At 35.3% G+C, this 72,089-nt stretch overlaps 1 long non-coding RNA gene across 1 annotated transcript; it reads left to right on the top strand.

Moving 5' to 3' along the window:
• Positions 1-40,905: 40,905 nt before the first annotated feature.
• On the top strand, positions 40,906-52,020 carry LOC115944296 (uncharacterized). Its single transcript, XR_004078866.2, has 3 exons — positions 40,906-41,111; positions 50,868-50,905; positions 51,285-52,020. It is a non-coding gene; the product is annotated as an uncharacterized LOC115944296 (long non-coding RNA).
• The last annotated feature ends 20,069 nt before the right edge of the window (positions 52,021-72,089 follow it).

Genomic DNA, 72,089 nt, shown 5'->3' with positions numbered 1-72,089 from the left:
TATAAGGCTTTGGTCATCATTATTCATGTTTAGCAGTTATACTAGGAACATCTGCATAATGTTTAAAAGCTTGCAAATCTTTTCATTAAAGTATTTCATTTGATCCTCTCAATTACTCTTAGAGGGTGGTGGCATTATTATTACCATACTATGTGTATAGGAATATTAAGCTCAAAAAAGTTACGAGACTCAACAAAAGTCATATCATTATTAACTGACACAACTGGAAGTCAAATTTAGATCTCCTGAAGTGAAGTTAAATGCTCCTGCAATAATAATCTTGGCTTTCTGCTGACTCCTTGCAATTTACACATGAAAAGATTATTCCACTGCATTTATTAAAAAAAAGAAAGCAATTATATTTTTCTAGGTGGGAGCCATTTTGAGAATATATGACCAACATGCAGTGTGCCATTAAAGAAAATAAAAGGAAAATAAATGTGCACACAAAGAGATCAGTCTTACACAGTATAAAGCCATAAGGGAGAACTGACCTGCCTGAGCATGGTTAAATGTAGTCTTAAAATCTTGCACATCAAAGTAATGGACTGTAGTCTCCTAAGAATTGCATGGAGACTCAAGGATCAGCCGACTCCATAGCTATGTATTAGATGAAACTATAAGATGATACTCTGTAGGTTTCCATATAATTTCTCACAACAGGCTTTATTTCCAGAGGCATTTAAAGCACAGTTCTATAAAGTAGAGACCTTTGGTCTCAGGAAAATAAGTTTATCATAAAATCAAGAGGTTATTGATGTGGTTTGGAGTGTTGGGGCTCAGAGCCGATGGCCAAGAAAGAATTCTTGAGAAGTCTTCAGTACAAAAAGGTGGTTTTATTAAAGCATAGGGACAGGATCCGTGGGTAGAAAGAACTGCACTGGGGTCATGAAGAGTGGCTGATTATATACTTTTAATTTGGGAGGGGATTAGGGACAGGTATTTTGGGAACAAGGTTTTCAGGACCTTGAGGGGGCTAGCTATTGTTAGGAAAAGGTCATTTATTACTGCTTAGTAAAAGCTCAGTCATGAGACCCTTTAGATGTATATCAGTGGGTCATATGCTTGGAGGATGATTGCTAACATATATCCTCTATGAAAACTAATGGATAATACAGCACCATAGATGATTACTATCACAAGTCACTGGGTTGATTGCTCCAGAATGAGAGTTTGGGGCTTGTTTATTTTTGTTTGTTTGCTTTGCAGTTGTTTGTGTTTAAGGCTGAAGGAAGTAGACAGATAAGTTACTCTTAGGCTGATTCTGAGAATTAAGAGTACTTTTTACTACATGTAAAATATATCATTTTATATTTTACATAACTATACCATATATGTACTAGACCCACATATTGGAGGTCACATATTGAGCTGTGTCATCCTTCACTGCTTATTCGCCAAATCACTTCACCAATATTTCACTGGGAGAAAGGTTCGGAATGTACAAGAGAATTTAAGACCCAACTCCTGCTCTCAAAAACCAGTGCAATTTTAGAAAAATTTGAAATAGATAAAGAAATGTTTCCACACGTGGTTACACTCCCAAATGAGTGGTACAGGCCTTAGGAATGCTACAGGAATTCAGAAAAGGGAGAAATTAGTAAAGGGTGGAATAGTCTATTAGTAAAGATCTCTATTGTGTTGTTGAGTTTGAGAGAAGTAGAGGCCCCAGAAGGAGGTAAGAGAAGTGTACCTTGTGTAGCAGGTTTGTGTTTTGACAAAACTATATGAAATAGAGCAAGCCCAAGAAATATTTAGAGATATGCATGATCCAGAAGAAAAATGAAAAAAAAAAAAAAAGAAAGTTTTGAAACAAATATTTACATAAGAATGGATGATCTGAAGTCCAAAAACTTGGCTTGGGAACACACATGTTGAAGGCATCCTGGAGTCAAACCACTGTAGTTAGGCACACATACTGGCGTTTCCATTTGGCTAAGGGAAGGAGCACCTATATTGCATGGCCTTTGGGAGACAAGTACACATATCATATTTGACTAAAGTGGGTTCATGCAAGAAGAAAGTGAGGGATTGAGCATTTAGATAACTGAAGGGTATATTAAAAAGCATGCCAATTCAAAATTTAACTATGCTTGCAAATGAAATTTACATGGACCACAGTGAGCTGAGTCTACAATTGTTTCTGGACTATGCATATCTTGGAATTAGGGGATGTGTCTTACGTATCTCAGTATCCTCCACCTTGGCATAACATTTAAAATATATCAGTGTGATTTGAATGAGTGATTAAATGAATCTTACCTAATAATAGGTCATTCTTCTGAGCATGGTAATAAAGCAACTCATGCTTACAAGAGACTCTGGCTTCTGCTCATATACCTAGGCCATTCCTAGGTAAAATAATAACTATTTTTACATTGTTTAATTTACTTTTTCATAAGCCTGTGATACAATCAGAGTTGGGATTATTCTCTCCACTTTACAGTAGAAAAAGAAATGAAGCTTAGAGGAGTTCAGTGAGATGGCCAAGGTTATTTTTGCTAAGATAAAAATCTTAAGTAGCAAAGATGAAATTCAAAATTTGTGAACTTATATGTGTGCTTGCCAATTTCTTCTGGCAATAAACCAATTATGAATTTTAGTGAAACCTAACCTATAGCGTTTAGTCCTTTATCATACAACCACATGATACATAGCACTAGAATTTTCAGGAATTACTAGATATTTTACTGGCATATTTTTCACTAGTTCCTAAAACAGAGTTCTATGAAGAAATGGAATGGTTTCTGGTTTGAGGCTGAGTTGAATTTTGTGCATCATGTGATTTTTGAGACCTGTGTACATTTTTCTACAACAAACTTTATTCTACAGATAGGACAATTAGTACTTAGAGAGGTTAAGTAATTGCTTCAATTGGTAAGAGGTCAGACTTGTTTTCTAGGCTGAATTCTCTGATGCTACAATCAGTGAATACCCTATTGCCTCACCCCTTAAAGATATGCTAATCTAAGAGGACCGTCAAGAAGTTTCAAGGATTCAGAAATCTGCCAAGATTGGAGGTGAGATTGTTTTAGGGTAAAGCAACCTTTTTTGTGTCTCATTTTTTTTTTCAAGGAGCATTTCAAGGACTTAAGCACTATCCATTTGCAGAGATACGTTGCCTTTCTCCTTCAAATTCATGATCTATGTCCTCCAAGAATTCAGATCAATATGATGACCAAGTGATTTATCTCCCTATGTCTTACTCACTTATAACTGTCACTTTGAGAAACACTTACCTCATTCCACCTTCCTGATATAGCCTGGGCACCCTGTGGTACAGATACTGCCAAAAGTTCTTTAAAATATCTTTAAATAGAATAGTATAAACCTGTGTAGGTCCTGGCTGTCAGATTTTCCAAATACCTTTTAATCTACTTAGAAAATAACATTTTATAACAAGAGAACAAAGTGAACACAACTCTAAAAGATGGATTAAAAAATCATTTGTATGTTTTCTGTTATGAGTTTTGTGAGAGAGGTCCTTTAAAAGTCATGCCATTTTCAGATTTCATTAACTACAATTAAAGTTTTCTTGGTTTGATTGCCTCAGAAGTTGGGGAGTCATGAATGGTCAGAGTAGAGCGAAATTCAGAGGAGAATGGCAAAAACCTTTGCTTTGTTGTATGGACTTGCTCAATGGCTACTAAATAAATGGTAAAAGTGACAACAATAAAAGCAACCGCATAGAAATGAAATAAAGGAAAATATTTCTAATGTGACAGCTTGAATATTTTATTATAAGTAAAAGCTTTAAAAACACTGTTCGAGACGTAGATAAAGACCTTGGATAGATGACATTTATTACGCTAAATTTATTTGGAGCAAGTTGTATTAATGTAGCATAAGAGAAATTCGTATGACAATTATTCAGCAAATATTCTTTTTAAGTGATAATTTTTCTTACAGATCATGAAAATCATAAACAAGTACTGCCAAGAAAATTTTTTTTCTAGTTAAGAGGCATTAAAAAAAAAAAAAACCTGAATAGAAAAGCAACAATAATCACAGTAAACAGCTTTGTCACCTAGCAGGGGTTATCTAACAACTCCTAGACGACATAAGTTTTTTTCAACATATTCATTTAATACTCATAGTGCAATAGAATATATGGTATTTACATTGCACCATCATGAATTTCATCTCCTTTTCTTTAGGACCATTTTTCAGGTTGCTGTATCGGAGAGTCCATTTTTAAAGATCAATATGAAGGAACCAAGAAATTGAGAACTGCTGATGGATTAAGCAGCATCACTTGAAATGCACCTTCGGAAAGCTTCCCCCATTGTCCTGTTTGTAGACAGGAAAATGTTTTGAAACCAATCAAGGGCCCGTGGTATTATGTACATTGATTGCACCTGGGGAAGATGCCAGGTTGAACATCTGCCTCTGATATAAAACAAAGAGGGCAGTTGGTAAATGAAATGATACCAATAAATCTCAATGATAAGGTGATGATAGGGGATGTCTCTGAGGAACTCCAGGGAAGGTAGAAATGGACTCACATTGTAAGTAGAGATTTAAGGTGTTAAATAATAAAACTAGATAACTAGGATATTTACTGAATTTCTGTGCCTGTCAGAGGATAAATAATACATGTGCTGGAATTTTTAGCAGTAGGGAGATAAAGTTAGAGAAATAGGATTAAACAGTAAGAGAAGCAGCTGGGACCCAGTGGAAAGATGGTTGGATTTGTTGTTAGTAGACTTGGATGCAGTCCATTACTGAGAGCCTGGTGGTCCTAGTAGGCCATGCTGTTTCTCTTTTCCACTATTCTTATTCCTCACTACACTTTATCTCTGATGTTTCAGGCTTGGGAGGTATGTTTCAATCAAGAGACAGAAAGTACTCATGACTATAACAGGCATGTGTAAAAATGTACAAAAATAAAAAGGACTTTATGTTCCTAGATACTAAATATTTATTAAAATTAAGAAACTTTTACTCTATACCTATTGGGTGATAGGTAATGTATCGTTCCAGAGGGGTATTAAAAAGGGCAAAGCTATATTCTCAAGTAACACAAAGTCCAGTAGGAGAAAGAGACAATCAAACAGGCCATTGCCAAACACTGAACAACTATTAGAGGAACGTGCTTCATGTTCGGAAGTACAGCGGTGGAATGCACAAATATGCCTTGAGGCCAGTCAAAGAGGTAACTCAGGAGAGGATGAGAGGAGTTAAATAGCAAATGGTTATCTGAATTGAACTTAGAGGACAGGCAGGCTTGGTCAGATGGACAAGGTGGAAAGATTATTCCATAAAAAGGGAATAATATTTACAAGGAAAAATGTCCCATCTTAGAAATAGCAAATAGTTCAGTTTGGCTGGAAGGGACTATTTGCTGTGATGTTTGAAAGATAAGTAGAGACATCAATTATGATAGTTTCAGTATATTTTTATTGTGAATTACGATTTTATGCTATAAGGCAGGTAACATGTATAACCAAAGCAGCTTTGTGAATTGCAGCTACTCTTCCTTCCATCTCAATCTGGTGGTGCACTGGTAAATGCTTTAACAACTGGTCTCTGAGGCCGAATGGTGAACCTGAATGATAACATTTGCAGGCTTCTGTTGTGTAGATATTCCCACCATGGCCAATTTCAAGCTACCAGCATGATGACCTGAACTTGAAAATTCAAGCAAGGGATGTGCAAATGATTTCTCTCGGGCCAGGGTCAGCAGTCTCCAGCATATTACTGCCTCAATTTACCACTATTATTTGTATCCCTGAAAAGAATCCTGACATGACAGTTGCTTGATCATTCAGGAGTGACCTGAATTGTGGCAGATTGGAGAATATCTCCTTTGTCTAAAGGAAGTGGCTATTACCAAGCCCTAACCATAATCACTCCGTGTTGCCCAAACTTCCAATTTTTCAAAAGTATAGAATTGTGCATTTTGTTTATGAAGTGTCTCAAATAGTAATTGTTGATCAATTAATTTTTAAAATACTCTGGAGGCTAATAGTGGCTAGACCTGACAAAACATGTCTATCAGATCTATCCAGTCTGAAGGCCATAGGCAATGCAAGCTTCTCCAGATGTTAAGCTGAGGAGTGACCCAGTTAGTTACATTGAGTACAATTACCAACCAGAATCTGCAAGGATTGCCATCTTTGCTCTCTGTGGCTTTTCCTTATAGTCTGACCTGGTTCCAGACAGGCAGGTTCTTTGGTTCCATGTTTTCCATATGCCTTTGTTCATCAGTCTTTTTTAGAGAGCTGACTCAGCTTTATCTCCTCAACACTGAGTGTGGTAGAGAGGAAGGTAGACTTGATTGAATAAGGCAAATGGAGAATACTGCCATGAATATGCTCCTAGGAGGAAAGCCAAATAGCCTATAACTAGTCATAAACCATATGACGAAACTGAATTAAATAATCAAGAATTAGCTCTACCTGAGCTCGAAAATAAATTTTGTGCTGCAGTGGTTTAGGATCCTTTCTTCAGGTCTGTCTCCGAAAGCTTTTCCTGTTAGTGGTAAGCAGTTGCTAGGCAACCGTCCCAAGTCTATGCCCCTTCTGCTTCCTACATACAAGTCAGTGAAATGAATTATATTCCATTTTAAAGGCCAAGATTTTATCTTCTTCATCGAGGTATTTAAATATGTTAGCTAAAATGAATGTAACTATTGTTTTACTTTTTCTCTCTTGGAAATAGTGTTCATTCATTCACGTATGCACAGCTTGTACAAAATCATACATTTATTAATTGCCTATTCTATGTCAGGCTCTAGAACATAAAGATAGTTAAAAAATATATCCTTACTCTGAAGAATCTCACAATATAATGGGGGAGATGCTGAGAAAACAAACACACACACACACACAAACACACACACACACACACACACACACACACACACCCCTATATGCATACAAGTGTAACAAGTGAATGGAGGAGATTACAGCAGGTGCATCTATATTATATTTACTCAATTCCTATGGTCACTAAGGTCTTTTCTAACTGCTCCAGTGATAAGAAATAAGATCAGTCTTGTACATTAAATGGGTAGCTCCACCAGTTTCACTCCAGAAATTTCACAATGTGTCTAAGCTAAATCCATCGTCTTCAAATATCCTTTATCTAAAAATAATTCATATTTTTTGCTAACCTCTTTTCTATCCTGATCTCTTTGATACTTCAAAGCCTGAATCCTTTCTCTTTAAGAAGCTGAAAATTGGCATGGAATGTAGAAACTCTAAGAAAACCCCCTCTTCCTTTCTCTGTCCCATTTGAGTTAAGATAGGGGTTTTTTAATGCTCAGTGATGTCAGGTGTAGGGGGACATTATTTCCTGAGTCCAAATCTAGGGCACACACACTTCAACAACAAGACCGAAATTTTTAAGGTGGCACTGACTCAGAAAATCCAGGACTATGTGGCTTTTCTAACCATGTCTTCATGGCTGGTATTGTATGTATCAAGTAACTCAAAGGATGGAGCAAGGAAACTGACTCTCTGATGGCAAGGCTATATTTTCTTAATGCAAAGACTTAAGTCACCCAGAGGATCTGAATCATCCTCAGAACCTTTGTCAATAGGCTGTGTTTCCCTTAAGTGGAGATGGTGACACTCCACTTGATTGTTTACTGTTCCCTGGCTAGAGCTGAGGAACCTGGGCTGCTCCCTACTGGGTGCTTTCTTTAATCATCTTTCCTTTCCATTAACTTCGAGAAAGCTGTGTTGTTTATACTCTTCCCTTATTCACAGGGAGAAGGAGACAAGATTCAACACATAGCTCAGCCCTGACATTTCCAATCCAGGAATAGAAAACCAGAACGCCAACTGGAGTCTATCCCAGTAATTTTATTTCACATGACCTGGAATATTGATTTAAAAAGGAAGAAGTATCAAGGATTTTTGTAGATATTTTAGATAATATTTTTAATATTTATTCATTCAATCTTGACACCTACTATACCACAGGTAGACCTTCACATGTCATAGAACTATTCAAAAATATTGAAGCATATTGAAGTTCTGGAACCAAGCTCCATAAAATTTATCACATTCACCCTGGACTTTACCATGTTGGGGGTTTTTTTATTATTATTTTCCATTTTTATTTAAATTCCAGTTAGTTAACACACAGTGTAATGTTAGTTTCAGGTGTACAATATAGTGATTCAGCACTTCTATACAACGCCCAGTGTTCATCACAAGTGCCCTCCTTGATCCCCATCACCTGTTTAACTCATTCCCCACCACCACCCCAACTCCCTTCTGGTAACTGTCAGTTTGTTCTCTATAGTTAAGAGTCTGTTTCTTGGTTTGCCTCTCTCTCTCTTTTTTCCCTTTGCTCATTTGTTTTGTTTCTTAAATTCCACATATTTTACACATATGAGCCAGAGCTAGATAGCTACAAGATACCAAATTAAGTTACCTTTTTAATTTTACCCCAGCCTCCCCTCCCACATCTATAGTCGTCACTCTTGGCCTGCCCATTAACTTCTCATTCTCAATAATAAAATGTCTTTACCCACTTACCTTATTTTGGGTCTGTTCTTTCTTTCTTTCTTTTTTTAGGACCAGATCTTCCTTTCTCAGACCTTTTTTGTACTCTTTTTAGACAAGAGTTTTAATCCCATAATCATTGACAGTATTCACCTCTTGCCTATTTATCACATTCAATGAGCTGGTAGTATTGATAAGTCATTTACCATGAAATCTTGAGCAAGCACCTGAGGGCTGGGGGTGAGACACTGATAAGAAGTGTTTTAATATAAGAAATCTGTGGCTTTAATGTCAGGGTTCTTACAATACCAGATAGAGTGTGATAGTCACTAAGACTGTAAGAATGAACTGAGAGACATTCCTGCCCTTCTGCCACCCTCTACAACACAAACCTCTTTGATGGGTTAGACAGCTTTGCTGTTTGAATTGCTCTGTTGATTCAGGAATTTAAATTTCGTAATAAGAACTCCCAAGATGGCTATGCCATAAGTGAGAACAAAAATTAAGGTTACAGAGATAGTTAAACTGGAGTCTGAATTACTGTTTTCATTTGTTTTCCTGGAACTCATAAAACTTTACTGTGCAGTACCACAGTGAAACACCAAAAGGAACACTTTAACCCATATGTTAAGCTTTCCAGTTCCCTCTGGGCCACATGTTTGGTGAAATGATGTAAAAAAAAAAAAGTAATCTGCCAGCCACATACTTAGCAATTATCGATCTTTTTGTCTTGAAAAATGTCCTTGTAACACATAGACTCAGAAAAGCACAGAGAAAAGATTCAAAGTGCATCCCATATATAAGAAAGGAGTAAATATGGGTCTTCCCATTGCAAAGGTGATTCTCAGAAGAGATTTTTCGTCTCCCAGTGCACTCATTCAACCGATAACTATTTACAATGTTCAAGAGTCAGATCTGTGGATGTAGTGGTAAACAAAGTCACTGAGCTCATGGAGTTTAAACATTAGGTAATATTTGCGGCATGATGCAAACCGGGTCAATTAACATTATGATTCATAATTCAACATTGCATCTATATTTCTTATCTATTTACCTAATTGAAGTCTGTCTCCACAAATATTTATCAATTAAGTCTTTTGTGATGCTTAAGAGATTTCTCAATTATTTTGAAAGGTGTTCCACTTATTTGTCTTAGCTGATATACTTGTTTGTTTTGAATTGATTTGCAACTGACAATATTAATTAACCAGGTTGCCATGAAATAAGCATTTTTAGTAGGGAAATTGTTCATTTGATTACCACTATTATTCAGTCTGTATAATTTTGCCTTTGCTATTAGCTGCTTGAAGTTATCTTCTACAGATTATTACCACAATAATTGCTTCCTATTATTAAAGATCATCATTATTTTAAATTTTAATTATTGTTATTATGAACCACTTTGGAGTGTATGTTGAAAAGAAAGCCTTAGTAAATACATTTTTAAAAAATGGTTCAATATCCTAAAATCACATATTGGAAAAACTCTGTTAATGCCCTTCAGGAATGTATTTTACTGTGTATTTTCATAAGATGTCTACATCTTTTAGATATTAACTCCATATACTTCAACAGTTATCATGTCATGTTCACACTGCACATCTTTGTCTTAAGATGACCAAAATGAAAGTGAGTAACACCTGTCTATTCTACTTTTTGAAATATGCTAATAAATTATATAACTATTTTTATCTGACCATGATATATATCCATCAGAATAACATATATATAGGTATGACCCCCAACATTTTTATATTGTTCTGTCACAAGACTCAGAGGTATTTGTAATTAGATGTATCCTATATTTATATTTATGTGTATGTATTTGTATATGTATATATATATGTGTGTGTATACACACATACACAGATATAGACATATATATACACAAACGGTATTTGTGACTATTTTAATGACTTATGTGACACTTACTCCAAATCATGTATTTAAAGAACCAAGTAGAGGCCATGGCCTTTTTATCTCAAAAAATCACTGTCATTGAGCAATATTCTTTGAGGCTTCATAGCACAAAAGTGTTCCTGACACTTTTTTATTGTAGTTCAGAGGTTAGCACCTTTATTTATTTATTTTTTATTGATGTATAGTTGACATACAATGTTATATTCGTTTCAGGTGTACCACATAGCTGACATTTTCGGAGTAACTGAGGCATTCACTAACATGCTTTTTGACTTTGATATCCAAAATAAAAGCTGTCTCATCATCATTTTAGTTCCTAGGATATAGATCTCTTTAATTATATACATACACAACATCCGTTGAATAAACTTGATCTACTTGAAATAAATATATTTCCTCTTTCAGGCATTCATAAAACTCCTTTTGTAGTTGCCAACAGCAATTCAATGCGTCTTTTATTTGGGTTACTTCCTCTAAGAAATCCAAATCAATAGGAATCCTATCCCTTTAAAAATAATCATTTTTAATAGTAGCTGTGCTTTTTTTTCTCCTAAAGGATAGTCATCGTGTACTGAGCTGAAAGTTACTTTGATTTATCCTTCTGTACTCCCATGGATGTTCTATATGAAATGTTCCAAACCAAAATGCTTGAAATTTCTGCTTCAAATACTTGTTAGCATCTTCCTCTCCTTCTGCCATTTTTCTCCCTCCCTCCCTTCCTCTTTTCCTCCTTCCTTTCCCTCTTCCTTCTTTGAAATACTTAATATTTTAACAACTTATCCATACATGCTGTTCAGTTTATTTTTGCCAATAAATTACAGACAATATTTAGTGGGTCAAATATATGCTTTGGCTTCATAAAATCATGGGTTATTCTTCTGGCTTTTCCCTTTGTATTTTTGTGATCTTGAACAAGTTACACAGGTTTTATTTCATCATGTGTACAATGAGAATAATAATATATGTTTCTTTGTGTTGTGGTGAACATTAGTATTTTTCAAATGATTAGTTCCATTAAGATACATAGTAGGTACTCAGTAGATGTTAATTCCCTTCTTTTTATATTGCAGGAGAAAGATGATACCATAGTAAGCAAGGTGCAGTCTTTGCTTATAGCTAACCAATAGGGATGCACTAAATAAATAATATAAACACAGATCATTTGTATAAAGAGAGTTTCTTATGACATACTATACGTTCAAAGAAAGAGGCTTCTCACTTACGGCATAGCCATCTTGGGAGTTCTTATTACGAAATTTAAATTCTTCCTTGTTTTATTTTTTTATTTAAAATTTTTCCGTATTATTGTCTTTATCTATGTAGTTAGATGAAAAAAGTGAAACTTTATTCTCTTTGGAAGGTTTTCTATTTTGAAGCAGATCAGACCTAAATTTATACTATTGTTTTGGCATAAAATGTTTTGGAGTCAAGATATAATTTGACCTCTTCAATGCTATTAATGAGAAAACCGTTGTACCCACCGAAACTGTTCCCCTGACTAAAGATAGTATTTATGCCATGAACTTCAGGATACCACCCATGGCAAAGTCATTATCTTGAAACCAAAAGTTGAATGGAGAACGCTGGGTTAGCAGGACTGGAAAATGAGAACTATTTCTGTTACTTCATATTAGTTCATACAATTACACACTAATAGCTACACTTTAAGTACCATAGTTTAAAGTTGGTTTATTTTGACTGAAATGCACTTTTCTACTAGTGGATTTTGGAATTGGATGATTAAAAAATCTTCAAGTTGGCCCATAGAAACCGTTCTATAACGCTAGGCAAGGGAAAGAGAGATTCATCTTTCTCAGTAGCCTGAGGGGAATCATGTCCTGGCATATATTTCCTAGAAGGGATATAAAAATTGTGAAAGTCAATTAGAATGTTTAATAAGTCAATGGTAATTAATTACACAAAGATGAAAAAATTTTGGCAATTTTCAGAAATAGTTAATAAAAATTCTTTAGGAAATTTTGTGGAGTTTTTTTTTTACACTTTGCACAAACAAATTAGACCATAACAAGTTTACATAAAATTTTATGTAAACGTGAAAATTTAATCTACAGGTTTAAAAGGCAGGTTCTTGTGTTAGATTGTCTCAGGTAAAACCTAAACGTCATTAATTTATTAGATTCTTTTTCCTAGTTTGAATATTAGATTTCTACTGCGATCTTTATTGTTGATGTAATCAAACATCTAAAAAATGTCTATTTGACTCAACACTTAATACAGAACAAATGTTCTAAATTAATGAGTGAAGAGATACAGATTGTTCTTCCAAGTAATGATAGCCTTTATGCGACATTTCCATTTAGAATCTAAAGATTACCAAATCAATAAATATAAAACAAAGCGTGACATTAGTGTCACATCTATTGTGGGTGCGATTTTGTCAAACAAAAACTGTGCCAGTACTTTAGAATTAGGGCTGGTTAAACTTTAAAGAAAAGCATTACATAATATAACATGGTTTTCTATTAATAGTGACAGTTTTAAGTTTGTTGGAAAATAAAACCAATTCATAAAAAATCTAAGACTATTACTGATGCTTAGAACTTAGTTTTTGGAGGAATTGCTCTTTGCATTCCTGTATTAGGTAACTGTATCATTTTTATTTTTGCAAGAATCTTTGGAAGGTGGGCCTGAATTAAGAGCCACTGCTGTAAACTTCAGAACAGCTATAATTTATAAGGTACTTGCCAAGCTTCATGTCTATGGCCTGGATCTGTCATAAAATGAGTGCATGACAAAAATCTGACTGCTTCTGACACGTCCAGCATACATTTTAAGCAAACAACCTTACTCAGTTTGTTCTGAATAAAGACCAAACCATCCTTAAATAATATAATGGGACATTTTCATTGTAAAAGTCAGGGATGGGTAGCAGGCCCTGGACCCTGATCCAAATATATTTAAGATTTGTCTTAGAAGAATTCCCATTATGAATAGCTCTATTGCTTAAGACCTTTCATAAATACATATGGCTTTGGCCTCTGTATGCTATATCCAGTGTGGAATTCAGCCTAAAATTCTGCACTACTTAACAAAAATATTTTAGTATGGAGTTCTTGAAAAAAACGTTCTCTTCGGGCGCCTGGGTGGCTCAGTTGGTTAAGCGATTGCCTTCGGCTCGGGTCATGATCCTGGAGTCCCGGAATCGAGTCCCGCATCGGGCTCCCTGCTCGGCAGGGAGTCTGCTTCTCCCTCTGACCTCCCCCCTTTCATGCTCTCTCTCTATCTCATTCTCTCAAATAAATAAATAAAATCTTTAAAAAAAAAAAGTTCTCTTCAAAATGAGCACTTTGATCTTAGAGCAAACAAAGGTGATTAATGTTTTATGAATTTACACATAATTATAGTTACTCTATGTATACCTTTAGAAAATACATTCTGCCTCTCTCCTAGACAGCCTCTTGAGGGAAATGATCATTTCTTATTTTTTTTAGAATTCTAGCACCCAGTAATGTCTGGTAAATGCTTCAGTAGTTTTTTTTAATAAACAAATAAATAATACATGAAGAAAAGTCTGAATCTTTTTGGTTCTAAGAGCTGTGGCTGTTTTCGTCATGAGATGAGAGTCCTGGGATCACTATGAGATGATTATTCTTTTCATGTTTTATCTGAAGCTTCCATAATAACTTCTGTTTGGAACTCTGATCAAAGATGATGATATCCCATTCTTATAAGGTGGTTCTTTTACCCTTCTGGAACCTCCTTCTGTATTCTCATCCCTCCCAAGGCTCCCTAAAGTGCCTCAGGCACCTCTTTTTCCCTTCAGTGTTCAGTATTATCACACTCCAATACTTCTTCCTATAAACAAAATGTGCTGGTTCTCAGAATACATCACCCCTATGGCCATATCAAATTGAGGTTACTTGCTTCACTAACATCCACTTAATATAGAAATGGTGAGTAAGGTGGTATTTTTCCAGCTCACATTTTAGATTTCCAGTTGATCACCCATCCATTTTCACCATCATGTAGTGAACCCTTATTTTAATTATCTATGGCACTACTCTATTGCCCCCTTTGATTATCATCTGTTGTTACCACATCACTCATACATACCTCTCATTCTTTCTCCTCTCCTAGGCCTGATACCATCTCTTACTTCAATGTCATTTTGTATGTCTCATCAAATTTCCTCGACCCCCTCAAATACAGTGAATTCCACCTCAACTTTACTTCAAGTAACCACACCATGGACACCTATAAACCTGTCAAAGCACTTAGAATAATCTTGTATTTTTAACTTTATGTATTTATTTTGTCCACCAGATCTATTACTTCATCAAGGTTTCTAATCACTTTATTCCCCTTTCTATCAATTTATCAGCTCTTTTCTTAGCACTTCCCTACTCAGAATTACCCAATACCTTCTTGCTATATTTGAAATAAAAATCCAACTTCTTACATTGATCTACAAGAACCTGCTTGATCGGGTCACTTCCTAATTTTCTGATTTCACTCCCCTGTGTTCCCCAGCTTGTTTTTCATACTTCTAGCCTCATTGGTTGTGTTTCTAACCCTCTAGGACAGAAGATTCACTACTATCTCAGACCCTTTTGTAATTGTTTTTCCATCAAGCTAGAAGACCTTCCAGTTAGATTTTAACATGATTACTTTCCTTTTATCACTAAGATCTCAACTTAAATATTGTCTCATTATATCCCTCTAAAGAAAGCAGAATTCCCCTTCCAAATCCCACTGTCCCTGATTATCCTCTACCATATTACTCTAGTTTCTTCATAGAATTAGTATCTGAAAAAATTCATTAACTCTCTGTGTTCAATACCTTTCTCTTCCTTTCTCAGGACAATGAACTTTTCTGCCTTGTTCATTGTTAAATACTCAGTGCTTTGAAGACTTTCAGTAGAGATATGTTAAACAATTGACAGACACACACACCACAAGTTAAATTCCTCAAAGAGAGCAATCTCATATCACCCAGGACCCTCTGATGTCTCTGGCACAGGTGGACAATGACAAATATTCGTTGGAAGAATAAATCTTCAAATGAAGGAAATCACATGGCAAATCAACACATAAAATTTAAACTTTTAATCAAATAAATATAGCTTAAAAAGATGGAATGGCAAAATTAAAACAAAAATATCCCATACTGTTCCAAAGTTATGTAGAAAAACCTAAAAATATTAGTCCTATGTATTCTACTTCTAGGAATTATCTTTAGCATTCAAAGATTTGTATCTAAATATTCATTATAACATTATTTGGTATAGTGATTAGAAACAACCTCTGAGTCAACAACAGGAAATTGGTTAATACATTTCTTAGATGGAATGATAAGAGTCATTTCAAGTAACTGAAATATATACATCAAGATATTTCCTCTTGTCTAGAAGTGAGAGAAAGATTCTTATTTATCCTGTTAAATATATTCTATTCAACAAGATCTTATTTTTAGTTCAAATAAAAATCCTACCTCTTCACACTGAGAAAGCTTTTACTAAGCTCCTGGGAGCCCGTGGTTCTGTGTTAGAAGGCACAGAAAGAGATATTATAGATTCTCATAACAAAGAATCTAGGATAAGACAGCTTTAAAGATTTTTGGACATCATGAAACATTTAAATTATAACAACCAAATCAACCTCTAAAAATATAGCAGACCTATCATGGGATTTATCCATTAAAGGATAAAGATGCGTATGTAGGGGGAAGATTGAAGAAAGCAGAACTAAATTAAGATCTATTGTCCTCACAGGAAATAATCAGCAATTCCACTGATTACTGGTCCACAATATCCTATGCAGCTGTGCTTTTCTTCTTCCATGTTTTCTAATTGTGAAAGTCAAGTTTCTAAAGAGGTTTCTGCAGACTTAGTCAAGCATTACTTCTAAAAATGAAGTCTCCACTATGGCAGAGATCCCTTTGAGGTCTTGGTGTACAAGTATCTGAAGGGAACACCTTTCTTCCCAAGGAAAAGGATTTTGCAGATGATACTTGTTAAACTATGGATCTGAGTATTCATTACTTTGTAAAAGAAATATGTTTAAACTATGTTTAACTAGGACAGGTGAACTAAGGTGAACCAAGGCCTGTGGGCCAAATCCATCTGGTTTACCACTTGCTTTTGTAAATAAGGTTTTATTGTAACATTGCTACACCCATTCATCTAGGGATTTTCTGCAGTTAACTCTGGTTTAATTCAGTAGTTGCATCAGAGCCCATATGCCCCACAGAGCCTAAAATATTTACCATCTGGACCTGTAAAGAAAAAAGTTCATAGACCCCTGGGCTAGAGCACTCTTTTCATATATATTTCAAATTAACTTAATAAAGGTATTGCTTAAGGCATTTTCCATGGTATATTATTGTTATTAATCAACTGACACCCTAATAAAACGTAAGGTTTTATTAGCAAAACTTTCTTTCATAAAGTAGAAAACAGTGAATTAAGTCTTCATATATCCCAATTGCAGTTTCTTCTATTTGTATTAATTTTTTAATACTCTATTGAATATGATCATCTCCATTAGACATTCTCAATGAATCCCCTACTGACATGGAATTCTGGAATCGTAACTAAAGTCATGTCCTATTTGGAAACAGGTTATAGCTATTTTTTATGGGTGTCATAAAACTAAAACTCTATAGGCTACATTCATTAAAATAAATATAAATTTGGTGCCCTAGTTTTTTCCATAAGGATACATGTGAAATATATTCATTAATTCAATTTGTGAATAGGTCATTTAATTATTTTATTTAGTTGAGAAAAGGTTTTCATCATATTTGGACTTTTTAAATCTGAGTATGATTCTTACCTTTACACTACTTTGTCTCTGAAAGGAACCCAGAAAAACATTTTCAAATTATGAAAATAAGTCTGGATAAAAGCTAAATGGAAAAATGCAGCTAGTGCTTAATGCAGAACTGGACCATTTTTCTCTAAAAATGTAAGTTTACCTCATTCAGATAATATGCCTTAGTAACCCCCCCAACACACACACACACAGAGGTTCAGCAAAATAAATGCCATAACTTTCTGAAACAATTTGTAATAATAAGAAACACTGTTTTGTCACTATACGCCAGAGTTTAAAAATGGTTCTTTTTTTTTTTTAAGACTTTATTTAACAGAGAGGTAGAGAGAGAACACAAGTAGGCAGAGCGAGAAGAAACAGGCTCTCCACTGAGCAGGGAGCCCAGGATCCTGGGATCATGACCTGAGCCAAAGGCAGCCACTTAAAATGGTTCTTATTCTTAAGAAACCTCAAGCTGATCCATAAGAGAACTATATTAACTTAAAGAATGCAAGATTAAAGAAAAAGCCTGTAGGAATCAATCAATCCAACTTCCAACCAATACTGAAATTGCTTCACACATCTATCTAATAAGGAACCAAATGACTTTTGTCACTTCTAGTAATAGAAAGCACAGCTACCTCCCAGAAAACATTTATTTTCTTGGTTACTCTATGTGGCACCTACTTCACACCTTTTGCTCATATAAAACTGGTTCTTAACTGAAGAACTCTTTTTAAGCCAGTTGTTTTAGGTACTTAGAATTAAATGTCTCAGGCGTAATATTAGTCTTTTGCACATATTAGCACCTTAAATTTTTATATTTTTATATAATTATTATTCCCTTTTTATTGATTTAAAAAAAAACCCAAGGCATTGTACATATGTAGAAATTGCCTTTTTTCCTTTTTCTGCCATAGACTCTTTCTATCCCAGAAGATATACAAAAACATCTCTTAACTCTCTCTTTTTTTCAAATCCTAGTCATCCTTTGAGGCTTAAAGTGCAAGCCTCTGAAGTCTTGAAAAATCATATTATGCACATTAATTCTTCTTTTCTTTGAACTCCTTGAGACCTATAGTTTGCACTAAACAATTCAGCACCAAATCACAAACTGTCCTACATTTTCTAATTGTTTCATGTATATTAGTCATTTTTCCTAACTTTTTACTTAATAATATCTTACTTCATTCTAATATTGCTTTCAAAGCCTTTTGCACCTTAATAGAGCATTTGGCTGAATTTTAAGAACATATATTTCAAATGGTTTTACTACCAATTGGAGAGCTGCCCATGGTTTAATCATGTTGCAATACCCATGTTTATACATCCCTGGTTTTCATTTTTGTTTTCAATCAGATAATTGGTCTTCCTCTTGCTTTTCAGGGATCAGTTACAGGAACACATCATTTTCTTCTGGTGCCAGGCAGAGAGTATCATGGTTGAGTTTTTCTTTATTTTGCCAAGAGAAACTGGTGCAATGTGAAAAAGAGACACTTTCTTTGTACTAGTAAATCGAGCTGACATTTAATAATCCATCATAGCATTATATTTGTGACATCTGATGGTCACAGAAGATACTTCATATGTTTTTCTTGTGATTATAATTGGGTGTAATTTAACATCACTAACATTCAGAGGAAAGCAAATCAAAACGACAATGAGATATCACCTCACACCGATTATTGAAAAAAACAAAAGCTAACAAGTGCTGGCGAGAATGTAGAAAAATGGGGGCCTTTGCGCACTGTTGGTGGGAAGGTAAAATGATGCAGCCACTATGGAATACAGTGCAGAGCTTCTTCAGGAAAATTAAAAATAGAACTCATGGGATCCAGCAATCTCCCTCCCCGATATTTATCCAAAAGAATTGGTATCAGGATCTCAAAAAGAAATCTACACTGTCTTGTTCTTTGCAGCATTATGCACAATAGCTAAGGCATGGAAACAACCTAAGTGTCTGTTGACAGATGAATGGATAAAGAAAATGTGGGATACACATACAATGGGATATTTATCATTCAGCTTTACAAAAGAAGGAAATCTTACCATTTATGAGAACATGGGTGGACTTGGAAGACATTACGCTAAGTGAAATGCCAGTCATAGAAGCATGATTCTGCATAATTTCACTTATATGAGGTCTATAAAATAAAGTCATAGAAATAGAGAATAGAATAGTGGTTGACAGGAGATGGTGGAGGGGGAAATAGGGAGTTGTTCGATGGGTATGAAGCTACAGTTACACAGGATGAACAAGTTCTAGAGATCTGCCATGAAACAGTGCCTATGCTTAACAATACGATGTTGTGCACTCCAAAACTTAAGAGGATAGATCTCATGCTAACTGTTCTTAATCCTTTGGAGGTAATGGATATATTTATTACATTGGCTTTGGCCATGGTATTACAAGGTATGCTTATGTCCAAACTCATCAAAATGTATACATTAAGTATACAGAATGTATACATTAATGCAATTTTTTTTTTATATTTGGTATACTTTAAGAAAACTGAAAAAAGAAAGTATGGATGAATTCATTGTTTATGATTACAGATACTTCTGTTTTTAAACTCTCAATCTTAATAGCTCTGGCAGTATTTGAATCGTTTATCTAAAGGTGAGAGAGCAGCAGAAATGAGGGGACTATTACAGGCACATTTTTCACTTATGAAAACTAACAGTGACAGACTTGGCTAAAATAAGTCCTTTTGGACTCAACAGAAAAGCTACTAGGTACAGGTGACCTGGTTTCTAAAAATTTGGATTTAAATAAAAAACACTTTGATTATGTGCAATTCTATTTGTATTTCAGGTTCATACCCATATTTTTATAATTGTAACATAGCCATTTGAAGGCTCTTAGCAATTTCTTCTACATTCACCATCTTGTTTCTGGCATACTGACTAGGTTTCAGTTAAATAAAAGGATGACTTTCCTTTTTTCTTTTTCTTTTTTTTTATTTTTTAAAGATTTTATTTATTTATTTGTCAGAGAGAGAGAGAGAAAGAGAGAGCACAAGCAGGGGGAGCAGCAGGCAGAGGGAGAAGCAGGCTCCCTGCTGAGCAAGGAGCCCGATGAGGGATTCGATCCCAGGACCCTGGGATCATGACCTGAGCTGAAGGCAGAGCTTAACCGACTGAGCCACCCAGGCGTCCCTAAAAGGATGACTTTTCATGCAAATTATTTTAAAAATTTACTAGACAGGAAGTTTGTTTAAATTCCATAGAGGGCCTAACAATTAGTGAATTGTGAATGTTTCATAGAATTAGAGGGAACATGTGTCTAGTAATGGAAGAGGCTTCCTCATGATATTATTGATATGTTATCATCTGACCTCTTTCTGACAGTGCCCATGTTCAATTTCATTTTTTCTATTTAAGAATTTATTCTGTAAGTTAAGCTTTTAAAATGTAAATTAAAAGGACTGCATTGATATTACTAATTTTCAATAGGACAAGCATTCTAACTGACAGATACTACAAGTGGAAAACTTTTATACTATTAGTCCATTTTCATTGTTTAGCCTTTCATTTGTTAGGTAGCAGATTCCTCTATTTCAATACCCTGATGATAGCTGTGTTTTCCATATACCCCATACAGAACTGGACCAACTAAAAACTTCCAAAATGTTTTGCAGAAAGATAGTGAGTCACAGCCTAATCATATGTAAGAATATTTGATGATACCAACTTTATTTTCATGTCCTTTATACTTAACCTAAAATTTTCTATTTTCTGCTACATCCTGATGTTTTTTTCTGGTTACGGACGCACACTAAATATATTATTGAAATATAAAAATTAGATTATTTTAATGGCTCTGTCATGGTTTGGAAATAAATGATATATATTATTCCTAAAATCTACATCTTATAATTAAATTTTCAATAAAAAATAAGAAATTGTCAACTGAGTTCTATTACGATACAAAATGTACATATTACATTTATAAGATAACAGGAATTTCATTGGAAAGTTACATTCCTTTTAGGCAACTCCTCTTTAGTTATAAATTATACAAACCAGTAGGAATCTACACTATGAATTTGAAAGTAAAAAGCAAGGAAGCAGTTCAGACTTGTTTACATACAATCAAATTATCTGTTTGTAGTTGAATACACGCTGGTGGAAGAATACTACGATTTTTCTATATCAGTCCAGTGGAAATTGTAGGGTTTTAACTTATACCTATGAAACTATGTTCCGTGTCATCAAGAAATGTGTTAGTTTCTGCAGAGTGTTGCCGTGTTTAATGTTATTCGTGTCTTGCTGCCATTTACCAAAAAATAAAAAGCCTTAGGAATTTGATCAATTAATTACTGAGTACTTACTATGTAGAAAGTACCATAAATACTGTAAATATAAAATAAAATGAATTTATAGGAATTCTATTCTTTAAATCTAGGTACTAATGTGCAAAAAACATTTGTACTCGTATGTACCCCCAAATCACTCTAACATAAGTAGACTGTAATAAAGGAGAAAAAAACTGTGTGTAAGCCAATACAGTGTATCAGACTGAATAATCACCAGAATTTGAGTGTTTTCACAAGTTCCTTGTCACTTGCCCCTATGAAATGATAGTAGACTTGCTGACTTCTCAATGTCCCCAAATAAAACCATTCATTACTCCTCCATATTCCCTAGAAATGAGTGTGAAGGATTCTATTTCTGATGATACTGGCATTGACAAAGTAAAATTTTACTTTCCCTTTTTCTCCATCCCCAAATCACACATAAGATACTCAAACTACACACATTAACCACAGTTATCTCTAATTTAGGGAAGGGAAAGTTGACTATTTACAGTGCAGTATGTTCCAGATACTGTGTTAGGCAATTTACCTGTTTTATCTTATTTAATTGTCAAAACATCTCAGTGAGGTAAATTTACTACAGATGACAAAATTGGATCAGAGAAGTGAATTGCTTAGTTAGAAGGTTTGTTATACAGATAGTAAGCTAGTAATGGGTAGAACCATCAGTGTGTATGGTATTTTACTTCCTTATCAAATTAGCACAACCAGTGGTACAAAGAGGGTCTTAATTTTAAAAAGAAGTTTGAAAATATTCATTAAATCAGAAAACCATACTAATAGTGAAATAGGCAGAAATGAAGGGAAAGTTGCAGGAGATAAGATATGGCAGATTGAAGGTGGATGCTCTTTTTTACACTCTTCCCATTGAAAGGTGTAGTCTATGTCACCTCCCCTTGAATTTGAGTGAGTTCTAGGACTTTTTTCAATTTTTTAAAAATAAACTTTTAATTTTGGAAGAATTTTAGATTTACAGAAAAGTTGTGAAGATATATGGTCATGGTATATTACATAACTCCTTTTTTAAAATTGAGGTATAATTAACGTATAACATTATATTAGTTTCAGGTGTACACGTTAATGATTCATATTTGCAAATATTGTGAAATGATCACCACAGTAAGTCTAGTTAACATCACCACCATACATAGGTACACATTTTGTGAAATCTTGCCATTTGTGACAACACAGGGGGATCTAGAGGGTATTAGGCTAAATGACTTAAATCAGACAGAGAAAGACAAATATTATTTATTATTTCACTTACAGGGGAATCTAAAAAGCAAAACAAACAAACAAAAAAAACAAAGTAGAAACCAATCTATAAATACAGAGAACAAACTGGTTGGTTGCCAGAGGGGAGAGAGGTAGAGGGATGGGTAAAATGGGTGAAGGGGAGTGGGAGGTACAGGATTCTAGCTATGGAATGAATAAGGTACAGGGATAAAAGGTACAGATTAGCGAATATAGTCAATGATATTGTAATAGCATTGAGTGGTAACAAATGGCAGCTCCATGTGTGGTGAACATAGCATGATATATATCAAATCAGTGTGTTGTACACCTGAAACTAATATAACATTGTGTGTCAAATAAAGTTCAATTAAAAAAAAAAACGAAGTGAGATATCACTTTGAATATCAATTAGAATGACAAGAAATAACAAGTGTTTGCAAGGATATGTTAAAAAAGGGATCCCTTCTTCTGTACTTTTTCGACCAACAGAATATAGCAGAAGTTAAGCCTTACCTGTTTCTATACTCAGGCCTTAAGAATCTGCTGTCTTTTTCTCTTTGTCCCTTAACATGCTCTCTTTAGGGGAGACTGGAGACAACATCAGAAGTCTGACAACCCTGAGGCCTCCTGAGGTGAAGAATTGCGAAATAGTCATGTGAAGAGGATACACAAACACACACACACACACACACACAAATACAATACAATACTAATTAACCCAGTTGTTCTGCCGTCCAAGTCCAGATACCAGTTATGAGTGTGAAGAAGTCATCCTGGGCATTCCAGGCCCAGGAGATACCACACGGAAATAAACTGAAGTCTAAGACATGTGGCTGTCTCAGCCATGTTTTGACATTTGAGCTACCTCAGATGAAACCCAGACATTAAGGCACAGAAACAAACCATCTTCACTGTACCCTGACCAAATTTTTGACCCACAGAATTGGGAGCCAGAACACAGAACTTTATGGGACAGGCTTAGTGTCTTCCCTCCCCCACCAACACAGGGACACTGTTAATGTAAAATGGGAAAAATTGAAGAGGAAAAACTATCTTATTTCCTTTTTCCTCTCTTCAGGGAAGGAAGGGAAGGGCTGAATGTTGAGGGGGTAAGATAAATTTTGTAACTTGTGACTGGCCTCTACCCAAATGTATTTTGGCTTGTTTAAAATTATTGGTCTTATCCTCTTAGGTGAGGATTTCTATAGATAAATTAATAAATTGCTCCAGAAGAGTGTATCTAGAACAGCTAACTATTCTCTGGTCTCTTCTCAAACTATTCCTTCTTCAGTATCATGGCTGTCCCAACTGCAGTTGCTATTCCTGGTGCCCTTCGTGCTAGTGTTTCGAGGTAAAAAGAGTCAGTTTGGGGCTAATCAAAGCATGAAAATGGAAAATTGGCCCATGGGTTTGAATGGCAGCATGGCCCAGGTAAATTGAAGCTAGATAGATTTGAGTTCAAATCCCAATGGTGTGAATTTCTGATGTTATTCTTTTTATCTGTAAAGAAAAGATAACCTAACACATGGAGATACTGTTAGGATTAAATAAAATGGTCAATGGAAAGGGCCCAGCATATAATACAGTAGTTGCTTAATGTTAATCTGCTTCCCTTCTCTTATTTTTTCAGGCTAAATGATGAAGCATCTAGAGTGGGTCTGGCTCTGTACTTAAGTGAGGAACTCAATGAGGACTTCAGAATGTCTGGGAAAAAGATGTACTCTGTGGTCAGTCGACTATGATAATTGTTATTATCATGCAGATTGGCCAGACAGACCACACAGCCATTTTCTAAAGTAATGTGTAGCGGTTTCAACTAGTGAGCAAGAATACAATGTAGACACGTGGCTCCCCCATAGCCATTTAAACGTCAGTGTGCCCAGCAGGATATTAGCAAGAGTTACATTTTCTCTTTTTCCTTTTTATAAATAAAATTGTATAGTATATAATATCACTTAGTCTTACTTATGCAATCTTGCCCCACATCTTTATTGTTTTAAGCTTTTTCTTTTTTTTCCCCCTTTTTCCTTTCCTTAAAAAGTGTTCTCACTAAGGTAATTTTTAAATGATTTTGGAATCTTAAAATATATTTCTATAGATTACAATGGGGACTGATAACTTCTGCTGCAGTTAGGCCCATTTGGCTGCACAGAAACTCACGTATCTTGAATAAAGGAAAATTATTTCAATGATCAGTAAAGGAGGAAGGGAATTTAGGAACCGGGAGGGAGAGTCATAGTGAGTGAGTCATAGGCTGAAACTAGACCCAAAGCTGAATAAGAACTCTGAAACAGGACCTTCTTCCTTTTCTTGTGCCTTCCGCTTAGGAATTACTTTTTCTAGTGCTGCTTCACTGATCCAGCTATTGCTGGCCTCACCCTTGGTCTCCATGCAGAGATCCTACTGATGGCCTTTCCTGTCGATTTCCTTATAACCTCATATTACTTGTATCTTCAATTCTATCTCATGGTCTTGCTCTAGGCAGCCTTCCAATGCAGCGATTGACTTCTCTTACTGCTATTGCAGAGGTCACACTGCAAGGCCAGGACAGAGGCCACAGCAGCATGCAGGAAATGGGCGAGCTGTACTTTGGTGGATTGGGGCAATTTTTCTTAAAAGAAGCTATAGTTATTACAGGCATCGTAAGTGGCATATTTAACACATTTTGAAATTTTTAGTGATATTCTTATCTATTTATTAACCAGAATTATAATTAGCTTCTTATTTGCTGTGATCCTTCTACTTACCACATACACCAAGAAAGCTTTCCTTACTCCTTAATTCTAAGAATTAGTTTTTAATCAAGTGGCCTTATAATTGCCTGGGTGTCTCTTCCTTTGGACTATATATTAATTGAGGACAGAGATTATGTTATATTTATTATTAAATCCCCACTATAATCTGCCATATGGGCAGTAGAAAATATATATATAAATCTTGAATGAGTATAGAGGATAAAACTTACTTGATTTGTTCATGTCCATGAAGTAACCATTTAAGAGATACAATAAATTTCCTATGTAATTTCATGTTTTAAAACCTCAACTTACTATCTACCATAAAGGGTAAGATCCAATATTAAACATTATCACTAAGGCACATACCCTTTTTGATCTGTACTGAGTGACTCTAAGATGAATGACCAATTTTTAAATGATTATTTAAAGATAATTGATGTTATGCAACCTTCTCCTATATACTTGTATAACTTCAGAACATTTTCTCTATTATTTAAAAATGTGGAGCTTTTTATTATTGGCTGGTTCTGTCATTTCTCCTAACCAAATATTTGACAGAAAAAACAATTTCCTCAGGTTGGCATATTTTTCCCAGTTCAAAAATGTGCTAGTGACATTCCGCGCTAATTTTATTTTTACCAGTCAAAAAATTGTCCTTTTCACTGAGCAAGTTTTATTGCCATGGAAGATTAACTGGGGATGTCAAGAATAAGAAAACATGTCAGACATTTTGTACTCTTTCTGTCAATGGGTCATTCATTTATTCAGTCATTCATAAGGTTAGCTCATTCTTTTAGAAGCAAGAGTCTTAATTTACATTTTTCATATATTTAAATGAACTAATTACTGAGAGAACAGCCAGAAAATATAAAACTCAGCCTGATATAATAGCAAACGTGAAGGCAAAACATGACAGTTCTTCCCTCTTTAAAACTGTCTAGGGATCTTGATATGAATACCCAGGATGCACTGGAACTATTTGTGAAAAGAGTAGTTTTTCCTGCTGCCAACGCCAGATATTTGTTGCTTTACTCTACTTGGGTATTGCCATTTGTGGGGACTCTCCGCTATGGCTGAAATTGTTGACCTGATTAGAATATTGATGAAAGGAAACTCAGTTATTCAAAGTGCAGAATATGAAGAAATAAGATCTGCCAGAAAACATAAATAACACTTTCATTTCTGTCTAAATTCTTAAGAATAATATATTTTCCTGTTGGAGCTGTTGGAAAATAATATCTTCTTGACATTACACTAAGTGTTCTTGTCAGGCTGATAATTATGTCATAAATACAGAGAGCCTGTTTTCCCCAAAGCGGGGGAGGGCCTGAGTTCTGAGTCCTCCACAGAGGCTCAGCCAGACTCTGCCATCCCTGAGCCAGGATTGCTTGGGGGCAGGAAGAGTTAGCAAGTACATAGAAGACCCAGACGCTATCTTCTTCTAGTGTCTCATTTTCTTTTCTTTTTTCTTTTTTTTTAAGATTTTATTTATTTATTTAACAGAGAGAGACACAACGAGAGAGGAAACACAATCAGGGGGAGTGGGAGAGGGAGAAGCAGGCTTCCTGCGAAGCAGGGACCCCGATGCAGGGCTCGATCCCAGGACCCTGGGATCATGACCTGAGCCGAAGGCAGACTAAGCTTAACAACTGAGCCACCCAGGTGCCCCTCATTTTCTTGCTTTCATACTTCTGGGTCTAATATTTTTACATCATAGTATTAATAATTATTGCAGCAGCATATACTTTAAAAATATTAAAAAGACAGCTTTTCGAAGAATATTCTCAGAAGGAGAGACTGATTCCCCTGCTTCCCTCTTAGCTTTGTTGTACTTCTCCCAGTAAATTCTCAGGATCTATGACCAGAGACTTTTATGAAAATCCAGTATCTTACAATCTGTTTCTTAGGCACAATAAGGACATACTAAGAATGGTTGTATTTTCTCTTTACAACTAGTATAGTCCTAATCTTTGCTTCAAGGTCAGTTCTACCTTGAGTCATATTTCCAGTGGCTGCAGAACCACAGAAAGATATTACTTAGAAAAATCAAGTTTTCTAAAAATGATATTAGATATATTAATAAAAAAGTTAATGGTAATAATAGTGTAATAATAACATTTTATGTACTTACTACGTGCTAGCAGATAGTATTTTAAGTGCTTTATAAGGAATAAGTCATTTTTAGGTAGAGAGGATGAGGCATAGAGTGGGTAGGTAACTTGGCTAAGTAGGGACAAGAAGAGAGTGAGTCAAGTGAGCACTTGACTCTAGTGCAAAATTTAAGGATGCCAAAAAACTCAGTAATCAAGGTTAGTAATAATGAAAGAAATGAATTAAAAATCAAAATCAAATAAATCCATGATAAGCAAAATAACAAAATTTTAAATTAAGAGATTACTGTTTGTCATATAATCCAGTGTTATTATTCAAATGGAGAAATTGTTTTCAATCATTTCACTCTTCCTCGTGTGCATGGTTACCAGGACCCTTTGCTGGTCCATTTGTGAGGGTTGACAGTGGTGTGTAAGCAGATTTGGCAGTTCAGGGGTATCTATAGCTATCTAGCTATCATCTATCTAGCTATCATCTATTTGCTATCTATACATACACACACATACAGATATATATATGCACAAGAGCTCATATATATAAAATATTTGTGTAACACATATATGTGAGTATATATATACGAAAGTTTGTATTAACTTTCTCTCCTCGATTCAAAATATAGGAGAATATTTAGAAAAGTGTACATAGAAACACATATTTTTCCTTTTGACTCAGGATCCAATATGGCTTGGCAGGGCACTAACCCTAAGGCTACCCAGCCAGTAATTGGCAGAGCCAGGACTTAAACCCAGGTGGTCAGGCATCAGAGTATTCATTTCAACCCAAGGACAGTCTCTTTGTTGATAAGAAATGTGTATAATTTGCATAAAAACAAAGGTTTTATTCCGATATCTTTTAATCTTCAAGTTAAGAAAACAATTAATTGGTTGATAGTTGATGACTCAAACTTCTTTGCAGATAGTTGTTACTTGGATATCCTTTATTGAAATGTGGCAGCTTGTGTAGTTTCCCATCTCTCCTGGGACTGGTATATCTCCCCAAATTCAATTTCATTAATTAAAACATTGTTTCAAGAAAAGAAAATAATTTTAAATATTAAAAGTGTGACTATCATCTGGACTTTTTAATGTTTAACTCATGAAATCAATAATATTCAACTTCAAATAATATAGCAATCATACTACTGTACCTATAGTAATTTCCCAAAGAAACACACCTCTGTGTAATATATGAAATGTACAGGTTGATGCTCATTTTAATAACTTTCTTAAACAAAATAAGTATTGAATAAAAACATATTAGCAAGATGTGGCTATCACATGACATGATTAATTTACATTGATGTGGCCATTTACAGCGTCAACTCTAAAAAGAAGAGTAGTTGCAAAATTTGTTTCTTCTAAAATTATACGATTTGGAGTTATTTCTATTCATGGCAGTATTTCATTTTCTTCTCTTTTCTTTAATTAGTGAAGGCTTGCCACATTAATATTTTTAGTAGCTTATAGATATGTTCCCTTGTTAGCATAACTTGCAAATTAAATACTGCCTCAGCTAAACAAGTTCATGCAAGTTAGGTGTTTCTTTTCTACTTTTCATTGTGTTTTTTGGTAAGCCCTTACCAGGAACTTTACATTTGTACAAAATCACATATTTATATATGTGTAATACTTAATTTTCATTTTCTCTTGATTGAACATTTGATAGTATATGTCCTCCCAGAATATTTTCTGAATTGTGGGGTTCTAAGACTTTTACTTTCTTTTGGCACTTTCTTTTAAGTGAGAATAGTTTTACATTAAATTAAGCGGTAATAGTGTTGGACTTCTCTAATTCTGCAGCACTCCCTTAACTGACTGTAGAAAGTAATCGGTTTAGAGAGCTGAGTCAGGCATCATCATTTTGAATGCAGTACTGCTATGTGAATTTGGGCCCCAGCTTTAACTTAGCATCATCCTGATCTACACAGTACCTATTGCTCTAACCAATGGAAGCTTCAGGGAAGTTGTATCTCCCTCCATTTAATCAGTTGAGAGCTACATTTGGCATTTTTCAATAGCAACATTATATACTACCAAAAAAAAAAAAAAAGAGCAAGAATATCACACCCTCTTACTGGATGGTAAACAATTTTCCCTTGTCTCTTTAACTAGATTGTTTTTTTTGCCCATTTAAATAATCTGATTGTATTAGATGGTTGAATATGTGTAGAATTAATGCATTATTTGAGAATATCCAGTTTTTCCTTTTCTTCTCTTTTTTCTACATTTGCATACATTGCTTTGCTCTCTCTAGCAAAGCACCAGGCTACCTTCAGACCTTTCAGTCTCCTTTGTTGCATCTTATCTTTTCCCTTGCTTTGGACAGAATGAGAACTTTCCAAAATAGGCTTATGAACCACAGTTTTTCCAAATACTGTGTAATCAGCTGACCTATTTCAGATGCAGCCTTTTTTTTTTCTCCCCACAACATTCTGCACTAACATGCGGATATATTTTCACACAGAGATATTTGTATGCTATGCCCAAATGGTTATTTTTACCTCCTGATTTATGGCACATATTTTTGGATGTTGTTAGTTGCTTCATTTTTCAACTTCTTATGTGCTATGTTTTCCTTTAAGTTGGGCGGCTTGTTATTTTTCTGAATGTGATTCGTGATTCTTTCACACCTCTGTGATTTTATTTGCATCAGTTCTTCTCCTAAACATGCACTTCTTCTGACACCCTTACCACCATGTCCGATAATCATGTCCCAGGCCATTCTTCATCACTAGGTTCAAGATGTTTACTATTAGATGTGTCCTGTCCTCTGGACTCCATGGAACTTTGATGGCATTCTCTTATATTCTATGTACGTAAATATTCTCTTTCATGGCCTCTCTCTTTACAGGATATCACCTAAGGGAAGATACCATGCCATCTCTGTATTCCTTGTAATATATAACACAGTTTTTATTTAATGTTACCACTTGTCTATATCAGGAGTAAAAGATGAAGACCATATTAACTGTTAACTAAATGTTGAAGACTGCGTCTGAAGATGTCAGAGAGTGAAGACAATTCCTTCCTAAAACTAGGGCTTGAAACCTGGCTGCCTTTATGTGGCACACATCTGATGGGAGGTTCTGAAAATTGTAAAGTGACTCTTCCATTTGCTAGCCATGTTTCAAACAGCTCCTTCTGAGAGGTACATGTTGCCTGGTTCATAGAGTGTGTAGGACATCGTGTCAGCCAAATTTACCCAACTACTGTCATTTAAGATATCATTGAATAAATGAAAAAATTTCTAAGGGCTAAGGAACAGAATACATATCTTACCTGTTCTTACTTTAATATATACATTTAGTTTCTATTTTTAAAAAAATGTTCATTTTATATCTAGGCCTTTTGCAAATGAAATACTAATATTATAGACAAGCCCTCATTTGAATACTTAACAGTGAGAAAATGTCTGACTCACCTATTTGCATTTCATCGAGTGGTAAAATTTTACCAAAATTGCTTAGAAAAAAGATTTTGAATAAAGCATTCAAAGAGGATTTTTAAAATAGGTCAGTCCTGAGAGTTGAACTGTACTGCTTCAAAAGAATTTATTAAAACCATGCAAAAGTTTATGAATAATATGATTAATTCATAAAACCAATATTACCAGTGGAATGGCCAGTGAATAAAGCTGAGCAGTTACAACCTAAGAGAAAAAAATTACAATAAAAAACGTGAGCATCTGTTGATGAAAAGCTAAGCATATAGGATATCTTTAAGCCGAGTTCACCCATACGGAAAATACATATATTGAATTTGAATAGTGTGTAGTATCCCTGAGAGTACGAGAGGCGCTACTAGATTTTTCAGCTTGAATGCACTGTGATGAATTCATTTATTGAGCTAGTGCCAGGCACTGTTCTAGGCACGGGGACTATAGCTGTGAACGTTCATCTCTTTTGTTTTGTGGACCTCTGAAGATTCTTGCATATGGGGTCTGTTAGTGATACTGGGAGTCATGCATTCCAATATGAAGAGGGATAAATGCATAGCCCTGCAAGAAAATGAAATGAGATACATCTGAAACGGATTTTAAAAAGGGCTTTACTTTTCAAGCAAACAATAACATAGCATTCAAGAAACTTTCTATAAACAATAAAATGTTTTTGGACAAGTAAAATTAGGTTGTAATTAAAAGTTTTCATTTGCACTTTTATTTCCTTAAGTCACTTAAAGTTTCTTTATGCTCATATACCCAAGTAATAGATCATTAACTGTAACTATGTTTGTTCCTTTTCATTGCACTTCTATTTTAAGCATGACAGAGAATTGAATAGTACATTACCAAAGGGTAAAAATTAGTGCAGGTGAAGGATTTCAGGGCAGTGCAAAAAGCTACTTTGCATCATTAAGATTCTGCTAAATGTTTAGAGATAGAGGTGGGAGGGGGACACTCCACCATTTTCCCCTAGGGAAATCTAACATTTATCACATTTATATCATGTTAGGAATGTGATCCTACTCAGAAAGAACTCTTCAAAAGACGGAAGGAATATTTACTTAGGTGATTGAGTTGATTTAAGTTTGTATAGACATCAAGAAACATGGCAACCCAGCTTTCAATCTTTGTCACCTGATGGGAATCTAATAAAGCACTCTGGAAAGTGCCTCTAGGGAACATGGCTTACAGACCATCTAAAAGGCATCTTAGGGATTTTAGCACCTTCAAATGCCTCCATTGGGCACAGCTCCCCTCTGCATAAGGGATTTAGATTGAATCCCAGACCAGTAAGTGTAGAATCTAAATACCTAACACAACCAAGGGCTACTTATATTCTCTAGAAAGGTGAATAATGGGACAGAGAATAAGCTCTGAAGTTTTATGAAGTACTGAATCAATATCGATAGACTACCAGGAAAAAGGAAATCTTCAGGATGTTTTCTTGTTAACTAGATGATGAAATCTGTTTCATAGATCTGTGATTTGTAAATGGCAGTAACCTCATATTCTGTTCCTCTTTATTCTCACACTTAGCACTCTAGTTCCTGTGGATGCAACTACATGTTGTTGACCAATTAATAATTAGGGAAATAAAAAGTATACAATCAGAAAGCATGACATTTTTTGCTATAGATTAGAATATTAAAAGCTGAAGTAGACACAAGCTGAATTTAAGATTTTTGGCCTTTCATTGTTCTGAGGACCAGATTCTGAAAACATTTTTCCTAAGTATTTATAAAACCAAAGCTTTGTTCCATAACATATCCGTGTTCACTTGGAATTGAACCCATGAACATCAGACAGATGGCACAACTCTCCTGGCCTCTCTCAGTAGCACCAAACAACATGGTTTTGGAAGAATGTGATAGCTATCTTCTAAGACGACAATTTCAAAGAAACTTGGAAATATACTTCAAATTTCTGCACATTTTTCCCTTGTTCACCTGATATTGTATAAAAATGCCTAAATTGATCCAACTCATTTTTGTTCTAAACCATATAGCTCTGCGAGATCATTATTCACTCATATTAAAATACAGGAAAATATAGAAATGTTAGGAAAATAGTTTTTTGGAAATATACTCAGGATTTTTTAAAAATAAAGGAATACATTTATACCTTATAGGAAATATATTATGTTCCACTAAGGATTTAACTAAGAAAAATTTTTTTCTTTCTTCACAGGGCTTGAACTCACGACCCCGAGATGAAGACTTGAGCTGAGATCAAGAGTCAGATGTTTAACTGACTGAGCCACGCAGTCAGTTAAGACTTTTTTTTTTTAAAGATTTTATTTATTTATTTATTTGAGAGAGAGAGAGAGAAAAACAGCATGAGAGGGGATAGGGTCAAAGGGAGAAGCAGGCTCTCCGAGAGCCGGGAGCCCAATGCGGGACTCGATCCCAGGACTCCGGGATCATGACCAGAGCCGAAGGCAGTCGCTTAACCAACTGAGCCACCCAGGCGCCCAGTTAAGACTTTTTATACAAAGTTTTCTGTATTTTAACATAGCCTTTAACTTTTTTTCTAATATACAAACCAGCCAGAAGTAAGTTTAAAATCTTAATATAAGAAAATTTAATCCAGTTTAAAAATCACAAAATAATTTTTATTTCAAAACAACATTAGGTATTTAAATAGCAATTGAGCTTTCAAAGTATCTTTGCATATATAACCTCATTTCAAATTCCCAGAAACCATATGAGACATTTTTAGTTCCATTCTGCAAATGAGAAATCTAAGATTCATGATGATTGAAAACCTTTTTACACAGTAAGAACTAGAGCGAGAATTTGAATCAAAGTCACCTGATTGAATGTCCAGTGCACTTGGATGACCCCATATGGCTGTGACATGAGTCATGCAAATATTCTGAAACTAGTAATTTTTATACTTTGATTATTTGAATAATTTTCATTATTTTTATGTAAAACTATGTATGAATTATAGACATTTAAAAATAGTGAAGCAAAATAAATTTAGTAAAATTCTCCAGTTATATCACACCACCTAGCAATGACATGCTAATGCTAGGTGAATTTTCTTACAGACTCAGTAACAAACTTATATATGATTAAAAACACGATCACAATTTACATGCTGCTTAATCATCTGCTTATTTTTTCCACTTAGTAATGTCGTGACCTCCTTTCCACATTATCACGTATACTACAGAATCCTTTATAGAATCTTTTCCCTATTATTTTTTTCTCATTGTGCTTAATAATGTCAGGTAAACAAAGGGCTCTTCTACATCCTGTGGTGAGAAGTAATCTATAGGAAAAAATCTCTCCATTGCCTAAATCAAAATTAAAGCTCTAGAAGACATGGATTTCCACTTCGTGCTGAGTTTTCCAGGAGCCTTAAGAATCAACATACTGTTTAGTTGTTTCTCACAGGAGGTGGGAGGAGGTGAACAAGATGGAAAATTTCAGAAAGCAAAGTCAGTAGGATTTAGTGATGCTCATTTCTCAATGAGATGTGATAAATGGCAGATACATTTGTCTCAATGCCAGCCATTCCTTTGATAATCTATGTAGATATTTTTTAGGGCAGTGTACATGCACAGAGATTTTGTGAAAACAAATTTAAATTTCCTAGGTTACCAAGCAAAGGATTCACTGGATATTCAAGTATTTATATAATTAGATGTTGCACTATAACAAATTACAAAAGGAGATCTCTGAAAAGTAACCTGATTTGAAAAGAGATAGAACAGGTAAGATTGATGAATTTTATTTCATATTCATTATACCTTAAAATACTAGCATTAACATTTATAAAAATATTTAATGTAATTTTTTGTAGCAGGAACCATATTTTCTTAAAATACATATCATCCTACTTAAGGATGACCAGAGTCCCAGTTAATGTGAGACTGAGGGTTTTTCAAGATGTGGGACTACAAGGGCTAAATTAGGGAATGTCTGGAACAAACCAGATGGCTGGTCCTCTTACCTGCTTTGGTCTCACTGTCTAGTCAAAAGAGAAATAACTGGGATACAGTGGGAAGTATGAGAATAAAGTTCCGTAGGCAAATTGAAAAATCAAAAGTGATGGAAAGTGTTAAGATAACAAGGTCCACAAGCAAAGGTGGGCTGCTGGTCAGAAAATAATTTCTGAGAGAGTTTGGTTACCTAGAGTTTCCCTTGATCAGGGATGACCCTCTAGTTGAGTCATAAAGGCACAGCCCTTTACCCTTAGCATTTCATATTTGTGGCAAATTAAATACTCTTTAGGGAATGCCTAAAAGATACTTTTAGTTTCTTTTAATCTAATACTGAAAATAACCCATTCAAACCTTCAATAAAAATTATGTTTTTTTTTCAGGGATTCATTGAAATGAATTATAACATAAATAAATCTGTCTCTGTTCATAGATGACATGATTATCTACTTAGAAAAGCCTAAAGAATCTACAAGAAAAGCACCTGGAATTAATGAGTTTAGCAAGGTCACAGGATACAAGGTCAATACACAAAAATAAATTGTCTATCTATATATTAGCAATGAATAATTGAAACTCAAAATTTTAATAATAATAATAATAATAATAATGCCATTTATGACACCAAAAAAAAGAAATACCTACTATTATGCTGAGAATGTTTGTAACATCCCCTTCCCCCATCCTACCCCTTTCATATGTTGAAATCCAAAGCCCAAGTGATGGCATTAGGAGGTAAGACATTTAGGAGGTCATGAAGGTGGAGCCCTCATGAATGGCATCAGTGTTCTTACTAAAAAAAAAAAAAAAAAAAGCCCTCCCTCTTCCCTGAGAGTTTGTTTGTGCCCTTCTACCATGTGAGGACATAGCCAAAAGGTACTGGCTAAGAACCAGGAAGAGAGTCCTCAGCAGAATGTGACCAAGCTGACAACTTGATCTTGGACTTCCCAGCCTCTAGAACTATGAGAAATAAATTTTTGTTGTTTACAAGCTGCCCAGTTTGTAACATTTTGTTATGGTGTGGCCAGGGCACCGGGGTGCAAGAGTACCTGGCTCTGGGGATTCCAAGCAGACCAGGTTCGGCCACTCACCACTGACAAAATCCAAAGGCAGAGAAATGAATGGTGGTGAAACAAGAAAGGGATTTATTTCAGTGAGGCCAACACTAGGAAGATGGTAGACTAGTGTCTCAAGTACTGTCTAAAATGCCAAAAATACAGGTTTATGTAAGGAAAATGTGGAGCAAAGGTGGGCAGGTTCATGCAAGGTATGCAGTGAAGGTCAAATCCATCATTGTCTTGGAGTCAGTCATGGGCGGGATCTTGCTGGCTCCGCAGTCCTTCTTGCTTGAGGGTGTAGTTTAGGCACCTGTCAAGGGATGCTTTGCTCTGAGCTAGAGATGAGCTAGAAAGAACTCAACTAGAAGGTTTGAGGTCAAAATGGAGGCAAAGTCCTCTTTCAATAGCAGCCTGACTGGACTAAGAAATCTAGGTACAAATCTAACAAAACACAATCTGTGTAGTGAAAATGTAAAACACTGATTAAATAAATCAAAGATGACCTAAATAAGTAAAGAGATGTACTGTGTTCATGGATTAGGAGACATAGTATTGTTAAAATGTCCCTTCTTCTCAGACTGATCTATAAATTCCATGCAAACCTAATCAAAATCCCTGCAGTATATTTTGTAAATATTGACAAGCTGATTTTTAAAATTTAAACGTGGTTCAGATATAAATGACAATGTATACCCTTGACAGGAGCATTTGCATTTGTTTTATTTTTTTCATTGGATGTAGTATTTCAAACACACAATTTAGTCAATCTGACACAGTTTAACAAATAAAGTCAATACTATTGTAACTAATACTCAGATTAATAAATTGAGCATTATAAGCACCACCAAAGTTACCTTTGTCATAAATCATGTCCGTGTGTGCCTGGTTTTATTTCAGGATCTTCTTTACAATCCTTTAGATTATTTGTCAACCCCATTACCAAAGGATCTTAATCAGTAGAACTTAATATTAATTCTTGATAACTGGTGAAAATTCTCCCACTTCGTTGTACTGTATTTCTCTTATATGCTACTTTGGATTCTATTAGTCACACCTGCCTATCTCCTGGCCCTTGAGATGCTCGCTTCAACCTGACTCCAACACAAATGACTGTGTGTGATCATCACCACTGATGTCAAGACCTGGATTCCCTGGCTTCTCCCACTTTTCTAGTTTCTGATGCAAGTAACATGTGGCAGGACATGGGACAAAGCTTTTCCATCCACTGCCAAAGGGGCCAGGCTATCTTGGCATGATGCCAAATTTGACATAAAAGATGGGAGAGAGCTGATAAATTCTTTGTCTATTCCTCTCCTTCATGGACTTCCGGGACATGGTGTTTTTGTTCAGACTGTTCAGGGATTGCCTGTGTGTCCAAGTGAGCATCTGTGTTTCCTTATGAAGCAATGGCCAGTTTCAAAATTCATTAAATTTGCTTCCCATATTTTTCCCTGCTTCAAATAGTTTTTTCCTCATTTTCTTCTCTGATACTCAAGCTCACAATAAAGAAGTAGTATTAATTATGTTTTTTTCTTCACACTCCTTTCTAGGAAAACTTGACTAAGGCCACCATGTAAGCTATTTTTGCCTTTTGCATTTCCTACATACTTATAAATTTCTTCACACACAGTTTATCAAGTTTCATCACAAATTCTGTTATTATAAAGAAATTTGAGAAAAATCAATGTCACTAAATATTGAGTATTTCAATTAATTGATACAATAGAACTCTCCCTTTTTTGAGGTTTTCTTCAGTGTCAATAAGTAAATATTTCATAATCTTTGATAGATTTACTTCTAGGTACATGACATTTTTATGCTATTTTAAATGATGACCCTTATTTTTTTATTACTCGTTGAACTTATGTATAGAATACAGTTAATTTTTAGATATTGATTTTAAATCCTGTATACTTTAACTAAACTTGATAATGTGTGTTCATACAAGCATGAGCATGCGCACACGCACACCTACATACGCACTTCTTTTTTTGGCATTTTAGACTACCTAGACTCTCCAGTAACATATTAAATAAAAATGGTGAAAATGGGAATCTATGACTTATGCCTAATCTCTAAGAAAAAAAAACAATTCAACATTTAATTGCTATTTTTGCTCTACGTTTCTTGTACATAACTTTCATCAGGTTGAAGAAGTTGCATAACATTTCTAGTTTACCAAGAAATTTTATCATGAATGGATTATAAATTTCATCATATGCCTTTTCTACATAATATAATAATTTCATTGATTGAATTTAAAGCAAAACTAACCTTGAATTCCTGTGATAAACACAACGTAATATTACCTGCCAATGCTGCTACATTTCCTTTGCTTATACTTTCTTTAGGTTTCATGGGACAATACTGGTTTGGAATTTTCTTATATTGTTCTTATCAGATTTTTTTTTTTTAAAGATTTTATTTATTTATTTGAGACAGAGAGCATGAGAGGGAGGAGGGTCAGAGGGAGAAGCAGACTCCCTGCCGAGCAGGGAGCCCAATGCGGGACTTGATCCCGGGACTCCAGGATCATGACCTGAGCCGAAGGCAGTCGCTTAACCAACTGAGCCACCCAGGCTCCCTGTTCTTATCAGATTTTGACTCAAGATTAGACTAGGTTCATATATTGAATTATAAAATGATCATACTTTTTCTATTCTCTGATAGATTTTTACATATGATGAGCAGTCTTTCTGCCTTGAGTGTTTGGTGGAACTTAACTGATGAAACCAGCTAGTCTTTTGTGAAGAGTTATGCTTATTTGTTTGATCACACACACTAACTTTATTTAATAGTTCTGGAATTATTCATTTGTTTAAATTTCTCCCTGTGTCAGTTTGGGTGATTATATTTTTAGTTCACCCATTTAATTTCCACTTTCTAGTTTGGAGCATAAATTGATTCATAATCCCCTTTGGTTGGTTCATTGGTTGAATACCTGCAACACCTCTAGCAATGTTGCCTTTGTCTTTTCTGACTTTGGTTATTTGAATGTTCTCTCGTATTTTTACTGTTCACTCATGCCAGAATTACCTCATTTTAATTAGACATTTCAAAATATGAATTTTTTGATCCTTACCATTGCTCATTTTCTACTTTATTAATAAGTGTTTTCTCTATGATTGTCTTCCATCAACATTCTCCAGGTTTATAGTGTTATTTTTCTAAATTTAACTTTTATTTTTTTTCTGTCTAATATGCACATTTACCTATTTTAAATTCATCCCATTATTTTACTATGTATTATTTTAATTAATACTCCATTGAAATTACTTAATTTTCAATGTTTTATCCTTTTTTCTTTGCTTTCAGATTGATTGTATACACCCCACTTCTCCACATGCTAATTTAGAAGTCATATAGTGTTTTTATCCTTGTAAATGTTCCCTAGTTACAGCATGCAGAACCCTTCCTGTATACTTCTGTTCATTCTGATTGCACCATTAATCCACTTACATGCTCTCAATTGTGCCCTAATGTTTACCAAATATATCTAGAACCATTGATTTTAAGCTTCTGCTCTGGCTTTGACTTTTTCAGTCTAGTCTAGTCTAGTGCAACTTTCTTTAATACTCCATCATTCATTCTAGACTAAACTCTTCACTATTCCTCCCCCTTTGCTGTGTTTCCCACTCTTCATCCTTCCTGGAATATTCTTCTTGAATATCAAAAAGATGGAGTGATCTTATACTCTTCAGTCCCTAGTTCACATAATGTCAATTTCTCATAGGCTTCCTTGGCCTCTCCAATCAAAAACTCAGCTTTCATTCCTTTCAACTTCTTGGCACTACATGTGTAACTCAGTTTCAATCTTAAATTACCTTTCTTTGAGTACATGTCATTTTTACTCTCCTAAAGAATATGCATGAGCCGTCTTTGAATTTCCCATCATGCTTGGTTAATTGTCTTGCACATAGTAAGTGCAGTAGAAATGTGGAAGGATTGATTGAATAAATGAATAAATAAATGAATGAATCAGTTGGCATAGGATGATGCCACGTTGTCCTTGGCTGATTAGAAATTGGCATCCATTCAGTGAACACTCTAAATTGTTTCTACAACAAAGTAACATGCTTCATGTAGTAGATAGTCAGAGATTGATCCTATTAAATTGGAACAGCACCTGTTTCTCTTTTAATGTATTTTCAGTGCATATCAACCGTGCTTGATAATGCAGGCTTTAATTGTTCTAAATTGGTTTGAGTCTACTGAAATAATAAATGAGGTAATTTTGTCTTCAAAGACAATGGACTTTAATGAGAATATTTCTGTATCTGGCAATTTGCAGTCATAATTTATTTATAGCAGGGCTTATGATTCATCATTACAATTTCTTTCAAATTCTGTGAGAAAAATCATCTCTATGAGTACAAGAGTCTTATTCTGGCAGCTGTTCTTCACTAGTTGATATTTCTGCAAGCTCTAAACTTAACATTAGCAGCTTTCAGCTTATTTTTTCTTTGTTTACATTTGAAATATGTTCACCCTGTAAAAACAGGCTCATTATAAGAATGCAAGAAAGATATATATGCAGTTGAAACAGGGCCTGTTAGCAAACTCTAGTCTTCTCTTTCCTAGGTGAGTATGTTGGTAGAAGGTTTCCTGCCCCTTTGGTGAGAATCTCTAAAAAGAAACAGGATCAAATTATTTTCTTCCAAAAGGCTCATTGTGCCCAAAAGGTTTTTGTAGAAACATTTGCTTTGTGAAGATTTAACCACTTCCCAAAGGTTCTGAAGAATGGCATTTGTTTTTTATTGTTTTTTCAAGTAATTGTAATCTTTGGTTGGTGGAGAAGGAATGGGTTGACATTATTGCAGCACTATAGTAGTATATTTAACCAATTTCAATCTCTGTTTATTACTTTCATTCTATCTGTGTTCACTTTGTGACAGATCCATCATGTAACTATAAGGCAATTCAGAGGCTGGGAAATACCTGCATAATGGCTGACTGCCTGAAACTTTATAGCTGCATACAAAATCACTTGGGAGACAATAAAACGCACTGGCATAACAGAAGGAGATGGAAGAAGAGGGTGGCTGCTCAACTTGCTCTTTCTTCTTGCAAAAGTATTTAGCTCAACTGATGCCCAGGATATTCAGGTAATATTTATTCCCACATTGTTTTGTTTTAACATTAATTATTTCCATTCACACACACATACACATTCACACATGCACTCATTTGTCTCATCTGTATTGAAATTAATTCCTGTAAATGTTAAATAGAAAAGTCAGGACTTTCCTTAGGAGATGAGTCAAGTAGAATCAGATACCCTGTAATATCGTGCAATGTGGAGAACATGGAGAATCGATGTTGAGAAGAGGCATTCCAAACCAAAGATTCAGAGGTTGGAGTTTTAGCCTCGAATTAAAACCATCAAACAAATACATAAACATGCACCCATGAGACATGAAGCAACCATGTTTTGTGTAAGTGTATGTCTGCCTAACTGAAGCTGGACAGCTAGGTTCTTGTCTCACAGAGTCGAAGAATGAATCTTATGGACAAAGGAGAATGAGTAAAGCAATAGAAGTTTATTAAGCAAGGATACAGAAAAAAAAGAAAAACTCTCAAGAGTGAGAGGGGTCCCAGGGTTGCCACTGAGGGCCTTTAGGGTTGGTCACAGGTGATTATCATTAAAAAAGACACCCACCCACATGCGTAGGGCAGGGTAGGGTCCAGTTTGTTCCCTTATCTCTGGTTTCCCTATACTTCAGGGGATTTCTGTGAACCTGATCACATAGCCCCCTATCTATCTCTCCTTACCTAGCCCCGCCTGTCCCTTACTCATAACCATAAACAGAAGATAAATGTGCCTTATCCCTTAAGATGATATTCTTCATTGATAGACAACACAGAATAGGGAATAAAATGTACTTTGGAATTGGACAAAATTTCCCATTGCAGATACATTATTTATTAGTGTTGAAAAATCACTCCACCTCTCTGACTCTCAGTTTCTTCTTTGGTTAATGGAAATAAATGTATGTTATAAACTAATGAGAGAATTAATGGAAATGACATGTAGAAAGTGTTTGGAACATAGGAGGCATTCAGTTACATGTGCTCCATCTCCCAGCTGTAATTGTTTAGTTTCCCATTAGAAAATACAGAACTCAGTTGCACTGAGAAATGCTCGAATACAGGAAGGTGTCAGTCTTCAATATGGACTACCTTGAACTTAAAAGTTTTAGGACCTTACCACCATTGTACTATAGTCCTTCCTTACAAGACTCATTCTGAGCTGTTTTGTGTCTGCATCCTTAGTTTTAATGATCCATTGACCCCTTAAAACCTGGTTACATTATTAACCTTCACCTTCCTGGCCCTGTCTTTGAATTTCAAGCTTATATTGGGTTCTAATTTAATCTGTTAATGGTGCTTTCATTTTCTCACTGGCCCCTGGTTGAGATATACCTATTTCTACTTTCATCACTGCCAGCCATTTAAGGATTTCTTGATTTCTCCAGATTAAGATGTATTTCTATAACCAGATATGGCAAGTTTGAATACCCTTGGTGGTAGACAGTGAGCATAGATTCAATTTGGAGATTATAATTCTTACATGTTATTAAATTTATCATTAGGTTAAACATAATTGAGAGTCAAGGAATTAATGAGTATTGTGGAGGATATGAAAGAAAAGATGATGCTGTTATGGAATTCATTGTCTAGTTCGTCAGGTGGAACTTTCAAAGACTGTTGAAATAAAGTGAATGTTTTTTAAATATGAATGCAATTTGTGGGCAGAGTCATTGGGGAGAGGAGAGCCAAAATTGGTCCTAGAAGAAAGGCAAGAATCAGCAGTCGTGAATGAGAAGTATGCAGGAAGATGGAATAATTGTGAGCAGATGACACATCATAGTCTTAAGCATCAAAATGGGAGCTGCTATTGCACGTACTGAAGACAGCTCATTTTTGAGTGCATTTCCTCCTGAGAGTAGTTCACAAAGGGCCATGATTCTTTAAGATAGTCTCTTTGACATCTATATTTCGCTGGAATATTTGGCAATGGATTAATACTCCAAATTATTAAACTTTCAGGTTAAAAAATTACGAAAAAATATGCAAAACAAACATAGGCCTATTACTCTTTCTGGGATGTGAATTAAGATGTACAAAGATGATTTAAGAGGCAAATGTCATTGATGTCTATGCAAATTAAAGTAACTTTACCTTTTTAAAAAGATTTATTTATTTATTTGAGAGAGAGAGAGCATGAGCAGAGGGAGGGACAGAGGGAGAAAGAATCTCAGGCAGACTCCCCACCGAGCACAGAACCTGACCCGGGACTCAATTTCATGACCCTGAGACTGTGACTTGAGCCGAAATCAAGAGGTGGGAGCTTAACTGACTGAGCCAACGAGGTCCCCCAGAAACTTTACTTTTTTATACAGTCAATGGTGCAATGTGGAACTGATCATATTTAAGTAACTTTACTGTGAATATCCAGTTTTTCAATACCATTTGTTGAAGAGACTCTCATTTTCCCATTGTATATTCTTGGTACCCATGTTAAAGATCAGTGGACAGTATATCCATAGGTTTATTTCTGAGTTCTCTATTCTCTTCCATTGGTCTAGGTGTCTGTTTTCATGCCAGTACCATGCTGCTAGAATTACTATAACTTTGTGGCATATTTTAAAATCAGGAATTGTGATGACTCAGCTTTGTTCTTTCTCCAGGTTGCTTAGGCTATTCAGAGTCTTTAGTGGTTCCACATGAATTTTAGGATTTTTTTCCTATTTTTGCAAATAAAAATTCATTGATATTTTGATAGAGATTATATTGAATTATAGATAGGTGTAAGCAGTAGGGACATTTTAACCATATTAAGTCTTCAAACCTCTGAATATGAGGTATCTTTCCATTTACTTGTGTCTTCTTTAATTTCTTCCATCAATGTTTTGTATTTTTTTTAGTGGATAGTTGTTTCACCTCCTTGGTTAAGTTTATTCCTCAGTATTTGATTCTTTTTAATATTATTGTAAATGGGATCTTTTTTCCTTAGTTTCCTTTTTGATAGCTCATTGTTGGTGTATAGAAATACAACTAATTTTTGCATGTTGATTTTACTTTACTGAATTTTTTATTAATTCTAAAAGCTTTTTGGGGGAGTCTTTAGGGTTTTCGATATCTAAGATCCTGTCATCTGGAAACAGAGATAATTTTACTTCTTTCTTACTAATTTGGATGCCTTTTATTATTTCTTTTTCTTGCCTAATTGCTCTTGCTAGAACTTCAAGTACCATGTTTAATAGAAGTGGTGAGAGTGGGCATCCTTGCCTTGTTCCTAATCTTAGAGGAGTTTTCAGCTTTTCCTATTGATTAAGATGTTAGCTGGGGGCTTTTCATATATGGCCTTTATCACGTTGAAGTAAATTCTTTCCATTCCTAGTTTATGAAGAGTCTTTATTAATGAAAAGGTGTTATATTTTGTTAAATTCTTTTTTGTATCTGTGAGATGGTCATAGGATTTTTATCCTTCATTCTGTTAATATGTGTATTACATTAATTGATTTGTGTTCTTGTATCCCAGGGATAAATCCTACATGGTCTTGGTGTATAATCCTCTTCAACAAATGGTGTTGGCAAAACTGAATATCCACACACAAAAGGATGAAATTGTATCCTTACTTTATGTCATACACAAAAATCAACTCAAATTTGATTAAATTAAGATCTTAAACTGTAAAATTTGTAAAGAAAGCACAGGAGAAAAGCTTCACCACATTGGTTTTGGCAATGATTTCTTGGACATGACACCAAAAGCACAAACAACAGCAGCAAAAACAGACAAGTTTGAAGAAAAAGCTTCTGTACAACAAAGGAAACAATGAATGGAATGAAAAGGCAACCTACAAAATGGGAGAAAATACTTGCACACCCTATATCTTATTAAGGGCTTAACATCCAAAATATATAAGAAATTCCCACAATTCAATATTTTAAAAAATAACATAATTGGATGAAAAATGTGTAAAGGACTCGAATAGATAGTTCTCCAAAGAATATATACAAATTACCAATTGGTATATGAAAAGATACTTAATATCACTGATCACCATGGAAATGCAAATTAGAAAAATCTATAAAGTATAACATTATGTCTACATATATCTACATATAAGTTATTGAATTGGTAACCATGTGTATTTATCTTTAGTCTAATGGATTCCTCAGTTCTGTTTTAGCAAAATAATAATGATAAATATTGGTAGAGGAATTAATGTGACTAATTGCCCACTTCAACTACCACTGCTGACAGATAAATCCCTAGTAAAGAAATGATTGCAGTCAAGAGCATAATCACCATGCCCCAGGGACCTCTAAAGTCTTAATCCAAATTCTTTTTGTTAAGTCATTTTTAACAACCACCTTTACGATTTGAAAAGTAGTGATCATGATCTACTGAAGACATATTTTATTTTTAATATTTTAGGTCTGAGACAGTGTGTCCCTGCTGCCCTTTTGTTCATTTTCAAATATTAGCTCCTTTAATTCACACAAAATTTCCTGTGATGGGTGCTACCTATTTTCCCCACTTTTTAGAAGATGATACTGAGAAACCAGTGTGGTTAAGTAATTTTTTCAAAATAATGCAGCTATGCAGTGCCTGGATGCCTGAGTCAGTAGAGTATGTGACTCTTGATCTCAGGGTTGTGAGTTTGAGTCCCATATTGGGTGTAGAGATTACTTAAAAAATTAAAATAAAAATAATAATAATATGGCTAAGATGCAGATCCAAATATGCACTAGTGCATTCTGACTCCTTAGTCTGTATTCCCAAATGCTCCCTACCCCAAAATCCAAGTTAAATGGCATTATTTGCCCATTTATTTGTACATATTTTTGTTGTTGTTATATTTTAAGAAAAAAATAATTTCAGACCTTTTAATGACACAATTTTTGATAATTGGAGGGCCATGCATTTGGTCTTCTTTAGTGTTAAGGTAGATAAAATCACCAGCGACCATTTTCAAGCTGGTTAATGAGAAAGTGTGTTTCTCATTGCTGTGTTTTACCTTCTTATTCTATATATTAACTTACAGTATAGGAAATTTGTATTCCCTTAAAATAAGCACAGATTAACAGCTCAGGATTTTGATGATAAAGATCACTGTTTCCTGCCAAGTCTTTGAGTTACTGCTCTTATTAATAGTCCCAGCAGCCCTGTAGCTATTAAGTTTTTGGAGACGGGGAAATAATTGATACCATGAAATTCTAGAGCCATGTATAAGTTGGTAGCAGATATAAAAACTCAAAATTTTCCAGAGCAAGCAGATCTGCAGAAAGGAAATAGTTATATTCTTGAGGAAAACTCTCATCTCTGAGGAATGGGGAGACTCTTCTCTCCACTGGAATGATTGAAATACAATCTAGATATATTCCTGAATTCTAAGATTAAATAAATGTGTGATATTTGTCTTCCTTCCAAGACACTAGCATCTACTTATTTATAAATGACCTGGAAATACATACATAAATGAGCATCCAGAGATGAACATAAATCAGAAAAGGATTGCGTCAGAGGAACCAAGGGAAGACAATGTTTCAAGGAGGGTTAATTTATATTATAAAATGTTCCTCAGAGAGAGAGAAAAAAATGTCCATTGAATTTTATACATTTGTTGTGACTTTTTTATTTCTAATTTTTTTATTCATTAAAAACTGTTTTTGCAACATTAACAGGTTCTATAATTGGTACAAATGTAAAAATTCCTATTTGTAGGGAAACTGTCTAACATTATTATACCTTAATTTGAATGTTTGCTTATAAGAATAAGCAGGGGTATTAGGACTGCTGATGGTATTTAGTCTCTATAAACACTTTGAATTTGTATGGGGAGTTATATGTGATTATTACCAATTTCCCTGAGAACCTGAGTTTGGATAGTATCCGTTTTGAGCAATGGGTTCTACAGAGTAACCCTCTAGGAAAACCTCATAAGGAGTAGGAGAGCTCACCATGAGCCAGGGGTTAGTGAATAGAAGAGAACTAATAATACCTAGTAATATCTTTTTATTGTAGAGTGTTTTGTGCATACACTGGAAAAAATGTCTTATGCCACAACATCTTCTAAAGGGCTCAGCATGGACATTATTATGAACACACCCTGTAATGTACTGGCCTGTGGCATGCCCTAGTACATTTGAATAGCTATTTTCCTCCTCTTGATATGTGGCCTCTTCTCCTTTTATGTGTCAAAAATTAACCCAATTTCCTCCACTGGGAAGTTTTTCCTGATCTTGCAGGCTAGATTAGGAATCTCTTTATTTTCCCATATAGTAGCTTGTGCATGATAGAACCAGACCCATTGGTTTCCAGAATAGATTATGAACTCTTCTAAGGCAGAGATAGTATATTATTCATCATTTTATCCTAGTCTACTGCCTGGCATATTATACACCTTAGTAACTGTTGCTTAACTGAACTAACCTCCTAAAGTTGTGTTAAGAGAATATCAGTGTTGTGGGCAGCTTCTGAAATAGTTCCCAGTGACTCCCACCTTCTCAGATTCATACCCTTGTGTGGGCTGGACCAAGTGACTTGCCTTTGCAAAATAGAAAATGGCAAAATAAATGGGATGTCACTTTTTATATTAGCTTTAAAAGAATCTTGAATTCTATATTGCTCATTATTTCTCTCTTGCCCTGTTGTTTGCAAGCTCTGATGTACTAAGCTCAAATGTTGAGATCTATACTCAACATGGGTCAGCAGACCCATGAGAATATGAATCCTGTCAACAACTTGTAAATGATCTTGAAAGAGTATCCACCCCACTCAAGCTTTAAGATGGCTGTAGCACAGGATGACACCGATTACAGCCTTGTGAAAGACACATAGCCAGAGGATCTATAGATAATAAATGTTGGTTTAAGCCACTACAGTCTGGAGTATTTATTATATAGCAAAAGCTAAATTATGTAACTATTAAGCCAAAGCCTGAGATAAACTCTCCCAAATTATTCCTTTGGTTAAGCAGGATATCTAAATCACCTTGATGTGTTATGTGCAAGACCTGGAAAGTGAAACTTTGCAGAAAGAAGGACACTTCAAAGGCACCCAGATACAATAGTGAACTATAGCAAAAGAAGGTCCATGTATCCTAGCATTTGCATTTTAAGTTCTTGAGAATTGATAAGAGGATGTGCCACAGAGTAAAGATTAATAATTTCTTACCAGATATGATCAAAATTTGGGATCTTTTTTTTTTTTAAGATTTTATTTATTTATTTGACAGAGAGAGACACAGCGAGAGAGGGAACACAAGCAGGGGGAGTGGGAGAGGGAGAAGCAGGCTCCCCGCAGAGCAGGGAGCCCGATGCGGGACTCGATCCCAGGACCCTGGGATCATGACCTGAGCCGAAGGCAGTCGCTTAACCAACTGAGCCACCCAGGCACCCAAAATTTGGGATCTTTTTATAGTTATTTGTTAAGTGAGGGACAGAGAGCCTAAGCAATTCTGAGATTATATGACAAAAGAATTATTTATCAAGAAATATAACATACCTCTGTATGATTCTCAAATTTAGATCCTTTCCACTGTACTATGCTTTCCAACCATACATTAAATACCAGTCCTCCAAGAAAGAAAAATATGTGTATAGCCTAAATTTATCTATAAATGATTCAACTAGAATTCTGTGGAACTAACACTAATATCTGAGTTTCTACTTGTTCTAGAATTGAACAAGGAAAAAGGCTGAACAATAAGACTTGATTGTAGAAATAGAAACAAAATTGCATGCAGAGGAAATTGTTCTGTTGGTTATGATATAGCTGGAGAGCAACTTTGAGTTTCAGCTTGATGGCCTTTGTATCATATTTCTTTGGTACATTGCAGAGAGATAAGAGGAACAAAGCTCCAGATAGAGCCAAATAGATCCCTTAAAGGTAGAGAACACAAAATTGGACATGGAAAGTGATAGTGATGAATCACTGAATCTATCCTATAAAAAATATACTGTAAACACAGCAAAAATATTCAATAGTCTACATTACATTTGTTGAAGTAGGACATATAATCCAAAACATAAATAATGATACAAGGTTAATGTTATAACAAAAAAATTATGTTGACATAGAACTTACTATATTTATACATCTATACAAGCTTTTTTTTTATTTTTACAAGAAATAACAAGAAATGTCTTGTTATTTCCACTTTACAGGTGAGAAAACTAAAGCTTAGAGTGTTCTCATAAATTACAAAATTATCTATGCAAAACCCAATTAAGTGATATAGCTAAAAGGGGTATAGGATTTTAGGGCTAGAGTGATGAATAAAAATTTATTAGAGTATAGGAGCACCTGGGTGGTTCAGTCAATTAAGCATTTGACTCTTGTTTTCGGCTCAGGTCATGATCTCAGCCCCGACTCAGGGCTCCATGCTCAGCGTGGAGTCCGCTTGTCCCACTCCCTCTGCTCCTCCCTCCACAGGCTCTCTCTCTCAAATAAATAAAATCTTAAAACACTTAAAAATGTATTAGAGGAATTGGGGCATGAGTTGTAATTTGAAATGTAGGATTTAAAGAAACAAGGAGGTGTTTAGCCCAGAGAGAAAGCATAGCAGTGATTTTTTTTTCCAGCAGCAAGAATGTGCAGATCATTTAGGGAACAAGGAAGAGTCTGTATCAAATGAGAGAATAATGTCCCTGGAATGGCAAATCTAGACTTTGATTTTGTCCGTTTTGTTTTGAATTAATAGAAGAGATGAAAATTGAAGGATGAAAGGAATCTACAAAATACTGGTTTCCTCACCAAATTCATCTCCTCTTATTACTACAATGCTTCTTATTCTATTTTGCTTTATCATTTAAAAAAAATTCTTATCTGGATTTTTTATTTCTCTATTTTATCAGTGAATCATTTGATTTTTCCCCACCAAAAATATTTTTAATTTTCAATACCATCCCCTTCAAATTTCACTTTCTTTAAGTCCATAAAACCCAATTAAATCTTTAAATATTTTCTTTGCAGAGAAGCTAGTGAAAAAACATGTAAAGGGAGGAAAAAGTAAAGAAAAATAAATGCTTATTATTATTCTTCTCTTTTTTCAAGTTCCCTAACTGCATTTATTTCATGAGTTTGTCCCTCATTAATTATAGTTGGCAATGGATTCATTGTAAGATTAACTAAGCAAAGCCAAGACCATTAATTTATGAGTAACTTTTATTCATTCTTCATTTATACTGCTGCATATAAGGTCATGTTTTTATGCCAAACTAAATGCAACTGTAAAAAAGCAGGAAGACATTTATTAACAAAACACTCATGAAACTCTTTGACCTGTGTGGTCAAAGACTGTACTATATGAGGAGCAAAGCCACAAATTAACTAAACCCTAAACTATTATAAATTTCACAAATCAGGATGATGGAGGAACTAGGAAAGAGTAAAAGTAATTCCTTCTTTATAATTGATATTTTTACCTTGTTATACCCAAGCCTGGAGCAAGTAATATATTTGAATTTTTCTGTTGAGTTTATTTTATATTGCTACATTGGAATATATATTAAAGGAAAAGGAAACAAGGCTTTTTATAACTAAATATTATATATCTACCATTTTTATTTTTATTTATCTTTCATAAACGTCAACTTGAAGAACATTCTTTAGTAACGAATGTGGTTTTGGTTCTTGACAGAAACTTGAAATTTTTATTGGTTTCTTGAAATAATGTCTATTTCTATATATTTAATTTAAATGAAATTCTCATTTGAAAGGGACTAAGTATTAAAAGTGTGACAAAAATACAGATAGTTATTATTTTCAGTAATTTAATATAAAATGTAAACCTTTTAAAGTTTAATTTAAGTACATCTGGTCTAATTTGTTTTTTTCTCTCCAGAATCATGGAAGTCTAATTTTGAAGTAGCTCTGATACAGGTAAGAAGACATGTTATAAGATGATATTTGATTCAGATACAAGACATTTCAGTAGAATATGTAATGAAAAGTTTGAATTGTTTCATTTCATAATTATTATCTGATTATTGCTAAGTAACAAATCACCTTACAGGAGTATTTTAAAACCTTATTATTTATTTTGCTCACAAATCTGTGGGTTGACTGGGCTATAGGCATTTCTCATTTGGGGTCTTCTTTGGGGGCTGGAGAGTCTCATGTGATTGCAGTCAAATGGGTGGTCGGGGCTGGGGCCATTTCAAAGTGTTCTTCATTCACGTTTGACATCTAGACTGGAAAAATACTAACAGCTAAGGCTCCTCAAGCCATAGTCTTATACTCTCTCTCTCTCTCTTTGTAGCCATATTTCTTAGGAGGAGGCTGAAGGCTCCCAGAATGAATGTCCCAAGAGAAATTGGTTGAAACTGCATGGCTTTTTCAACCCATCCTTGGAAGTCACACAGCATTTCTCACAATATTCTATTCCTTGAGACAATTACAAAGATCAGTCTGTTCAAAGAGAGGGGGAAATTGATTCCATCTTGCAACCAAGGATGAATCAAAGAATGTAAAAACATGTTTGAAAACCACCACATCATGTGTGCAAACTATTGTCTAATTTTCTTTCTTCTCTTTCTACAGAAAGAATCCATTTTTATTTAATAATGACTAATTTATGAGGTACTGAAAACCAATACCTCACTGTATTTCATCAGTTATGATTACCACAGATAACTGAAAGCACTTTTTGGTCTGTGGACCAATATTTCCACAAAACAATAGGAAAAAATTTAAAGTCAACAAAAATGTGACCTCAGTTAACTGATATAATCAGTAAGTAGGAAAATTGATTTCTAGTGTTTGTTCAGTAAATATTTGTTCAGCACCTAGTACATGCTCACTGATCAAATGAATGAAACTATCAAAGAAAAACAAGAACAGTAGAAGTACACCTAAAACAACAGTGGTTTTTTTTTCCTAGGAAAACAACTAAAAACTACATGAATTGTTAACCTAAGTTTCCATTTTAAAAACTAAGTATTATTGCTAAACTAAAAAAAAAAAAAAATAAGGAACCATAGAAATAAGTAAATAAATTAATAAAGGAAAGACAAGTACACTTTTTCAAAAACATGTGTGAAAGACATGAAAACGTCTCTTACAGAGTAGAAATACAAATGACCAATAAACAGATTGGTTAATAAAACATGAGCTCAGATAAGATAAGTGGGTAGATTTCAAGATTGATTTCAAATAAGAAATTGAAGTTGATTTTACAAAGAAGAATGGACAAAATTATGGATGGCTGAGGAGATAAGAGAAATCAAAATCGGGGTAGTAAATCTAACACAATCTCCATTGTTGCCCTTAGTTAACTCTTATAATTACATTCCACATCAGTCTTTCTCTTTTCTGAATTGTTAGCAATTTATACCAAGTGCCAAGTCCTTGGGCATGTGTTTTTTCATTACTTTTTGTTTCTTGCTTGTCCAATTAAATGGTGAGCCCTCTAAGGACAAAAACAATGTCTTCTTTGGTATTTTCCATTGCACAGTGCTGGGTGCATGGTACCTGTTTAATATATATCATTTAAGAGTTTGTTGATTGAGCAAACACCGAGCAAGATACAATAGATGAAATACTCCATTCTGAATGTAGGCAGGACATCCACAGGAAAAAAAAAATTTCTTTCTCACAGACTGCAAAATTGTCTACTTTTTTGCTCTACTTTTTATTTTGCTTTTAATATTGTGATTAATATAAATTAAAGAGCATTTAATAAAAGTAAGCATTATTGCCTAAAAATGAATATTTTCCAATTTCCAGCATGGAACTGGGAAGACATCATTTTAATATTTTAATATTATGTATTTGTAAAACACTTCAAAAATGAAAATTATTAAAACATTATTTTGCCTGAATAATATTTCCTTTCATAGTCACACATATAAGATACAGAGAGAAGTCCTGTTATTTGCCAATCCATTTCCATATGTATATTTAAAATGATACTATATGATTCATTGCACTATTAATGTTTAGAAATAGCTTATTTGTCACATTTCCAGATGTGGGAAGATACCAAAAAACCACTATTTTTTATTTTATAAACTGTCCAGAATAATTTAAGAACAAAGGAATCATAGTTATAACAACCAGTTGATTAAAGTGGGTGAATCATTTATCCATATTGTTTATTTCCTTCATATATGTGAAAGTAGTTGCCTTTTACTTTTGCAGTATATATAAGCTTATGATACAAAACAAGATACTCTAAGCAAGAAGGCAAGAATGCTTGCTTTATAGTGGAAAAGATTTACATTTTGTGGAAGGCAGTAGTGGGGAAAAAATGTGCATACTAATTATATCAAAGAAAACAGAAAATGGAACAGGTTTATGCACATATTTAATGCACCCATGGAAAAAGCTACATATCCATATATTTTGCTTATTTAATAATTTGCATCCCATATTACATTAGGGAACAGAGTGCCCTGTGTGGATTCAGTTCTAATCTCAGGAAGGACATTTTCCTACCACTTTGTATAGAGAAAGATGACGAGCTCAATTAAAAGTCGATAGTGAAATGAAATTGTATTTCTGAATGCGAAACAAGCATTTGACACGCATTTACATCCTAGTTTTTTTTGTAATGAAATACAAAAACATTACAATGAAATGTAAGATAAATTAGAAACTAGTTTGGAGGAACAAATCCTGCCACGATTTCACTGAATTGCCCAGTAATTAAACATATCCAGTAGTTGTCAGAAACACGGAAAGTAAAATAATCCAAAACATAAAATTCCATCTCAGGGGAAATCTTCTTTCAACTTGAAGGAATAATCAGTTCTTCTTCGTGGACATTAGCAGAAAAAGTTTTCTCTACTGAACTCCATCCGTGGACTAAATGAGTACAGAGCAAATAAGAAAGCCTAAATGCATGAATTAACAACTTCTAAAGGTAGCATTCTAACAGGTGTGAGCTAATATCTCATTTTGGTTTTCATTTGTTTTTCTCTAATGATTAGTATGTTGAGCAGTCACTTCCAGTTGGCCAGTTGGCCAGTTGGCCATTTGTATGTCTTCTTTGGAGAAATGTCTCTTTAGGTCCTTATCATTTTTTACTGGGATAGAAGTGTGGGATTTATCATGACCATAAAATATTTGTTTAAAAAATGAATGATTGTTGCTACAAGAAGCTTTCAAAAGGTATATTTTATTGCTGTTCATATTATAATTTCCAGCTGTTTATATTATAATTATTCCTGTTTATATTATTGCTGTTTATATTATAATTAAGATATAGTGAAAGTCACAGATATCCAAGTAGCTAATGATCAAACAAAAAATTATACATAAGCATAAGTATATGGCATTTATAGGGAGAAATAAGTGAATCAAGAACTGTAACACAAAAGATACAGTCTTAGAAAAATCCTTTAGGGGCGCCTGGGTGGCTCAGTCATTAAGCGTCTGCCTTCTGCTCAGGTCATGATCCCAGAGTCCTGGGATCGAGCCCCGCATCGGGCTCCCTGCTCGGCGGGAAGCCTGCTTCTCCCTCACCCACTCCCCCTGCTTGTGTTCCTGCTCTCGCTATCTCTGTCTCTGTCAAATAAATAAATAAAATCTTTAAAAAAAAAAAAGAAAAATCCATTAATGTCTTAATATAGTGATTTGCTCCTAGATCATTGCTTGAAAAATATTGCTCATACATTTAGTGATTTTCAGGCATTTGGGGAAATGTAGGTGGAAACAATAGGTTTTCCAGCTTTCTGAATGATAGGGGGAAAAAAGAATATAAACAAGAGCAAAATAGAGAAACACATTAGACACATACTCCTACAACAATCTCTTAGGTATACTTGCTGTATTTGCTGACTTGATATTCAAAGGTATATGCTAGACTAAACCTACTAGGACATTCATTTATTCTTTCAATCATTCAGTGAACTTATATCTAGTAGTTACTATGTGTAGGCATATATGGGAGACAGTATGTTACACAGATTAAGATAAAGGGAGAGCACCATTTAAGCAAATTATGACAATACAACACTGCATATTCTACTGGTGTTCATAAACACATCAGTGAAAACTGTGTTTGATTTTGCCTGAGGATGCTGGAAGAAGATTTATAAAAGAGAGAGCTCTAAGGTGCTTCTTAAAGCAGGAGAACATTTTCAGCTCTAGGCAGAGGGAAAAATAGGAAAAAAATGTGAAAAATAGAGATTAGTCCAAGGCCATTGTTGTTTTGGGCATGAAGAAGTTCAGAAAGACTGTGGCCCAAGGACCAAGAGCCATAGGATAGGAGAAGCAAATGGAAGAATACTTTATGTATGATGGGATAGAAGTTTGTGTTTTAATCTGTAGGTAATTAGAGCCAAGAACGTTATTTAAATAAATCATATTTGTTATTCTGAAAAAATTCTGTCAGTTGTGTGTTCTGGAATGAGTGGGATAACTTGTGGCCAGAAAGGGTTAGAAAGAGGTATAGAGAGTTTCTTATTTCATGTAGGGTTTGGTCAGCTAAAAAGATAGCATATATAGTGGGAGGGAAACAGTGAGTCATTCTTCAGAAAATTGAATAGTCATTGCTAAGATAAGTGGCCCAGTTCTTTCCTCCAGCTACTGGGAGCCTGAATACTTCTTTCCATTGACAAGAGGATCTTCTTCATACAAAATTATACATCCTTAGTGGGGGCAACTGGGTAGTCCACATCAAATGGCTAGTCTGTTCAGGGTTACAGACACCCAGTCCTCTTGCCTCAATTCAACACAACTTAAAAGGGCCATTCCAGCTCTAGATCTCCTTATGAAATTATGTGAAGTCTGTTACAACTACATTGTAGTTCAACTTCTGCCTCCAACTTATCCTGCTTTCCTCTTTTGACAGGTACTAATGTTAAGAGTATTCTCCAATAAGCACTTGCATAAAAGTAACTGACTCCTGGAGAACTAAACCTGACACTATGTTAGATGACATAAATATAGGAATATAGGGTGCAGATAAAATATAGAGAGAATAACTCATAAGGACATTATTAAATGTGACATTTGCTATTGACAAACAAGATCTCATGTTTGTTCCTTTCCTTGAAATATGAAAAAGTCCCTTCATCTGTATTCTTTATATGTCCATCTCTTGTTCACTCTTATATTCTTTCAGCAAATACTTACCAAGTTTTCTGTGCATAAGAGACTGTGCTTGACACTGGAGATATACATATTGAATAGAATATGGCCTTCTCCCATCAGAGATTGTGATTATTTAGAATGGCTAAGGATCAGGGGATCAGGGAAATAATGAGACCAAGTAATCTGTAGTACTTATTCATGAGAGAGTTTTAGGTGATACAAAAATGATTGGAGTCATTGGCAGCTTTTGGGTTCTGTATGGTATGGTCATATTTGTATTTGTAAAAAAAAAAATCACTTCAGGAAAAGTATGAAGAATATATTGGAGGAGAATGAGACTGAAGGTAGGAGCCCAAGTAAAACGCAAATTCAATATTACAGGATATCTATGTAGGGCAGAAGCAAGGTGATGAATGAAGAAATTCAGATGGGAGAATACATTTAAGTTATAATTAGGAGCAAAGAAATTAATAGAACTTTGAACAACTTATGAAAGAAATGATGGATAGAAATGGATTGACTATGAATCTCAGTATTTTATCTTGACTTTTAGGTTGCCTCTTGTTATCACTGAACAAATAAAGGAGAAACTAGAGAATACAATTTGGTGGATGAGAGAGGAGGTAATTGGTTCAATTGGTTTTGGACAATCAAAGATATTAGAGTGTATGAGGTCCCCAAAGGAGACACATCATGAAAGAAAAAAATAGCTGATGAGAGAGTAACACAGAGTAGACCAAAAAGAGGATGCATAAATGAGAATGCAAAGAAACTGGAGGGTTGGGCTGGGGGGGAGCTAGGTGAAGATTGAAAGATGATACTGTGATTCCAAGGGATGAGCCAGATTTAAGAAAGGGCACTGACCATTATTGAAAGCTACAGTCAAGTCAGAAGTATAGCAATGAGAGCATTATTGCAAGGCTTAATTAGCGCAATTTTAGTGGAATGAGGAGACAAAGGTAAGAATTCAAGCATTGTGGACTAACAAATGATAGGTGGTGTGTAGAGAGTATGATGAGTTTAGACTCATTTCTGGTCATCTTAGAAATGAAAGAAGAAATAATAAGTAGAGAGATTCAAAGGTAAAGTTTTTAAGGCTTAATTTTTATTTTTGAATTTTTAAGATAAAAAAAAGACTAAGCATATTTATAAGCAGAGGGGAAGAAACTAGCAGTGGAGAGCAAAGCTGTCAATATTCAATTAAAAGATTTATGGCTGGAGAAAATTTCTAAGGTTAGTAAGTGGTTGTGAACATAGAATCCAGAGTGAAGGTGTCATACTTCAGATGTCGATAGGTTTATGTCTTCTGAGATAAGAGGAAAAGAATTATTGATATACAAAAGTTTGTAAGTTGGATACGTGGAAGAAAGCTGATGATGGACCCCATACCCTGGTGACATCCATTTATCATGTGAAATAGAAAAGAATTTTTTATACTAAAGGAGAAGGGTTGGAAAGATAAAGGGGGATGTGAAAGATTTTGAATACTTACTCTGAGTAATATGAAAGATCATGAATGGCTATAAATAGAGGAATTTCTAAGAGTCACTGAGAAGTCATATGCTTGAAAGTCATTGCTTGAAATTTTGTAGAGTTAACAAGTTGCACAGATAAATGATAGTGACCAGCAATTTTGTGCAAAACAATAAATGAGGTATTTGGGCAATGAATAGGATTATTTGAACATCTGAAATGGAAATGTCAGCCTTCATCTTTTAGGCCACTACTTTGGCCAAACATTGGTTTTCACATTCTCTCTGGCCATTACATTGGGTAACTCAAGGGAAAAATCCAGTTAGACGTGTGTGTGTGTGTGCTTGGAGGAATCTCTTATGATTAGAATAATTGGGCATTTTTTTCTCTAGAGGATAAAATATGTATAGAGGGAATAGATACAGGTTGGCTCAGTTCATAGGAAGCCAAGAGAATTATCTGGTTAGAGAAGAGGGATGAGAAGGCCATGATCCACAGTACTCACAAACCATTCAGTCTTGTAGATTCATGAGACCACCATCATACAGCAGTAGATTGCTACTGACAAGATAACATCAGTAGCTCAGGAGAAACCCTAATTATTTCAGGGTATGTGTATGTATTTGTGGGTCAAGAGCTCTCAAAACCTGTCTCAGACTTTTTTCATAGATGAATTGTCAGTCCTCATCTTTTTAAAGAATTAGTCATCGGTTCTATATAAAATATAGCCAAATACCCAATTGTTACAATTATGCTTCTCCCCTGACCCTGGTTTGTACCTCAAAAATTACTCCTATGTAAAATTGTCATTGAATGTTTGAATGCAGGAAAGAAACCAAAGGAATAATCTTACATAACCAATAAAACTTATAAATGCTGCATCAAAGATCAGCCAGCCTTACCGCATACATGTAGGTTAAGACCACAAAAAAAAGTCTAACTATGCCTGAGGAGCTAAACTGTGGTTGCTGTGGAAACAGAGCTTAACTTGAAGGTTTTACAGTGTTGTGCATTGAAGATTTCAAGCTGACTGTGCAGTAATGTCAGCTTTTTCAGTGAATAGATTGCATCAGTTACAGGAAATGGCATGAATGGAAACTAATGAGTTCCTAGGCCTGACAACAACATTAAACACACACACACACATACACACATATGCACACACACACACGTCTAACTTTGTAGAAGTGTACTTAGATATTATATGTCTCTTAAGTATTCCATTTTTCCTTGTTTTAGTCTGTTTGGGCTGCCATAACAGAATGCCAGAGGTGAAGTGGCTTATCTACAACACATATTTATTTCTCACAGTTGTGGAGACTGGGATGTCCAAGATCACGTTGCCTGCAGTTTCAGTGTCTGGTGAGAACCTGCTTCTTGGTTCATAAACTATCATCTTTTTGCTGTGTCCTCACATGGTAGAAGGGGTGAGGAAACTCTGCAATCTCTTTTGTAGGGGCCCTAATCCCATGCATGCGGGCTCCTCCTTCATGACCTAATCACCCCCAAAGACCCCACATCCTAGTAACCTCACACTGGAAATTAGGATTTCAACATATGAATTTGGGGAGACACAAACATTCAGTCTATTGTATGCTCCACTCTGTTTTCCTAAATCATTTCCAATGGCAAATTCTCGCTCTCATGGCATTTGTAATATTCTAAAGATTTCTTCTTTATTTATTGTGACAATAGTAGTAATAGATGGCCTCTAATATCTCTCTCATCAATGACTCTATTGATGTATTGTAAATAAACCATGGAGGCCTTAATCCAAGAGCACTTGAAAATTATTTTGTCCCACAGACAATACTGAACATATATAAGATGGAATATACACAGATATACAGACCTAAGTTTAGCTAAAGAGAAAGTAATGTCTCTTACAGACCAGATCTGTAAACAAAGTTCAGATACATTTTTATATCCCCAGATGAAAGAGTGTATATACAGAATATACTTTATGTAAATCACTTACCTAATGTCTCTGACATTTCTCTATAATAATTATGTCATCCACACTTCCCAGTGTGACCCAAATAGGAAAAGGAAAAACTAGGGAAAATGGGGATAATAAAAGTACTCTAACAGCAGCCTCTGGCTCAGAGGTTCCCACCCCAGCCCCAGCACTTTCTTATGAGAGTCACATTACCCATCCATCTCCATTTCCCTCCTTCCTCTTATTGGAGTCTCCAGGTTACTAAAACCCAACCACAGCCAGTGATGTTCTCCAATTTCAGGGATGTCAGGCTTCCCTCCTTGCTTCCCTGTGCCTTGGTCCTGCCTGCTATCATCTCTGCAGGGGACACTGGCTTGCCTTTAGGCTAACCTTGAAGGTAGTTATTGGTTCGGTCAATCATCTTGTTGACACAGGGCTGACACAGCAAGTATTGTGGAAACCTTTTTTTTTTTTTTTTTACTATGTTATTTCTCCTATAAATTCCCAGTCTCTCTTCCATTTCCTGAGTCATTGCACTGAGGTTAGATAAAGACTCCATCCATATAGCAAATAATTCTTTAATTAAATACTCAAAGAGGGATCGTGATTTTGTTTCCCTATGAGTAATCTACATTTTTTGTGCTTTAATACTTTGATTTATTATTTCAATTTAATACTTAATCATCCCTCTCTATCCTTTTTTGAAACTGCACAAATCCCTCCGGGACATGAACAGAAAGATAATATAAATAGAATTCACAGTGCCTCATTCAAAATTATTCTGCCTTATCGTGAACAATGGGCCAACTTTCACGTCCAGTCTCCACTCAAAGAAGCAATAGTAGGAATAGTTCTTATGGCTAGACACTGCTTTGAGTCTTTTACTTACATTAACATCGGATCTTCACCAAAATATCAATCCCTGTATTACTGATGAGGAAACTGAGGCATAAATTGCTTAATAACTTGTCCAAATTCTCATGGCTAATAAGGGGCAGAGCTGTGATTTTATAGCAGGCAGTCTGGCTCCTGAGTCTGTGATCTTTTTTATTCCATTTCCTTATATCTGAGTTGAAGGCAGTTTAACTTATCAGGTACAACATCCTGAAACTTAAGGATAAGCCTTGGCAAATTATCTAATTCCAACCACCAGTGAATCACCACCAGCTCCAACAGTTCCTCCCAAATTATCCATAATTTGCAAAAAAGAAAAAAGAAAAAAACACAAACAAACAAACACCTTCCCTGAAGCCCATGCTGAGAAGCATGTAATTCCAAAGGGGATATGAAAATGAAATGCCTTTCTCTGGAGACTCCACTACAGTGGAATTTGATTAAAGTACTCTTTTACACTTTTAATTAAAATGGCACTTTTTAATGCAGTGCTACATAAATCTTTTGTAGTATGAATGTTTTCAGCTACCCAAATATTAGCAATGTTAAATAACATTGAGGCCATTTTTCAAGTCTTTAAGTATTCTTTACGTGGTTATGTACATATTTATAACAACATTATTAGACTGCCTTTTAAATTTTTTCAGTTTTAGTCATCATTCCTTATGGCAATGAAACATGAACTTTTGTTTACCTCCCCCCACCCCTATCTGCTTCCACTCCCCTCATTCTTCCATTATAGTCATACGTGTTTAATCGCCAGTTTGGATTCATTCCGCAGTCAGTGCGTTACTATGACTACATAACATCATTTACGGCAAAGCCATGGGGTATACTATGGTTACTTTCTCTTTCTTTAAAAATGTTCCTGGTTGGGATACCTCGACGGCTTAGTTGGTTAAGTGTCTGCCTTCAGCTCAGGTCATGATCCCAGGGTGCTGGGATCAAGCCCCACATCGGGCTCCTTGCTCAGAAGGGAGTCTCCTTCTCTCTCTGTCTCTGCTCCCCCTGCTCTCTCTCTTTCTCTCGCTCTGCCAAATAAATAAAATCTTTAAAACAATGTTTTGTGTTTTCCCCCATATGTTTTAATTATCTTGTTTTTTCTTTTTCATGACTTCCATGTATTGTTTATTAATTTAGCTCAAAGCTTTCTGATAAAATTGTAAAATTCTTCTCAAACTCCTCATATACATTGTATATTTTATCAATTTGCTTTGTAACTCCACATCTGCTTCTGCAACCTTTCTAAGATGCTTTCTAGAACTCATCATGGGATTATCCTCTGCCAACATCTTGGAGATTCTTTTCACCTCTCTCAGAACCCGTTTCCTCACTCCCATTTTATTTTCTTGGTTTACTCCTTTTTATAATATATCTTCAAGGTTTCTTCAAAAACAGCATGCAGGAAATAAATGTTAAGAGGCTCGCGTGTCTGAAAAAAATCTTTATTCCAACTTCCCACTTGATTTGATACGAGTTAGGTATAACTACAAGTAATTCTCACTTATAATTCTGAAAGGCTTGCCCATTCTTCGTTTCTTGAGGGAAACCCCTTCTAGTCTATTGGTTCTTTGGAAATGAAATAACATTCCCCTGCTCAGGTCACAGGGGTAACCACACCACACAGGCTTGTAATTTAGAGTACTATACACCCTTGGCCATGGTGATTGATTCAGGAATGAGCATGCAACTCCAATGGCTCACTTCAGCTATATGAACTCCGGAAGAGAGAAATTTATCCTTCCTCCTTTGGGATCCTGAACTGTGAGGACTATGTAAACCTGGAATTGCCAACAGAGCCCTCCCCTGGCCACATGGAAGATATGCTGCAGATCACATACTGCATAATGATACAGAAAGGAGAGCAAATTTTGGGTTAGGAGAAGAGAGAGACTAAAAATAATATTTTCATCCCTAGAACTAGGCAAACTGAAGCAAATATGTTTTATTTCAGAGGGCCTTTATGGACTATAGTTCTGTTACTTGCAAACAAAAGGATATTTAAGTCAATGAAACTGAAACTCAACAAACTGCCTCTCTTTGATCACACATGGTGAATGGCAGAGACAAGTTTTCAGCCCAATGACTCTGCTTCCAGGGCACTCTAGCTTCTTGAGCGTCCCATGCCAGAGCACGGACACTGAGTCGTGGTGAAGTAAGGTGCTGGAGGCTTGGTGGCGTTTATTATTTGCAATCTTATTAAACAAACAACCCAAACCAAAAACAAAAAGAACAGTTAGCACCTATTATGTATCAGTCTCTGTGTCCTGCACTTTTTTTCCTTCTAGTTAGTTGTTAGGTTTAAACATAAAATAATGGTGAGAGTATACATAATATGAACTCATGACATGTGCTGCTACACCTACATCTTATTCGTGATGAGCATCCTGTTTGGAGAGCGTGGGACAGACTTCAGGCTCCAGCGTATTTTGGCTTCACCATCACTGTGTGAGCCATTCTGCAGAGATTTTGCATGCTTTTAGCTTTCACACAAAAAGTTTCTTTAGTTTAGATTGGGAAAAGTAATTTAAAAATTTCCAATTTTATATATGTACCATGAATATAAAAAATAAATAACAGCATTTTGCAGTTGCACTGGACATATTTCCTTAAACTAAAATCCTGGTGGTTGTTTTTCATAGGGTTGTACTGGGTTTTGGTAAAATATTTATTTTGTAAGATTATTATTTCGATAAATTTTCTTCAATAAAATGACAGTCAAAAACCTAAAATACTATATGGCAACACTTACTACTTGCCCACTTTTTTATAGTTCCTTTAGATATTCTCTACTCTATGATCTTGTCAAAAGAGATAAAATAAGACTGAACAGAGAAAGAAATCTGCTAAAACTTGGCAGAGGGGATAGTTTGGTGTCAGGTGCGTCAAAGAATGTTTATTCTTACATTCTTTGATGGATGTTTCTTCATCATCGTCATCATCATCATGATTTCAACCTACAGTTGTTAAGACTACATAAAAATACCTTATTTGAATTATCTAATGCATGACCATAATTTTCCATTTTTAAATTAGAGATAGTTTCATTAAATATGTAACAGTTTTTCTTATAACATATTTTTAAGTGCTGGAGTTGAAAGTCCCTTAATCATCTTTTGTTTTATGGCCTAATATAGTGAAAACTAACAGTATCTGTTAAAACTGGCCTAAATTTTAGGCAGTGCTAATTCCATTTTAGACATATGTTTATTTGCAAATGAGACACTTTCAGTCTATAATGGATGTATACATTACTAGACTCCAAATTTGTATAATCTTTCTCCACAGTCTGCTTCTCAGTGTTAACAATAATTATCTCTATAATGCTATGAAGATAGATAGCTTGGATTCCATCTTTTTTTCTCCATGTCTCTGGTTATTTGTACTGTAGTTCACTTACATTCCCACCATCAATGCTCTGGAATAAAGGAGCATCAGTAATATATGCCCTCCACCAAATGAAAGAGTTTTGGAAAGGCGTAAACTAATAACAGGGTATCTGCATTCTTTGGCCTGGCTCATCTTAGAAGATTAGAATGGGTGTTTTTGTTATGGACTAAATGTTTGTATCCCTACCAAAATCATATGCTGAAGCCCTAACTCCCGAGGTGATTAGATTAGGAGGTGGCACCTTTGAGAGTTAGTTAGGTTTAGATGAGGTCATGAGGGTGAGGTTCTCCTTGATGGTGTTAGTGACCTTCTAAGACAGATCAGAGTGCTTTCTCTGTCCTTTTTTCTTCTTCTCTCTGCCATGTGAGGTCATAGCAAGAAGATAGCCATCTGTAGGCCAAGGAGAGGGTTCTCCCTGGACACTGAATCTGCCAGTACCTTGTTCTTGGACCTTCCAGCCTCCAGAATTGTGAGAAATAAATGTTGTTTAAGCCATCCAGCCTATGGTATTTTGTTATAGCAGCTCGAACCAAGACAATAACACATCATCTCTGTGACTTTGGAAAAGTTATTTACCCTGCAACTCATTGTCCTCATCTCTAAAATGAGTATCATGATAATACAGTTGTAAGATTAGATGACTTGATGTTTGTAAAGTGCTTTAAACAGTGCTTGGCTCATAGTAAATGTCAGCTATGTAATTGCTGTAGTTCTAGAAAGAGTTCTCATTTAACATAATGAGTCTTATCACCCCCTTTAGGTAACATTGATGTTCTAAAAATATGATTCCTGGTTTTAAATTCAGAAAATAGGGGCACTGCTGTAAACTAGACACTTTTGGCTGGAAATGATGGTAATCAACTCAATGGGTTGATCAAATAAATAGTTTGTGATCTCACAGAACTGAGCATAGCTGAATCCAGGGTCCAAAGATTCACGGGTTCAAGAGTATCATCAGTTCATATCAGCCCTCCTCTCTGTTTCTCTCTTTCTCAATTTTTCTTTCTTTTGTGTTAATTTTGTTCCAGATAACTATGTCCTACTAACACTTTCAAGACCGCACCATCTTTTCAGTTTGAGATCATAATAAAAGGGAGAAAGACCACACCCTTTTCTCCCACCACTTCCCCAAAGCAGTCCGTGGGGCCCATCTTGATTCCTGGTCTGCCCCTGAACTGTCCCCGGGGGGTAACTAGTATTCCGATCTATCGATCAACATGCTTCAGTCATAGCCCACCTCTGGATCTGGGGGAAGTGGGTCCACAATTTCAGCCTCGCCAGAATCCTATAGAATAGGAGAAGAGTATATACTAAAAAAAAAAAAAAAAAAAAAAAAAATTTAAAGAAAGGAAAAGAAAAGAAAAAAGAAAAAGAGCTTTAGGACAAATAAAAATGTACAGGTGTGCACATAGCAACAGTACCACCCCATGCTTTGGCTTGCTTTCTGTCTTTTCTCTCACACAGCTTGGCAGCGACCCAGAATTCCAGGGCAAATGACAAAGTCTGTCCAATTGTTTGGTTTAGCTGACCTCCACCACAGCTTTACCTCTTGGAATCCTTGGAATCCTGCTGCTGTTTCTCCCGGAGTCAGCACAGCTCACCCCTTGCAGCAGGAATTCTGGACTCAGGTGTTCAAATTCCTGCCGCTGCCCCTACTGTGTCAAATAAGTTCTATTTCTACAGCTTGAAAATGGGGATGATTGTATGACTATCTCAAAAATTGGTGAGGGCTTAAATAGGATAATCCGTGTAAAATCTCCTACTTTGCTTAATTTTTGATAAAATTATCACTGTTTCCTGGGCTACCCAGAGACCAGTGTAGATAAGTGGAGCACATGTTTCCTTACAACAAAGTGAATGTTGAGAGGGAGTAGAATTTAGGGGGTGGTAGTGAGAGCAATTAATTGTGTTCACAGGAGCAAGAATAACGACGCTCCCTCTATGTTTCATCTCAGGACATAGTGTGATCACAGCTTGCCCTTTCTTTTCTTTTTATTTTTTGTTATCTGTGGCAAAGTCTAATATCTGATGCATTCCGAACATGTAATTCTTGTTTGATTTCAGAGACTGTCAAATGAATAAATAATATGTTCGTACTTCAGGCTTCATTGGGTTTTATTCAGTGTTGCTATTTTTGCTCACTTGCTGTACTTCTTTGTGTCCTACTTCCTCCTCTACCTTCCTACAGATAAAATCTTAGATGATTTCCTTTAATCTTAAAAAGCTTTTCATAATGATAAAATATATATATATATACACACACACACATAAAACTCTGCAGCTCAGAGGCCAGGCGCACTTTTTAGTTCTCAATAGTGACAAAAATGCTTTCCCAAATGCTTTCATTGTATTTAGATCCCTTCAGCGGCCATGTTCTTGCTTTGGCAAACCTGTGGAGAGGTCATTCACTTCATTCAAATTCTATGGCTTCTGTGAATTTGCAAAGTATGTTTAAAAAGGCTTTACTCTCCCTTGCTCAAGGGAGTCTCCGCATAGAGATATTTTATCAAAACCTTTGATGGGCTTTTTTTGTTATTCACCCTCCTTTTTGTCAGTGTCTTCATTAATTTTTCATTCTGTCATGAGGTAAAAGAAGATTTAAAATAGACATCTAAATAGCATGTAACCAAATAGTGTAAACTTCTCTGAAAATACTTCCTTCTTCCTTTTATTAATGTATTTTTTTTCTTTGGTGTGTGCTTTTAGAGTAGGAGGGCAGGGAACCCACAGCAGCGGGTTGTTTATTATCTGTCTTTGCAAACACTGAGAGACAACATCAGTTCTCCTTGAGAGGCGATTGCAGGAGTGATTATCAGGCCGATCTGTCTATTTCCAACGATGGGCACTTTGAATAGCCTTCTTACCACAGGGCATTGAGGGTCACCTTAAAAGCAGATGATGGTTGACCAAGGAAATAATGGCTCATTATAAATATAAATTGTGGGTTTTCAAGCTAGAAACACTAGCCTTGAAAAGGAAGGGAGGACTCTGAGATTCTGTAGTTTTCTTTATTCCACATTTTGCAAAACGAAGAAGGATAAAGGCTCAGTCTTAAGCTACAGGAGACCTGAAGCCCATTCCCAGAATGGCTTTGATAAATCTCCAACTAGAGGGGTCTGAGGTTTTTTTTATTGGGGGGGTGATTCCTCACCCCATTATTTAGGATAAAAGTATTAGCTCCAGACCCCTATCTGTAGTGTTGTGAAGATGAAACATAAATTAGGAATTTTGAAGACACTGAATAAATAATATTGCTCATCTACACACTTTCATTTTCCATGTTATCTCAACATTTTTCAGTGTAATATATGGTAGTTGTATGTCAGACCAAAAGCTTTCCATGCCTTATCTTTCTTCCACCATAAAAACCCTAACCTAGTATTCACTTTAAACTGCCAGAATCCAGAGAAGTTTCTAATATATTTTCATGCAAATGGTCATGTTCCCTTTATCTTTAGGGAAGAAAACTGATGCGTTAGAAAAATTGCTAGCTTAACGATTTGGGTGGTGACTACATGAAGTCATTTGTCACATATTCTCATTCATAATGTGCAGTAGTTCTCAAAGTGTGGTCTCTGGACCAGCAGTATCAGCATCACTGGGAACTTGTTAGAAATGCAAATGTTCAAAACTTACCTTAACCTATTGAATCAGAAAATCTGATGGTGGAGCCTGGCAATGAGTTAAGCATGCTCTCCTAATAAACTCTACAGTTTGGGAATCCTTGTTTTAGTGGACCAGTAGTTCATTAGCTTTAGTATCCTCCAGGTACTTGCAGACTGGTAAAAATGAAGATTCTGGCAACACTCAAAATATAATAATTCTGATTCAAGCTACATGATGTGGGCCACAGATAACTACATGAAAAGGAGCAGGCCAGTAAACCTGATGTTGATGGGCCTTATAATTGCCTGGATTAGACAGAATTGTTTAACATTAAAGTGGTTCAGCTTTCTCTATATGCAAAACAAAGTCCTATTGTTTATATTGTGCTTAAACTCCATATTAGGTTTGTGCAAACCAATTTATCCAGTCCACAAAGTATAGTTTTCAAGTTAGCAGATGAATTTTTGCAGTATGACTGTAACAATCCATACTGAATGTTCAATGTTCTTTGTGATGTACTTGTACTTCTAATGTTATTTTGCTATTTGTAATTAACTATTCATATTGTATCACATTAAATCAGTCTAGTTTCTTGCATTAGTTAAGATTATTCTTCTTTTAAGGTTTGAAGTCATGTTTTTTAGCCAAAGACAAAATCTTTGGTAATCCTGCTTTAGGTAGCTTTCAAAATTGGAGGTTAGTTTATGTAACTATGTGAATATTTTCATTTGATGGACTGATGCTGGAAGACTATGAAGAGTTTGTTGCTTTATCACACAGGACTACAACACTGATGGTATCACAAGTGTTTTGTTAGTATGGTAGCTGCCAGCCAAAATACCCGTTTTAATGAAGCTTTGTGCAAGTTCTTATCTCTTGCTGTGACTGACTGTGTTATAAATAGCTTGGCCACTGACTCATCATTAGACTCATATCAGGAATCAGCCCAAGCTCCTTTAGCTTTCTCAAAGACCTGCCCTGCTTTATGGTTCCTAATTTTATATTCATATAGAGCAGATAATGCTCACTTAATGGTCTTATTTTTCTCTGCTGCTTTATATTGTCAAATGGAGATCATTTTGTAATTTCTGGGTTGCTGAATTTTTGAGATATGCTCTTGCGATGTGAGCTACTCATCAAGCGTAAATGGTATTATTCTACTCCCTTATCATCAGATAAGAATACCTGAGAGAATGAACAGCTGTGTGTGTGTGTGTGTGTGTATACGACAGAAGAAGAGAATTGAATTTATCAGAATATTCCAGTGGGAAAAAGGAAATGACAACATCCTGTCACTGTAGATCTGGAAAAAGATGACTATTTTACCTGCCACTTGCTTTGTGTAAGCCTGACACCCTTTCCCTCTATAACATTAAAGAATTGGCATTGCTCAATAACCATGAGCACAAAGCAAGATTTGGGTAAACCGTATATGGGTGTATGAGTCATATATGAAATAGAGTAGGACTGCTAGTTGCTATAACAAACCTCTCTCAAATCAAAGTGCTTTAAGTGCATATATATATATATATATGTATTATTTATATATATTTTCTTCATGTTATTAACATGGGTCTCCTGGGAGTCTGTTTTTTAAGGAGTGACCTAGGGATTGGGGCTCCTTCTATGGTGTGGCTCTACTCTCCTGAAGTCATTTACTTGTGGCTACAGAAATAGGGGAGAGAATTTTAGGGTTCACCCTTCAAAGTCGGTGCCTCATTTCTTTCTATATTTTATTGGCCAAAACTAATCACAGTCACAATATCACTGCAAAAGAGGCTTGTATATGTCCTAATGTATGCCCCAAAACAGTGAATAGAGTCGGCAAGTATCCAGACAGTCCCTCTGGTCATCAATATCCTGTTCATCATGCCTCCCGTACAGAGGACGTTCAGCCTTTCCAAAGCTGTCAACCCCCAAATTCCATCAGTCATGGCAGCCATCCCAAAATCTAGGATACTTATGTGATATCCATTCTTCCTAATTGTGTCCAAATATTATTCTTTTCAGTCTAGAGACCTATTGTCAAAAAGATATGATTTGCACACCTTCCTCCTAACAACCACTCAATTATTTAATGGTGAAACAAGGAAGAACATAAACGCAAAACATTCTTATTCCGAAAGTAAAAAAAGAGACACATTACTGGTCCATAGTAATTCAAAATCCTGCCAGTCAGACTATGTGAAAGCCCTTTCCCTGGGGTGGGGAAGTTTCTTGAAGGAACACCAAGTCAGCTCTCTGGGAGAAACTCCCTTCTTAATTTTTTTCCATATTCTTTTTGATCAGATTTCTGGTGTGTGTCTCCTTGCCCAAGCTTGTCCTTAGCTATATTGAAAGTATATTTTTGGAGTCCTGTTTCTTCTCAATGAAGGTTATGGGCCCAAGAATTATTTTAAGTATTTGTCAAACCTCCCCCTCCATTAACTTTTTTTAATAGCTATTTTTTTATGCTACATTTCCTTCAAAAACTTAGTAGGTTTCTGAGCTGTTCTCTGTGATTAAGTTCCATGTGTAAGAAACCATGCCCAATGTTTTCCACTAGACGTTGTTCTCCAATCTGTTCTATTTCTTTTCTTTGCAGTATCCATATCTTTCTGGACCTATTTGTGGTCAAGTTTTGCCATAGAAAATGATAAAAATAAATCCAGAATATATGAAGAATATCACTAAAAATTGAACAGAAGATTTTTTTCAGCTATGAATAATTGACCAAAACACCTGCTTTTAATTTCTATTCCCTTTACATAAAAAAAAGAAAAGTACATAAAGACATTATTCATTAATTTTAACCTAATATTTTATCCAAGAAGTTTGGGTAAGACTCTGAACATCATTCTTATGCTTGGTGATACTTAGTTTAACCACCTTTCTTTCTTTCTTTCTTTCTTCCTTCCTTCCTTCCTTCCTTCCTTCCTTCCCTCCTTCCTTCCTTCCTTTCTTTGTCAGAGAGAGAGAGAGGGCACAAGCAGGGGGAATGGCAGGCAGAGGGAGACCTTTCTTTCTTTCTTTCTTTCTTTCTTTCTTTCTTTCTTTCTTTCTTCCTTTCTTCCTTCCTTCCTTCCTTCCTTTCTTTGTCAGAGAGAGAGAGAGGGCACAAGCAGGGGGAATGGCAGGCGGAGGGAGAAGCAGACTCCTTGCTGAGCAAGGATCCCGATGTGGGACTCAATCCCAGGACCCTGGGATCATGACCTGAGCCGAAGACAGACGTTTAACTGACTGAGCCACCCAGGCGTCCCAGCCACCACTTTTTCTTATACTCACTGACACCTACTATCTCTTGGATATATTACTCAATCCCTCTAAATCTCATCTCTAAAATGAGGATAATAAGGACATCCTATCCCTAATGTCACTTTGAAGATGAAGTTAAAGAACATTAAATTTCTTGTATAGTGTGTAAGATCTCAGAATTATCATTATAATAATATATAATAGTTATTCCTATATAGTAAAATAATGTTATCATAATATCTTATTATTACTTGTTGTTGTGCTGCTTTTATCATAACTGTCATCCATACTTTGGGCTTGACATAAATATGGTATCTGTTGTATATTTCATACAACCAATGTTTATTGACAGGGATCTAAAACAATGATTAAGACATGACTTCAGAAAATTCTGAGCTTTGTGATTGCTTTATGAATAATCCACAGCAATTTGAGAAAATTCAATTCTTATGTTCGCATTGCTTTCTTTCACCTGATCACTTATAAATGTCCACAGATTATATCAATACTTATTTATTCAATAAACCGCATTTGGAATAGCAGATGGCTTTGAATTGCATGCATATTGTTTCTTTGGGCCTTAGTGATGTATTGAGCAATCATTTGTTATGTAATGGTTGCTTCAGGAAGCAGAGCAATCTTCCAAAAGTACAGGGCAGACACATGGTGCAGAGCACCAGGGCATAAACAGACACATGCAGGTGGCAATGACATCGACACAGCCCGTCGAAGTACTGGCAAGAGCTTTTAACCACTGATCTGCCTTTGGGCTACAGCAAACACTACCAGTGTGATCATTCCCGATTTGTTTTAAGAAGATACCAACTTTTATTTGTAACTTCTTGTTTTAGATTTAGGATGCCAGATCAAGGTACCGAATAATGCATTATCGTTAGCCTAATTCTTCAACTCCTATTCTACGTGATGCTGGATCCATCAGACAATTCAAGTAAGAAAAAGACCTTTTAATTTATTTGTCACTACGTATACAAAACACATTTCTAGATAAGACTTTGGACATCAGATACAAATAACAAAATCTATGTAAAATGTGTTTCCTGGAATATATCCGGCTTCCATATGGGAAGAAATACAGTGCCCGCCATAGTACCTGCAATTGCCGAATTCGCCGGGATTTTCGATAGGTGTTCTGGCATTGTCAACATCTGACAGACTTACCACTGTGATGTAATGGGAACTAGGGGTTACCGCTCCTCCCCCACCCCAAAGCCCTTTTTAACTGATTGCTGATCTCGAAATAAAGCTGGTCTCTGTCTCTGACTTTCAAGGGATCCAAGATTGTACAACTAAATAAAAAATGCTGACGAGTTAGGAATGATGTCTTCTTCAATTACTGTTTTTCTCTTTTTTAATTTCTTTGATTTTAGTAAGTCAATACACACTGTTTTTGTGCTCTAGAAAAGAAACAAAAGCAACTCCAGCTCGAAAGCCTTGAATTATCTGTGGGACCAGGGTCGGATATCACACTCT

The sequence above is a fragment of the Leptonychotes weddellii genome, chromosome 5, assembly GCF_054177405.1.
Source record: "Leptonychotes weddellii isolate Sample4059 chromosome 5, ASM5417740v2, whole genome shotgun sequence".
In the NCBI taxonomy this organism is placed as follows: domain Eukaryota; kingdom Metazoa; phylum Chordata; class Mammalia; order Carnivora; family Phocidae; genus Leptonychotes; species Leptonychotes weddellii.
Note: the sequence above shows the minus strand (reverse complement) of the source record. Positions and strands in the feature narration are given on the sequence as shown.